At 42.4% G+C, this 70,870-nt stretch overlaps 7 protein-coding genes across 8 annotated transcripts in view; 3 read left to right on the forward strand and 4 right to left on the reverse strand.

Moving 5' to 3' along the window:
• Positions 1 to 4,447: 4,447 nt before the first annotated feature.
• On the forward strand, positions 4,448 to 12,032 carry LOC308301872 (transmembrane protein 179). The gene is made up of 4 exons (XM_080746023.1): positions 4,448 to 5,013; positions 7,090 to 7,227; positions 8,497 to 8,575; positions 9,648 to 12,032. The coding sequence occupies exons 1-4, from the start codon at positions 4,643 to 4,645 to the stop codon at positions 9,852 to 9,854; spliced, it is 795 nt and encodes a 264-aa protein (XP_080602149.1). The 5' UTR covers positions 4,448 to 4,642; the 3' UTR covers positions 9,855 to 12,032.
• Positions 12,033 to 13,400: 1,368 nt separating this feature from the next.
• Positions 13,401 to 22,188, forward strand: LOC308302280 (heterogeneous nuclear ribonucleoprotein U-like protein 2; the record flags this gene model as incomplete). Its single annotated transcript, XM_080746539.1, has 13 exons — positions 13,401 to 13,743; positions 14,611 to 14,687; positions 15,218 to 15,360; positions 15,918 to 15,988; positions 16,795 to 17,046; positions 17,170 to 17,282; positions 17,909 to 18,175; positions 18,764 to 18,886; positions 19,437 to 19,538; positions 20,397 to 20,565; positions 21,243 to 21,470; positions 21,911 to 21,945; positions 22,081 to 22,188. The coding sequence occupies 13 exons, from the start codon at positions 13,401 to 13,403 to the stop codon at positions 22,186 to 22,188; spliced, it is 2,031 nt and encodes a 676-aa protein (XP_080602665.1).
• Positions 22,189 to 22,517: 329 nt separating this feature from the next.
• nudt22 (nudix (nucleoside diphosphate linked moiety X)-type motif 22) lies at positions 22,518 to 30,615 on the reverse strand (the record flags this gene model as incomplete). The annotated part of the gene is made up of 7 exons (XM_080746540.1): positions 30,524 to 30,615; positions 29,787 to 29,938; positions 28,135 to 28,915; positions 27,432 to 27,557; positions 25,985 to 26,082; positions 23,710 to 23,803; positions 22,518 to 22,661 (listed from the first exon to the last, which is right to left on the reverse strand). The coding sequence occupies exons 2-7, from the start codon at positions 29,870 to 29,872 to the stop codon at positions 22,518 to 22,520; spliced, it is 1,329 nt and encodes a 442-aa protein (XP_080602666.1). The 5' UTR covers positions 29,873 to 29,938; positions 30,524 to 30,615.
• Positions 30,616 to 31,501: 886 nt separating this feature from the next.
• Positions 31,502 to 34,148, reverse strand: LOC308301470 (F-box/LRR-repeat protein 12; the record flags this gene model as incomplete). Its single annotated transcript, XM_080745468.1, has 3 exons — positions 31,502 to 33,486; positions 33,796 to 33,871; positions 34,045 to 34,148. 3 exons carry the CDS (start codon positions 34,146 to 34,148, stop codon positions 32,437 to 32,439), a joined length of 1,230 nt encoding a protein of 409 aa, XP_080601594.1. The 3' UTR covers positions 31,502 to 32,436.
• Positions 34,149 to 35,271: 1,123 nt separating this feature from the next.
• Positions 35,272 to 41,740, forward strand: cops6 (COP9 signalosome subunit 6). Its single transcript, XM_080745790.1, has 10 exons — positions 35,272 to 35,319; positions 36,934 to 37,059; positions 38,195 to 38,326; positions 38,464 to 38,552; positions 38,654 to 38,716; positions 38,821 to 38,868; positions 38,975 to 39,089; positions 40,000 to 40,092; positions 40,997 to 41,097; positions 41,304 to 41,740. Exons 1-10 carry the CDS (start codon positions 35,277 to 35,279, stop codon positions 41,442 to 41,444), a joined length of 951 nt encoding a protein of 316 aa, XP_080601916.1. The 5' UTR covers positions 35,272 to 35,276; the 3' UTR covers positions 41,445 to 41,740.
• A 2,867-nt stretch (positions 41,741 to 44,607) lies between these two features.
• On the reverse strand, positions 44,608 to 49,531 carry LOC308302283 (uncharacterized protein; the record flags this gene model as incomplete). Its single annotated transcript, XM_080746541.1, has 2 exons — positions 44,608 to 45,423; positions 49,373 to 49,531. 2 exons carry the CDS (start codon positions 49,529 to 49,531, stop codon positions 44,608 to 44,610), a joined length of 975 nt encoding a protein of 324 aa, XP_080602667.1.
• Positions 49,532 to 56,148: 6,617 nt separating this feature from the next.
• Positions 56,149 to 70,870, reverse strand: part of mcm7 (minichromosome maintenance complex component 7) — a 19,560-nt gene continuing 4,838 nt past the window's right edge. For both annotated transcript variants that reach the window (XM_080746019.1, XM_080746020.1), the window contains exons 3-15: positions 70,173 to 70,337; positions 69,292 to 69,416; positions 68,805 to 68,985; positions 67,279 to 67,416; positions 66,626 to 66,775; positions 65,885 to 65,999; positions 65,389 to 65,520; positions 64,553 to 64,636; positions 63,001 to 63,212; positions 61,930 to 62,195; positions 61,163 to 61,331; positions 58,414 to 58,523; positions 56,149 to 56,694 (exon numbers count right to left, since the gene is read on the reverse strand). In XM_080746019.1, coding sequence (XP_080602145.1) covers positions 56,472 to 56,694; positions 58,414 to 58,523; positions 61,163 to 61,331; positions 61,930 to 62,195; positions 63,001 to 63,212; positions 64,553 to 64,636; positions 65,389 to 65,520; positions 65,885 to 65,999; positions 66,626 to 66,775; positions 67,279 to 67,416; positions 68,805 to 68,985; positions 69,292 to 69,416; positions 70,173 to 70,337 — 2,070 coding nt within the window. In that variant the 3' untranslated portion in view covers positions 56,149 to 56,471. The remainder of the gene's footprint in view (positions 56,695 to 58,413; positions 58,524 to 61,162; positions 61,332 to 61,929; positions 62,196 to 63,000; positions 63,213 to 64,552; positions 64,637 to 65,388; positions 65,521 to 65,884; positions 66,000 to 66,625; positions 66,776 to 67,278; positions 67,417 to 68,804; positions 68,986 to 69,291; positions 69,417 to 70,172; positions 70,338 to 70,870) is intronic.

The following is a 70,870-nucleotide window of genomic DNA, read 5'->3' on the forward strand; positions in this document are numbered from 1 at the left end:
TCCACAAAGAAGAGTAGGCTTTCAACTCCCAACAGCCACCTTTGTTGTGGTGATTAGCGAAACTGTATTTTCTTATTTTTTCCTAGAGATGAGAGGGTGCGCAGCCTTTCTTGCGGATGCAGCGGCTCATCACTGACATAGCGTTAAGGAGAACTCCTTCTAACGCTATGGACCAGAGCAGATTCTATAACAGATATAAAGTCTACACACCAGCTCTGACCGTGGGATGAAAAGCGGTTCTGGAAACGGTTCCACGTGTGATGGAAACCATTCCTGGTTCCTCAATAGTGGATCCCTGGTTCCTTCGATTCCTCCGGTTCCACATCCGAAGTCCCAACCCTAGTTGTAACTACCTCTAATAGATTGCAATTCATGCTGCTAAAACCAAGAGTCCATTAACCAATAAGTGCCATTGTTGCTAAGAAACTTTTTTTTCTTATTCTCCTTGCCTAAAAGTGTCTGGCTGAAAATGTGAAGCAGTTCCAAAACTCCCCAAAGCAGATGAGATTCAAAGTGTCAGTCGCACACATTGACATTCTTCCATCTTTCTCCAAAACGAATAGATGCCCACCAATCAGGTTTAGACCAGGGGTCCCTGCAGAAAACTAAAGAACAGTTTAGTTTCACTATATTTCACAGGCTTAAGAAGTTAAGCCTGTGAAAGAATGATAGCATGTATATAAGAATGTCTTTTCAGATCATTGGTTTCACTCGCTCCAATTACAATGAAGAAATCTTCTCTCATGGGCGTTCGTGGCACAAAATATATTCTCATGGCCCAATAATAAATATCAATCTAACCTGCAAAAGTTTGATAACCAGTGATGTACTGTAGTAGTACTGGGCTACTTTATTCTGTCATGAGAAGTAAGAACTCGCTATTGCATGATTTGACCAGCAGATGGCTGTATTTCACAGTGTTTTTTTGACCCAATTAATACAGTGGGTCTATTGTTTGAAGTCTTCAGCTCAATGTATGTTGTATTATATTTGAAATGTACAATTTACCTCATATTTTCCTCTTTTGTGCATTCAGGTTGCATAGTATTTGTTCTTTTGACATTCCTGAGGTTCATAGTTTGTATCATTTGTTCTTTTGTATTTTTATAAAGAGTTGGTTCTAGCTCACTGTTAATTGTGAATTAGTGGAGACATTTCTTTCATGAATAAGCGCTTTTTGCAAATGGCAGGAGTTTCTGTTCAGTCACCAGGAATTTACATCCCATTTTAAGTAAAAGTAGCACTACCACAATGTGGGGAAAAAAAACTCATGCAAGTCAAAGTACTACATTCAATATCAAAATAATATAGGCCTACATCACTAGTGGTGTCAAAATGAATCCACTCAGCAATGCATCGCGATTCGGCCGTGCACAGTTCTGCACCGATGCAGTATGTGACATTGATTATACAGTAGCCTTTACCATATACTGTATATGGTGTATATATATAGGCCTATTTTATTGTTATGACATTTAGGCTAATGTTGAGCAATACTATACAAATATAAAGTGTAACAACTGGCTGTTAAACAACACATAAACTCAGCACTGAGACTTGTTAAAACCTCCACCAGCTGTCAGTCTGTCAGTCACACATCACGCTTTGGCCCTTCTTATATCTCCGCCACCGTTGCACCGATCCATGCCAAAATTTGCACACACACTCCTTGGCTGCCAAACCATTACCTCTACCCCCCATTTCTCACATGGTCCTCTTCTAGCGCCACCATGAGGCCGATTTTTGCAAAACACATTTTTGGACACTGCTGACTGCTCCTACCGATTTTGCCCTAAAATCGTGCAAAGCGGGACACAGACAGTATATGTCTACATCATGTCATCACCATGGATCTGTCCAATTTAGCGCCAGCCACCATCACACAGATTTATTTCAACACTTTTTGGACACTGTTCCCTCTTGCCTGCCACATCACAACCGGGACTGTTTCTCGGCATAGACAAAGGAGCCCAGGAACCAGTGCCACGGGATCTGCCCAGTGTGCATGGGCCTTAAGGCCAATTTGTGTAGGTCTATACATGCGACCTGATGGTCGCTTATCTCCCGATTAGGGAGTGTTATTGTAGTAACTACAGTGTAGTTACACCATGACTGGCACCAGTTGAGTCACACCAAATTCTGGGCCCTGCAGGGTACTTTAACAATTGAAAAATAGCAGATATACAAGCTCACTGTGAGCACTGCGAGCTTGTAGATCTGCTATTTTTTTTTAAATCGTGAAAAAGTCTTTGAAAAGTTCAAATCCTTCTAAGGTATTTTAAAAACCTATGTTTCTATGTCAGTGGTGCTCAAACCTTTTCATGTGAAGAACCCCCAAAATTATATGTATTTGGCCATGGACCCCCATCTCAAAATATTTAGTTCCAGGGACAAATGTTAGCTTAAAAAGAAAAATGTATTCAAAGATTTGTACACATTTTCACAACTTTTCAAAAGTAGCTGATCTACAAGTTCGCAGTGCTGCGCTGTGAGCTTGCATATCTGCTATTTTTCAATAGTTAAAGTATAAAATAATTAAGGCCCCTCCACCTTGGGCCCTAGTAACTCAGTCCCACTCCCCCACTTGTGACACCCCTGACTGGCACCCTTTCTCAAAACCTGGCAAGGAATATTTACTGACATAGTATGCCATTGGGGAGCACCTTTGCTGATAGCCTACTTTTCATTCATATGGAAATACCAAAATAAGAATAGGCCTACAAAATAAAGCCCAAATATAATGATATACGATGCAGTCCTTGTCTACTCTGTTCTGAAGGCCTGGTAGGCCTATGCAGGAAAAAATGGACACACATGACAAGTGTAAACAGAGCTATGTCACATTGTAACTTGGAAAAACTGGCTTACAAAACCACTAGGCCTAGTTATTTTAATTTGCTGTTAGAAATTGTTATATACTAGAAGTTTGCGGCCCTTCGGGACGCAAAAGTCTAGAGTTCAGGCCGCTGCGCGGCCCTCACCGCCATGTTGCGGCAGTGTGGTGTGTGTAATGGCCAAATATGGGTAAAAAAAAAGTTTTGAAAAAAAAAGTTTTTTGAGAAAAAAAGGGTTTTTTGAGGAAAAGGGTTTTTTGAGGAAAAGGTTTTTTGAGAAAAAAAAGTTTTTTGAGAAAAAAAGTTTTTTGAGAAAAAATAAAAAAAGGATTGGTGATGCGATGACGTGGTGTATACGGATGTTACTGCGATTGAGGTGAAAGAGAAAAGTGGAAAGTTGTGAGCTAACTATTAGCTATTTGGCTAACTGTTTCCGGGTCGACTTGAGGCTATTTTATACAGAGGCAAAATATGAGGGTAATAACGAATACAACTGTATACAGAGGTTTGGAAACGACATCTTGCAAAGGTGACATGGGTGTTTGAATTTTTAAGCTATATTTAGTACATATGTAGTACATCTTGGCCAAGTGGTTTAGTATTTTAAGTTAGCAATACATGACCCGGAAGTAGATCACTTACTCTTTTGTAATATAAAGATGTGTTGGCATGGCTCTGTCTGTCTGTCTGTCTGTCTGTCTGTCTGTCTGTCTGTCTGTCTGTCTGTCTGTCTGTCTGTCTGTCCAGCTATCTGCTATCTATCTCATTTCAAACATTCTTTAAATGCTGGTGGTTGATGTGTAGGCTACTACTGACTTTTGTTTCTCTGACCGTGGGGGCGGGGCTGTAACATGGCCCTTGAAATCACACACCCAAGTCCAGGCCCGCCCTGCATTCCCCCGTCCAGCAGCAGTGATGTGCTTACATTATTTTGGAAAGGGGCAAGGCCCCTGGGGCAAGGAAGGGGCACTATAGTAGCCACTGACTGCCGACCTATTTTTATAATTTGTAGGCCTATTCATATTTTTTTTTGTCCAAAAAGAAAGTTTTAAGACCCTTTAATTACCTTTGTCAGTCCCAAATTAAAAAAGGGGGAAACAAATCCAGTTATTATATTATTTATTTTTCTGGACAAGAAAATTGTCAGTCCCAAATTAAAAAATGGGGAAACAAATCCAGTTATATTATTTATTTTTCTGGACAAGAAAATTGGAGCAATTTGCCATTTCCAGAAGTCCATATAGGCCAAATGTTACAATCAACCCACATGGACAAAAAGTAGCAAAGTACAATTTTCAACCTAGGCCTATAGCCTATATCGGCTGCTTCTACTCCACTACATCTCGGATCCAAATGCCTACTTTTATGCTCACTACATTTATTTGAATACCAGTTCCAGTCATAATTTCTACATTGCCGTATTGATCAAATACTTTTACTTCAGTAAAATATGTGAGTAGACTGGTACTTGTCTTTTTCCCACCACTGGCACTGTATATCTAGGTCAGTTGGGCAAAACAGACATGCGTGTGGCGTCACTCACTAGCCTGTGCGTCATCGCTGGCAAGTTTTAGTAGTAGGAGAGAGAGGGGCGTTGTACGACAGAACAGATCCATGCCTTGCTTGTGCTGTAAATAGTCCGCTATAACCTAAACCCTAACCCCGCCCGGGTGCCAACGGCTGGCCTGGAAATAACAACAAGGGAATTTAATAATGCGATTGTTTTTCTTGTCTTTCTTTTTAACAAACTAACAGCATTCAGAGTGTATATTTTTTCTTGTATTGGAACTTCTTCAGACATAATAATCATGGAGCTCGATCGCCGACTGTTGCTGGCCCACTGCGCGGCCCACAGCCTGTCCGTTGCGGCGGGGCTGCTGGTGGTGGTCCCGCTGGCTCTCAACGGCTCCGCGTTCAAGGGGCGCTGCGCGCTCTTCTCCACGGGCTACTGGAGCAGCGAGAACCGCACCGATGATGGGGTATTGGTGGGACATCATCTGGCCGGGGCGGGGACCAGCAGCAGCGGGACTGGGGACGTGCAGATCTCTCATCTGGTGGTCCAGCAGTGGGGTCCGCCGGCGGCGTGCCAGTTCGCCACGTTCGTGGGGATTTTCACGGCGCTGTACGGCGCAGCGCAGGGCTGGAGGAGTCTGTTCTATCTGCACGGACGACACGACGAGTAAATATAAAATATATATAAGACCTCTACAACAATTTCATCTTATCATACAAGCCAGTGTTTTAGTTCAGCGGTTCTCAACCTGTGGATCGGGACCCCCCAGGGGGGCCCCCAAATTATTTTGGGGGGTCCCCAGATGATTAACTTAATGTGCAACATTGTTTTCGGACTCAACAGTAATCAAACCAACATAACATTTAAGTGTATAGCACATTTATAAAATTACACTTTAAGGACTTCTAAAATGACAAATTAAACATCGGCCAAATTGTCAAAATATTAGAGGCAGAAATTGTGACACACCGCACTGAACGCAGCATGTAGATCTGGCTGCTATGTTCACAATAGAACCGTGTTGTACAAAATGTAATGCCTCAATTCTTTGTGCTCGTCAGGGTTAAAATGTGATTATTTTGGGGGTCGTGGCCTGAAAAGGTTGAGAACCACTGAAGAGAAATAGGCTAGGACTTGGTGCTTAACATGCAGGGACAACTGAAATCAGAAAATAATATGGGCACTTCAGCTCAGGAGAGATGTACCAAATAAAAATCGGCTGCTGGAGCACTCGACTCACAGTCGAATGCATGCCATGGACTGCACGTACTGCATGCAATGCTGGAAAAAGCACCCCTATGTTTTAAGTACAGTACTTAAATACATGTAGCCTACTTTCCAGCTTCCACCTACTGGAGCACTCGACTGCATGGTCTGCACGTACTGCATGCTGCCATGCAGTCGAGGCGTGTACTGTGCTCCATCTCCATGCACTGCATGGTCTGACTGCACGTACTGCATATTGTGCATGCAATGGTCTGCACTCTGCAGTGCTCTAGAAAGCCTGGTGAGGCGAGGTTAGCAGTGCTCTGCACGGATTTATTATTTTGCACTGAGGAAGACATTAAAGCAAGTGAAACGTCAGTCACCCCCCTGCAAAAATAATAACCAGTCGAGTGCTCCAGTATTATTTTATTTGGGCAGTGTGTAGCCTATAGTCTATCCTGAAGAGCCCATAGGTATTACTGGCTCTGATTTAGTGTGTACTGCCCTAGATATTTCGCAAATATTCAACACACTGGAGGTTTTAGTAATACATATATAAATTATACAGTAAAATATAGGCTACAATTCAAGACATGTTTTTTACAACAAGGATTCATATTTTAGATTTTTTGTAATTAGAGAAAAGACAAAATGAGTGTTAAAATGTTTTCATTTACTGCTTTCTATTGTTTTAGTGATTTTAGTATTTTGATTTTGATACAAGTGGCTAAATGTATTAATTTTTAGACACAATAAGCCGGCAATTTCTTTGTTACTATTTACACCAGCCCCCATAAGTCACATTTGCCCATGAAAGATTGCGGTGCATCTTGGGAATGGGCTTATTGTGTCTAAAAAGACATATTTAGGCCAGGGCATGGATGCATGCAAATCAAAATTGTTAAAATGGATAAAACGATAGAAAGAAGTAAATGACAACATTTTAACACTCATCTTTTCTTTTCTGACTAACTACCATGACCATCTAAATATGAACCCTCGTTGTAAAAAAAACAACGTTGTCCTTTAAATACGTATGTAGACTAACAAAACTGTACTATACAGTCATAATCTATCCACATGAGCACTGTTGTTTTGATTTTAGCCAGCCATAAAATCAGAGTCCTCTACTAAAAACCATTGACATCCTATAGGCTAATCTAGTTTTCTCCTGTAGAGTGAGTTTTGCCACCTTTACAGAAAAGACAGACCAAATAATCACTAGACAATGATGACCATGTTGAAATCATCGTTAGTTAGTTAGTCTCTGTGAGGGCTATGGTCATAATGAAGAATTCAATGTCTATAAGTAAACATGGGACATTTAGCATTTTATCAGATTGAGTGTGGGAAATAATCACAGCATGTGAAGTGCAAGGATTATTGGCTTTCTCCTGTAAGATGATATGAATGCAGTTTATACACGTTATTGTCAGATATATACTGTGAGGTCTGTGTGATGCTGCCAGTGTGTTCCTTCTTACCCCCACCATCTAACTTCCATGTGTGTGTGTCTTATGTGTGTTTGTTGGTTAGCACCCTGTTCTCCTCCTTCCTGACGGTGCTACTGAGTCTGTGCGTGCTCTTCTTGTCCGGAGGAGCCAGCATGACGTTGTCCCTGGGCCTGGCCTCCTGGTGTGACACGGTCACCGATGACAACACGCGTCCTTACAGGTACGTCTGCTTCTGTGGGTAACCGGTAGAGTCGCCGGGAAGAAACTTGCAGAGATTTTTATTCTTGTATTTGTTTTACTGAGAATAAGGTTAGAAATAACTTTAGGATTACGCATATCGTCGTTGTCGGGTGGAAACCTTGTATGTCCAAAACCGTTTGTTTTTTGTATTTATCACTTTTAAAATGATTTAAACTAGTGAAAACAGCCGATCTACAAGCACACAACGCCTCGCACCGCGAGGCGTTGTGTGCTTGTAGATCAGCTATTTTCACTACTTTTGTGCGACGGCCTTGTATGATGAAGCAGTGCTTTACTTTGCGAAAAAAATTACAAATTTGAAACTTGGAGAAACGAGGTTTCTGCCCAACAGTGACAATATCTTTCTGAGGTTAACATTAGGAATAGGGTTAGGTTTTTTTCCTTCACTGTTTTACTGAGGTTAAGGTTAGGAATAAGGTTAGGTTTAACCGTTTAGGCATAGTTTACAGAGGTATATAAGGATATTAAGGATCTCAATGGAAAATAACAAGTAAGCCTTGCCTTACCCGAGTTTCCTTTTAGTTGACATTGTTATGGCACCCATTGTATCAGTGTACTGTCATGAAACTGTACCTTTTCCTATCCAAAACTTCCAATAAATACCTCAATCAATCAATCAATCTAAAGGCATAAACCATCAGCCCAGGCAAGTTTCTTTCCGGCAACTCTTCTGGTATTCGTTCTGTGTAGCCGAGGGTTCTTGTCTCAAATTGATGTATAGTCTTATTGGCGCAGTATAAATGCTGCTCGGCGAATCAAGCTTGTACCACTGGCTACACCGGCATTTTATGGGCTGATCTGCTGAGGTCAGCATTACCGTGGCTCGCCTGGATGTCTCTTCGGGCAAAAAGTCAAACTTTTAATTGAATGCAACAAATTGAGAACATTTAATCGTGCAGTAATGACAGTGCTATTCTCCTTGCCATTTGTCACAATAACTATAATTGTGTGTGTTGTGTGTACAGTGCACCTCGTCGTGCATATAGTAGCTTATGATATAGCATATTATAGATTCTTGTAAAAAAAACTTTACAAGAATCTACCGGGTATTTTTTTATTTGATCTATTTTTAAGCTCAGAACGTGTTGCATTGTGCTGATTGTAGATCTGCTATTTTGCATGTGCGACACCAGCGCAGAACTGAGTTTAAACCAGGCCTTAGTTCATCTTTGTGCTCTATTATTTGCAGCCTATTTCATCCAGTTCTGTTTTGTGTGTTTGTGTGCAGTTGTGCAGAGTCCCAGTCTGTCCCGCTTTACCTGGACGTGGACACGTCCTCCTTCTACACAGAGCTAAACCTGGCACAGGTAAGGCTGACTTTTTTGAATTGAAAGTCTGTCTACACCAGGGTTTTTCAAAGTGGGTGCCTTGGCTAGGGCTGTCACAATTATTACATAATCGTCTCATCACAATTATTTGAGGCAATCGCAATTATTTTGCATAATCGTTTCCATGTTGAGAAATGTTAATATAGTTTCAAACACTTTCAAAAGGTAGTGGAAATAGCAGATCTACAAGCTCACTAGATCGCCTATTTCCACTATCAATGTTATTTTTTAAGCATAAAGTTGTCAAATATGTCAGTAATGTCTTTGTATATTTAAGTTATGTGTCATAATTGCCATGTGCAACTTCAAAGCCTAAAAGCCAAACAGAAATGTAATTGTCAACGACAAATACACGATTAAATCGTTAATCGCAATTATTTGAGTGACAATTAATCGTCATGTAAAATGTTATAATCGTGACAGCCCTAGCCGTGGCATTCTAGGGTGCCAGGGTGCCTCGGAACACTTTGATAATATTTGACTTTGTAAAACCTGAGTTGCACTGCACTTGGTTCGTCCTTTTTCATATTGCTGTATCTCCCCATAGAAAACACCAAGTATACATGTTCTGATTCTGATACAGTATATAACATTATACCCTCATCCAGTTTGCTGGAATCATGAAATATCAATATAGCTGCTCTCATATCTTTCATACGCATATGCTCATAGCCTTACACCAGCGGTTCCCAAATTTTTCAGGTCGGGACCCTGGGACCCAAACTAGTGAAAATAGCATATCTACAAGCACACAGCACATCGTTTAACATCGCATTGCAAGCTTGTAGATGGGCTATTTTCACTACTTAATTATATATATTTTTTATATTCATGGAATTATGGGGCGGGGGGGGGGGGGGGGCACGCAGCAAACCTGGGTCGGGCTCAGGAACCAAACCAGTGACCCGCTGCAGGCTATACAAGGCCTATGTATATGTCCCTTGACCAGTAGGCCATCGGGGGCACATGATTAGTGTTCTTGACTCTGACTGTGTCTACAGCATGTGCGTGGCGTTTGATCTGGTCTGTCTGTCTGTCCCTCTGTCCTCAGGCGGCTCTGTGGTTCGTCACAGCTCTGTGGCTGACCCAATCGATCCTAGCCTTCCTGCGCCTCTACCACTCCCACAGCCAGCACATGACGGGGCCGTGCATGCACCGAGAGAAGGAACTGCTCCTGGAACACACTCCTTCAAGTTCCGATGGCTCCCCCTCCCCTCAACTCATCACCCCTCCCTCGACACCCATCATTTTTGTCTGAATGTCCGCATTTCTTAAAAAGGGACGACTTCACCACTTTTCAACCCATCTTCATATAATTGGTCCTCACTAATGTTCATGATAAAATAGCACAGTTCTTTTCTCTACTCGGTCTGTGTCTCATAGAAGGGAGGGCTCTGGGGGAGGAGTTCAGAAAACCGTCTGCCAGTGACTTCATCGTTTGGAAGATTTTTATTAAAACAAGATTGAATACAAAATATTTAGGTTTTTATTATCGCGATGGTTTTCCAGGAATAGAAAGCCTACAGTTTCTATTAGCTTGGATTCCCCATCGATGATGTCACTGATAGACGGATTTCTGAACTGCCCACAGCCCTCCAATGAGACACGGAAAAATAGGAACTAGGAAAAATAATTGCTATTTCATCATGAACATTAGAGAGGAATCAAGGAACAATTATATGAAGATACAGTAGGTTGAAAAGTGGTGAAGTCGTCCTTTAAGGCAGTGGTTCTCAACCTTTTCAGGGAGCGACCCCCAAATAATCATATTTTAACTGGGGACCCCCCACCCTACACAAGCACTTGGAATTGTAGGAGTTGGCATTGCATTTAGTTGGACTCGATCCATACCATTGTGAAAATAGCCGATCTACATACATTTAGATCTGCTATTTTCACAATTTCTGTCTCTAATATTTGACAATTTGACTAATGTTTGACCAGAGGTACTAAAAAGGTCTAAAAAGTCCTTAAATTGTCTCTTTGGAAATGTGCAGATACCCTGTATACACTTATACTGTATGCTGGTCTGTTTACTGTCGAGTCAGAAAACAATGTTAACATTTAGCTAAACATCTGGGGACCCCGAAATTATTTGGAGACCCCCCTGGAGGTCCCGACCCACAGGTTGAGAACCACTGCTTTAAGGGAAGAACCACAGAACAATAAGCTAGACCCAACAGTACCTTCACTCTAAAATGTGGTTTACGTACGATTGCCCATAAACACTCATACTCTACCCATTGTTTACTACAGGTACATAAAAGTTAAAGATGTATATGAATGAAAAAGCATTTAACTGATAGGGAATCAAGTCAGCCTGCATTCTGTGCTTGAAAGTCCAATTATATTTTTGTGCCATTGTAATAATCACCACAGATTACCCTATGTATAGTAAGCATAGAGCTTATTAGAATATGGACGCATAAGCTATGGACCAGTCCATAATATCTTATAAAATAGTTACATTAATTATCAATGGGGCCATAAATCCCCATATTTGCATGGTACTGCTATCCTAGTTTTGCTTCAGTCTAAATACTCTGGTACCCATACCCGGAGTCTTCTACACGTAGAAAGTAATATGTAACAGAACATCTAGAAAAGTGATCTGTTCACTAGAGCTTTATCTCCACAAGCCAAAGCATATCCTAGTTACAGTGACATTGTGATTTCTGTGCATCATATAATTCGCAAAATTGATTGCACCATGTGACAACAGTAACCTCCAGTTGCTGCACACAGACGGTGACATCATTGCCAGTGTCAGCGTTATGTAATATGCATGAGTTAAGTTGTTATGCTAGGTAGTTGTGGCGTTTTGCAAGTGTGTACACTGCAAGCCTGTCAGGGAGAATACACATACAGTATTGTTTACTCTTCCACTATGCTGAGATACTGCACTGACTGAGGCGGTGTGGAGAGACTTTGTGTGGCCGAGAGCCACTGTATTGTTGAAACAGGCTCACTGTGTGAGCATGATGTGAATGATCTATTATTCTCTACTGTGTAACGGAAATCACGGTCCTCTCTTCACTCTTCTTATGAACATAAATTATGAATGATGCCATAATGTGTGGATGCAGCCGGAAGGCACTAATATGAAGCAGTCAGTCCTGCACAGTAATTAACAACAATGACTGCTCGATCCAGTTCTTTAGGAGTTATCCCACACTCTTTGTGGGTAATTTTGGTGACAGAATGAATGAAAAAAAGCTTTCATTGTTGTGAGAAGGATTGCCTGCTGAGCCAAAAAAAAGGGCTACTGGTGAAATCGAAAGAGGGGAGAGCCTGATTTAGATTTTATGCCCTGAGCACGCGGCTGTAATGACACACAGATGGCGGAGCAAAATGTTCAAAAAGAAGTGAATCAAGATGAGACTACCGTTTTGTACTGTGTTTGACATTGTTGTTGCTTTTTGTTACCACTTACTGTATGTTTTGTGAATATTTATATTACGCTATATCCCTGTTTTTTTTGTTTTGTTTTTGGATTTGCTTGTTTGTCCAATAAAAACATTTGTGAATTAAAAATGAATTAATTATGTGTTTTATATAACAATTACCAACAAGTGCTTACTGTATGTTGTTTAGATTAGTTTACATTATTATTATTATTGGATCGATTGTCCTGTCTAAAGTCAGGAATTTTATTGAATCAAACTATATTCATATTTAGGCTATAGTATTCTGAGTAAAGAACTGAGAATTTGCAGAATACCATTAAGGTATTTATCTAGAATTGATCCATAATCAGCCTTGATGGCTTTCAAGTGTTGGATATATAACAAAGTACAATGGTGTTGACTCCGGTTACTGTACGAGTGGAAAGAAATACGGTATATTAAATTGATTGGTGTTAAACCATTTTGTTAAAGTTGTACTATGTAACTTTTTTTATAAAACAAATCTTAAAATTGTCCTAACTGTTAAATCGCTAAAGTTTTAGAACACCCACTCCGTGAATTTCAGCCTGTAAAGCCTTCTCTATGTAAACTGCGATCCTTGCCGGGGACCGGATCTCGCGCCAAAATTGCGTCATCACACTACCGGCCAATCACAGCGAGGGTTATACAACTGCCGGCCAATCACAGCGCATCTTGAAGTGGGGTCGCTATGGCAGCCATATTTGTTGTCGCCCGTTTGTACCATCCCTTCTCTAGGTAATTTCGCCTACCAGGCAGGGTGAAGGAGTCCGTATCTCTGGAATTACTGAACGCACAGGAACAAGGGACCCCTCAAAAGATAGATCTCAGCGAGGTGGAGGCAGACGCGGGGGTCTGAAGGTACGAAAAACGGCCGAAAGACGCGGACGCGACCGCGGTTTGCTATAGGGCTAATGACCACTAGTTGGGCATCTTACACAGTATAGCTTTAACTTTTCCCTTTAATGTAAAAGTTTGAAACGAAAATAAGCAGTAGTGTAAAGTAACTAAGACTTAATAGACAGTATAGCCTACATTTGAGGTATCTGTACTTGACTATTTCCAATTTCAAATACTTTTACTTCTTCTATTGTCCTGATATGCTGATATGAACCAGTAGATGGCAGACACGTGCATGTAGGCTTCAAATCGTCTCAGAAAAACTGGCAAGATGAAAGAAGAAGAAAGAGAGCTGACCAATCACAAGACGAGGCACCATATTGAATTGGGTTTGTTTTGATGCTGTGTGGTTGTGCTTTTATTTTCTCCCGTGTCTTCTTTTATCTTTACCGTGTGTTTGACCGTCTTTTTTAAACCGTTGCATCTTTTTTTAACCGTTAGGAACAGAGTACAGACAATTGACAACAAAAACAGAAACAATGAAGTTAACGGAAATCAAGAAGCTGAAAGTGCCCGAACTGCGAGTCAAACTCAAAGAACTCGGTCTGGACACCAAGGGACTGAAAGCCGAACTGGTGGGCCGCCTGTGGTCCGCCGTTGAAGCTGGATTGAATCCTGCACAACAACAACAACCAAGAGAAAGCGGGGGGTCCGGGGACCCCCCCGCCGACGGCGAGACTGTTGTGGTTGACAGCAGCAGTACAGAAGATAAAAAGATAGAGGTGAAACTACTAAACAACAACTGCCCAACAACAACATCGATGCCCATGGACGTCGCCACATCATCGCCCGATGATCGCCAGGATCCAAGTGATGAAAAAAGTAGGCTACTCATTTTTCAACTATGTAATTAAAGCCCCTTTTCCACAGGCCCAACACCACACAACTCCACACCACACCGCCCATTTGTGCTAGGTTTTCCACTACAAGGACCTGGGTAGAGTCAGTGGTGTGAAAGTGGTTATAAACGTGGTACTAAACTCTAAAGTATCCCATCTAGAGTAGGTCTGAGTTAGGTCAAACAGGGCCAAACTGACTAATATCACTCATTGACTTTTCATTTAGATCACCAGGATATAGTTGTAATACATGACATTATACATGAGTTATAACCACTATTATAATCTATTATAGCGTATTATAATTATCATAGTAATACATTAATACTTTATAGTGTATTATAATCACAGTTATAATCCATTATAGTGTATTACATTTAGGATAGTTGTAATACAATTTTACTTAAAGTAAAAGTCTGGAATTCAATATTTACTTGAGTAAATTTACAAAAGTATTGGCACAATATTTGGATCCAAGATGTTGTGGAGTAGAAGTAAAAGTATTGGAAATTGGAAACACTCAAGTAAAGTACAAATGCCTCAAAATTGTACATAAAAGTACTTAATTACTTTACACCACTGCCACCAACAGCAACGCTGATGCCGATGGATGTCGTCGCCTCATCGCTTGATCGTCAGGAACCCCATGTCCATGATGTCATCGTCACATCAAACGTCACCTCTGATCCAGAACAACATGTTGTTCCTCCTTCACCACGCCAACGCCTAAACTTGACCCGAGCATTCACAGACTCTGCCACTCAGACCGAACCTGATACTGACCGCTCAGGGCAACAGCAACTGCTTGCTGGTGTTTCGACAATGATGACGTCTATGTCAAAACCACAAGAGTCCCAGGCAGTCGGCAAAGAGACAGAGCTGCCTGCCGCAAAGTGTCAGACGTCGGACAGTACCAGGGTCCATAATGTAAGCCCGTGATTCAAGTAGGAGTGAGCGATATGGTGATGCCATATCGTTGAGAGTGAGACGATACAATGTCTCCACGATATGCCTTTTCAGAGATATCGTATATATATCGTGATACAATGAGGCAGCCTTATAAAAAAAAATCCAATTTAATTATTAATACAGAGATTCATGGAATCCATGTATCATACCAGATGATTAGCTTAATGTGCAACATTGTTTTCTCACTCAACAGTAAACAAAGCAAATCAACACAAAGTTTAAGTGTATTGAGGGTATATGCACATTTCTAAAGTGACAAATGAAGGACTTTTTAATGCCTTTAGAATTACAAAATAACATTGGCCATAATTGTCAAATATTAGAGGCAGAAATATTGTATATATTGTATTTTTCCATATCGATTCGCCCACCCCTAGATTCAAGAACAACACGCAGATCACCACCGGACAACACCACCAGAAGAGCCCCTTGTGTTTAGCTCTGTGAGAGCTGATTCAAGCCATCATATTCGTGGCCCACTGTCCCAGCCGGAGGGGGGAGAGTCGGAGGAGGGAAGGGTGAACCATCATCGTGACGGAGAAGAAGAGGGAGGCAGACCTCTCTTAGTGGAGGAGGAGATCTGCAAAGGCAGGGCTTTCTATGAGTTCAAAGAGGAGATTCGGTATAAAAGGTATGACAAAAGAGGCCATTGACAGATAGTGTTTGCATGTGCTGGAAAGCTGTGAATAATATATGTGTGAATTTGAATCTCAAAGAGTGTGCTGGAATACTAAAAGTACTGGAAAATGTTTAAATGCATGTCACTTATTAAGTAGTAGGTATAATCTAGTCACTGACAAGTTTCCACAAGACTTTGACATTTTATGGCATGACAACAATATCTGAAGATGGTTTTGGAATTGCGTAAGACTGGTGAAAGTGGTGTTCAAAAAAAGAAAATATACAAGCTCACGGTGCATCACTTAGTGCTGCGCTGTGCATCTGCTATTTTTGAATGTTAAAAAAATACATTTTTGCATAATCTTCTATCCTGGGGGGTCCCTACATTTTCAAATGGGGGTCCACTGCCATATGTATATCAATTTGGGGGTCCTTGACATGAAAAAGGAACACTTGAATAGGACTTGGTTGAACCTACTGGACTAGACAAAGTATTACAGGACATCTTTTCTACTAGGTTGAGCTTCACCCTTATGCACCGTCTGTCTCTTTCTCCACTTCACTCAGGGCCAAATCACCACAGCCTCCGCCAGAGAGAGTGGATGTGGACGAGGAAGAGAAAGTCAAACTGGATCGACGTGAGTCTTTCAAAATGACTAAATATCCTAATGTAGAAGGGAAGCGGAACAATATATTCTCAAAGGTGTCATTTCAATTTGTTCCATTAGTTTAGGTATTCATAAATGCAATTCTAGAGTACATTTAGAGTGCGTTGGGAAATGCGCACTCAACGCACTGGTGTGCCATGTTGTCGTTAGTTTATTCGGTGCACTTGGTGCGTTGTCTTTCGGAAATCCAGTGTGCGGCGCACCGGTGTGCTGAGTGCATGCACTGAACGACCCTACTCAGAAGATGGGGTTTGACAGTGTGGTGCGTCGGTGCGGTGTTTTGATTGGTTGGTTTTCATGGCGGTGTCTCGCGCTTCTCAGTTGTGAACAATGGCGTAGGAAATGATAACAAAATGTACTATTTGCTGCTTTATTGGTGCTTTGGGCTTTATTGTTACACACGCATCCATGTGTAAACTAACAGCAGGTAGGCCAATGTTATGAATTAAATTAGGCTACCAATAGCAACGTTACGTTAGCAACTGCTGCTTCAGTGCTTTTAAGAAAGTACACAGTTGCCTCTTAAAAAAGGCAAAGAAAATTGTTCTTCACCTCAGTATCTGCATATTCAGAATTCTGCACAAACAATATGACCATAGAACTGTGGCGTCCACACAGTCCATGGTGGCCTAGGTGCATACTGGTTATCATTTTAGACCAACATTATGTCCGGTGATTTGAGTGAATTGAGTGAAAATATCATTGATTCCACATTATGGTTCTGCATGGCCATTGATGGCATAGTATCGTATGTGTTGCTGTTGCTCTTCCCACAGATACCTGTGACCTTCACTTTGAAGTGGGTCCCGACGGGGCCTGTGGTCAGCCACGGTTCTGGGACCGCTTCCCCCTGCTGTGGTCAGGCTGCAGGCTGAGCCACGGAGCCGGGCGAGGCCAGGTGGGCTTTGAGGTGCGGCTGGACAGGAAGCTCCTGGTCGCAGGTCCAGAAGAGCAGGAGACCTGCCGAGACCCACGGCCCTTCGGCCTGAGAGTGGGCTGGTCAGCGGCTGAAAGCCCTCTGCTGCTGGGTTAGTACCAGGAACTAGTAGGAAGACAAACATTCATTTCAGAAATATTCTTCTTTTGTTTATTGCCTTTGGTCAATCCAATCTTTTACTCAATTGTTCTCCCTCTGGCCTTTCAACTCTCAGGTGAAGAGGACTTATCTTATGCTTACGATAGCCAGGGCAAGAAAGTCTCTGATGGAAAGGAAGAGGTGTTTGGGGAACCCTTCTTGGAAGGTGATGTCATTGGATGTTATGCTGTGAGTAAAACCTGTCCATATTTCACCTATGTCTATTTGTACTGTGGACTACATATCGTTGTTGTCAGGAGGAAACCTTGTATGTCCAAAACCGTTTGTTTTGTATTTATTTATAAGTGATAATAGTGAAAATAGCAGTTGTAGATCTGCTATTTTCACTAGTCTTGTGCGTGCGACAGCCTTTTTTTTTTTTTTTTTTGTATATAGTAAACAGGTCAACTTGGGCAGCAGAGATACAGAAAATGAAAAATTACAATGCAAGATTCTTTAAACACTCATTATGTTACGGTTCCTACAGTCCCCGGGTGAGAGGTCTTAATCCTTCACCACTTCAGTCCGTTATAAAGTCCTCATTCTGATCCTCCAGAGACAACAGATCTGGTGTGCCTGTTAACAGACTTTCCAATGTTGTGCGACAGCCTTGTATGAGGAAGCAGGGCTTTACTTTACGAAAAAATTTACAAATTCAAACTCAGAGATACAAGGTTTCTGCCCGACAGTGATGATATATACCGGTAGATTAAGTATAGTTTTGTCTGTGTTATTCCGAGAGATCATGAAATCTTGACTGTGTGTGTTTACATGACATGACGTGCGCATGTTGCTTTGTTTGTGCATGCCTGTAGTCTTTCTCCAAAGAGGACTGGGTTACACTGTCCTACCATAAGAACGGACGTGCCATGGGGGTCGCGTTCCAACTGGAATCCACCGTGCTCCTGGGGCGCGCTCTGTTCCCACACGTCCTCTGTAAGGGCTGCTCTGTCAGCTTTCACCTGGATTCTGCGACGCCTCCCTGGTTCCCTGGCCCTCCAGGCTACACCTCACTCGCATCCCTGCCTACAGAAGACAGGCTCCGTTCCCCGCGGCCTCCTTCCTCCTTAGGACAGTGTGAGGTGAGTGTAGAGCCTCCAACAGTTTCTACTGCGAGGGGCAACTGGGTAGTAGCTTAAGTCAGACGTGTGTCATACTGATTCAGTGTCCAGAGCTGTTATGTATAGTTGGATATGTCTATCCATTTATTAACATAGCTGTTCATATAACATAAAACTCACTTTTGATGTTACATACATTGAACTCCGCCGGCCAACACACAGCATATGAATCACGGACGAAAACTGTGTGGCTTTCCCCATTGCGCACCTGGCCACAATCACTCACTCACTCACTGCCAGGTGTAAAATGGGTAACCACCCCCTGTGGTGGTTGTCATGATGAATAATAATGCCAATCTCCTGTGATTGACATGACATCATCGCTACCACCAAGGCCACGCCATTAATTCAAATGGTATCAAAACAAAATAAACAAAAGGGGCAATTTGGCTCTGGTATTTTAATGGCAAAATGTGTTGCCTTCCATTGAGGAAGATCTATATCCCGTTGCTGGCTGTTGTAACGGCAAACATATCTTCCCAGAGAACATAAAATTAGATAAAGTCAAGTCTCCTGTTTTTTTGTTCTGTCTTTTCTGTCCCTCTCCAGGTGGTGATGTTGGTGGGTCTCCCTGGTTCTGGGAAGACTCACTGGGCCAAAGATTACATTAAGCAGCAGCCAGGGAAACACTTCAAACTATTGGGCACAGAGGCGATAGTCGCCTGTATGATTGTGAGTCTTACTTCTGACCTATGGTCCTAGGCCAGGGGTTCCCAAACTTTTTTGTCTCAGGGCACCCCATAAAAAAAAAAAATTAAATCCGAGGCACCCCTACATTATACTTTTCACTCCCAGCACCTTATCTTTATAGCATATTGCCGTTGTCGGGTGGAAACCTTGTATGTCCAAAACCGTTCGTTTTGTATTTATCATCTATAAAATACGAGGTTTCTGCCCGACAGTGACGATATTTTAGTGATTATGTTGCGAGGAAAACGTTGAGATAATAGCCATTTTGGTTAGAACTGACTGAAAATAACTTTGTACTTCATGTTTAAAATGATACTAAATATTTTTTCAAGTGTCCAAATATTATCAAATCGTCCCGCGGCACCCCTGGACTGCCGTCGCGGCACCCCAGGGTGCCCCGTCACCCACTTTGAAAACCCCTGTCCTAGGCAATGGGCATGCTGCAGTTTATGCTCCTTAATACGTGTTGCATTTTTTGACCATTTTGTCAAATAAATCAAACGTGATTGATCATCTGTATGTTTGTGTACAGAGTGGAGGCAACAGGGAGAGCCAGCTACAGCAGGCCTCTCAGTGTGTGACTGAGATGATCAAGATGGCTGCTCACACTCCAGGAAACTATATCCTTGACCAGGTAAAGTATCACACACAGAGACTACAGTGAACTTGAAAAATGTTGTAATAATGAAAATCATAGTCATCATCACTGGCATTGCCATTATTATGTTATGTGCCTGCCATCAGATAAATACATTTCATATGCGTTTTTTGGTTTAGTTGTATGATCAAAACGTCCTATGTGCGCATGCCAGTTGCATTGCTGAAAACTCTAAACTATATTGGTTATGATTTGTTAATAAACGCTTGCGTGTTACCCCATTTAGGCCTACAATTATTGAACGCTTTAACTAATGAAAAATAGCAGATATACAAGCTCACAGCGCGGCACCGAGTGCCGCGCTGCGAGCTTGTAGATCTGCTATTTTTGAAAAAGTTGTGAAAATGTGTGCAAATCTTTGAATATATGTATTTTCAAAGCGAACGTTTGTAACTCAAATTTTGCTTCTGGGTGGTCCCTGGAACTAGATATTTTGAAATGGGTGTCCGTGGCCAAATACATATCATTTTGGGGGTCCTTCACATGAAAAAGTTTGAGAACCACTGACATAGTAGTCTCTCAAGAACAGACTAACTGAGCTCCAGTTAAGTGAAAAGGACCTTTTCTTTGATGATGGCTGGACAGATTGCTGACATAGAAACATAGGTTTTTCAAAAAATCTTAGAAGGATTCAAAAGACACTTATAGAATCGGGTCAAAATTCAAATTTTCACGATTTTTCAAAAATAGCAGATCTACGAGCTCGCAGCGCGGCACTCGGTGCCACGCTGTGAGCTTGTATATCTGCTATATTTAAAGCATAAAATATTGCGTCATAATGTGTTCAGGCCTAAATGGGTCGACTTACAAAACAACTGTAAACTGTGTCCTCAGACCAACGTGCTCTTCTCCGCGCGGCGCCACAAGCTGCAGCTGTTCAGTGGCTTCAGGCGCAGGGTGGTGGTGGTGTTCCCCGCAGCAGAGGAGTGGAGGAGACGCTTGGAACAACACCAGAGACGGGAAGGCCAGGAGATTCCAGAGACTGCCCTTCTCAAACTACAAGGTCTGACACGTTGTGAATGTGATAGTATTTGATATCGATACGATCCTGGCCTGAGAACTATTACGGATCATGTTGCCTCTGTGTAACGGTGTAATATAATGGTTGCCAAATCATGTCTATGGTTCATTAACAATTTCTGTACTCTTAGCTGACATCGCGGACGCAGAAGACTGTATAACCACACCAGAGGCAGCTTCACAAATCACGTTCAACCCAGATTTGACTCTAAAAAAGTTTCAAATTCGTTCTCCTACTGAAAGCCCTAAAGGAGTGTAAATCGCTAACTTCCTTCAAAATCTAAGTCACCTATAGACGGTTGCTACTCGAAACTTGTTATAGACTAAGCCCATACTTACCTCCCTTTTTCCACTGTAAATATCTTCTATTTATTTTTATTTTATTTCCATTTTATTTTACTTTATGACTGTTTTTTCTTTCCCTTTTGTTATTGATGATACCCTATGAAAAGTACTGGGTTCTATCCGTCTGTCTTTCAATGTCATGGGATACATAAAGTGGTTCCTGTGTAAATAAGCCGAAAAGCTTACTAGGATCTTTTAGTTGACCGTGTACCAGTGATTTGTACGTGTCATGAAACTGTACTTTTTCCTATGCAACCTTTTAATAAATTCTTCAATCAATCAATCAATAGTAATGCTGTGTCATTGTCTCTGCAGCAAGTTGCAGTCTTCCAGAGCAGGAGGGGGAGCTGTTGGAGGAGTTGCAGTACGTTGAGCTGCCCCGTGACCAGGCCCAGGCCCTCCTTCAGAAGTATAAAGAGGATGCGCGCAGCATGCTGCCCCCCGTCGCCAGACGAGAGAAGAAGAAACCCCGCCATCGACAGAACAGGCCATTCCCGTATTGCCCTCCGCCGACTCATAAGAGCCAATGGAATGGGATGCACGGTCAGTAGAAGTTGGCCAACATCGCTCACACCTCGCCACTAGTATGAAACGGCACACATTCTGGTTTCCTAATTGGTAAACATCCGATCTTGCGAATGTCCTACCTATGATCAATGTTGCTATATTTCACATGTGCTGCCGACAGACAGGTCTCGGACAGAGATAATTTCCTCTGTCTGAAAAATAGTTATGTCTGTCAGAATGTTTGGCTCAGGGGCGCCTGCTGGCCTACTTGTCCAGGCGCATACCACATAGGCTTAGTGTAGCCTGTAGCAGGTCGCTGGTTTGATTCCCGAGCCTCGTTTCTCCCATCGTCTTTGGCTGGCATGACAAATTTGTCTGTTTTTTGGGCTAATTCAATGAAGGCTGAGCACCTTTGTTTTTTTTGTCTTGCAAGCCCCCATTTGAAGTGATTTTGTTTTGTTCTCTGATTTTTGTAGGGTGGGATGCCACAAGGTTGAACCAGCAATCATGGGTACTGCAGCCAAGATATGTGAGTGTAACAAATTTTATGTGTGTGGATGTGCTTATTACATAGCTGCATGGCCACGACCACTCATTAACATGATTCATGTTAAGGATTAAACAGTATCTCATCCTCACATTTCAGAGTAACTTGGCTTATCCAGACCGGGGCTGCTACTACAACATTACTACCAACTACAACAGCAGCGGTGGAAACTATCAGGGCTACAACACTTACCAGGGCTACTGGTGAACATCTGAAAGATGAAAACTGAAGAGATGAGCTCTCATTTGAAAAAAAAAAGGATTTCGATCATCTTTCAGGAATTAGGGAATTTTTAGCAGGTTAAGAAAACTACACCAACAAGGAACATTCGATGCTATTATAGGACTACTATCAGGACAAATCATGTACTGTATGTTTTGTTATGGTACTGCGTTTGAATGCTTACAGTATTGAGCAATAGGTGATCTATTTGCACTCCCTGCTTCGACCAATCAACTTTAACCAGCCTTGTAGTTTTTTTTTATATTAGACACAAAAAGAATATGTTTAATATAAATTTTATTATATTTTCAATTTCACAATGTGATAGGAGTCTGGGATGGACTGCAGCTGTCTTGTTCTTCATCAGGCATCACTAGTTGATAGAGCAACACTGCTCCCTTGGCCGAAGGACACAGCTCTGACCATAGAGGGCGCTCTCTATCCAACTGTAAAATGTCCTTTAAAAAACACAAAAGAAGATGGTTTTATAATGTAAAAACAAAACATTTGATAATTCACTGAACAAAGTTTTATAATGTTACACATTTGATAATTCATTGAACAATGTTTTTAATCTTATCTATTTTAGGAATCTATTTTAGGAGTTTTTATTTGTATTTTATTTTATCACAGACAATTTGGTTATTCTGTATGACTCTCCTGTCTTGCTATACCTATTGTATGAGAGTCCATAGAGAAATCTGGTGTTACTTTGCGCTGCTAGTACTACAGAACTTGCATAAAGCGTCACATGAAATGAAACCATAGGTCTGGTCTACTGGATACATAATGTTCCGTAGACTACACTGCTGTTTTGCTTGTTATCTGTTAGCAACAATGTGACAGGTATTAAAACGATAAGTTTCAAGGCTACGTTTCTTTAGTTTGAAGTACTAAATTATTTTCTTTGCATTCACATCACCATTATCCTGTGGTTTGTTGACTAGGGTTCATGCCAATGCACTCGCATCACTCTGGATGAGAGTCTGCTAAATTACAAATTGGGTGCCATTTTATACGTACATGCTGGCTGAATGCGTCACCAAGCCTTTAGTAGTACTTGTGAGTAGTGATGGAGCCCTAAACAAGGGTAGCTCGATAACAGATTTATTGAGTAGCCAGTATCAATACTCTTTGGGCTTATCAAGCTTGTCATTGAGCATAGCAGCCCATGATGTCAAACAATCAAGACAAGAGGTGATCAATAATTTATTACAGTACTATCCATAATATAAAGCCATTTAACACTTATTATTGCACACTAATGAATGATTGTTTTAATGATATTTGTTACTTTTGTCAATTGCCATCTTCATAGATGGTGGTCAGCCACAAACTCAGTTGCAACAACTGGCCAATGAAAAAAAGATACCAGTTATGTTATGAATTTGTCGTCTCATATCTTCCCACAAAATATTAGAAAGCCCGGCTCAATAAGCAGGATCGATAATTAAAAATTAACGAGCTCCATCCCTACTTGTGAGTAGTGATGATGACATGCCTCACCATTCTACTGAGGAACACGATGTCTGTGGACTCGTGGGCCTCCAGTCCTCCTCTCCAGTACAACTCCTTGACCTCATCAGATGTTAGTGAACAGCTGAGGGGACACGCACACACACACACACACACGCACGCACACACACACACACACAGCTTTTGTTACGTAAGCTGCAGTACATATATCATAATACATGGTCCATTCTATTTAAATGTCAAATTAACTTGCAGTAACTGGTTTTGAGTGAGGCTCAGAGTCTCAGACACCATTTCAGACAACTGTGGTTGTTCAATTTGAATGAGACATCAATTTATTTGACAGGGATAATGAACAGTAAAAGGGTAAATGAGTCGGCCCTAAAAGTCCAATTTTGCTCTAAAGCCTGACAGCCAGTCGTGGGTTTGATTCCCAAGCTACCGACGACCTTTACTGCGTGTTACTCCGCATCTGTCCTGGTTTCCTGTCAAACTCAACTGTACTGTCCCGTAAATTCAGAACATTGCACCTTAGTATTTACTACTATTGCACAACACATGTTTGAAACGGAGGAAGATCTGTTATGCAAGATTGTATAAATGTATTTCCAAATAAAATGTTAATTACACCGACATTTTACATTAGTCACCACTACTATGAATGTGCAAGTATTACTAGTTTTCAACTGTAGTCCTATTAGCAAGATGGAAAAGTCATTAAAAGCTGCATGGTTGGTGTGGAGCTCGTGACTAACTAGCATCTTCACCCTCCAGTCTAGAGGATGACTACTGACTTTGCTGATCTCTTGTCCCTTCCTCTAGCTTCCTCCTGCTGTCTGCCCTACGCCAAACATTACATTTGCTTACATTTTACTCAAAACTACTGGCTGGATTGGCACGGTATTTACTGTGCACCTACTGTGCTTAAGCTTATCTAACCTAAAAGCTTGTCCCATTGGACAGTTTCTCTGTACTTCAAAACAAACCGATAACTCCTGGGCATACTTATCTAAATCTTCAGAGAGGGTATTTATTCTAAAGTCTGCATGCAAAAGGCGTGGGCCAAGGCAGCAGCAAACAATCACCATGCTCTCCAGACACCCAAACCCTCTGGCTTCTGCCAACAGCAGTCAGGATTCTTTTTGTCCTTTGACACTACTTTCCCCTCAAAATCCAAAGTGTTCTTCAGGTGAGGTTTATAATATTGAAGATATTGTCCATAGCCTGAATACTTATGAATGAATAACATGAATTCCTTTGTACTCAACCCTCTAACGCTTTCCATATACTGTAGGTGTAGATGCTGCTTACGCAGCAGAATCACAAGCCTCGCCCTCACTTACATATTAATGCTATTCCATCAAGACGTTTATGAACTGCAGCACTAGCACTGCACACGTCCATGTTCACTCTACGCCTGCTACAGAACGAAGAATTTCTGAACTCAAGAGCTTGACTAGGCATCAGTTTGACAATTACCCTGGACTATACCATCCCTTTGCATTTAAAAGGTGACTCTCCCAAAAAGGAGGGTGACACTCCTACGGAGAAATGTCCTGTTAACTAGAAGCCTATTGGCTGTATATGATACAGTCTTAAACCCTAAATGACAATTTCTTTGAAAGTGAAATATAAACCAAGTCTCGCGTGTAGAGACAAGAATATTAAGTATAGACTACAATTTGAAGTCTTGCTTTTCAGTTTAATTAATGTTTTGTTCTGGTTTAATTATAATTATGCCTTATCAGTTACAGTAACACTTATCACCTAATACTTATCAGTTAATATTGTAACACCATGCATGAAAGTATGGGTGGAACAAGCTCTAATTACCTCTACTACATTGACCACTTAATCTAAATTCCATTTTGGCTATCTTTCCATTCTTCCATTCCATTCTAGTACCATTATGTCTAGTCTACTTACCTGAGCAGCGCTATTTTACATTTTACGTTTTTTGGGGGTGATGCCATCCCAATGGCTTCCCCACTGAACTCAGCATAGTAACTTATTATAAGATTGGATGTTATTAGACTTGTTAAACACTGTCAGAGCTGCCAGAGGCTATAGGTACATTTTGTATCATTGTTAGAAGACTACATATAATTTGACATAGGCTTCCGAATCCAGAGTACTACCACGGTATTGCCTTCCTATTCAACCTAATAGGTAATAAGCCAGTCAAGTCCAATGTCTAACATTTTCCTTGATTAGACAGAATGGAAAACAGCTAGAATGGAAACCCCATGATTGGAGTTGAGAACCACTGGTTTGGGGGAACTAGTCCAAGCACAAGCAAGTATACCTGATATAGAACTCTGCGCTTGGTCTGCCTGCACTGGTGTGGTTCAGAGCAATGCCCATCAAGACAGGCTCGCCCAGGGAACTCAGTGGAACGTTCACCTAGAGATGGAAAGAGAGAGAGAGAGAAAGGAAATGGCAGATCCGAAAAACCCTGGCAATGGATTCACAGTTTGATTGATTGGTTTGTGGTTCACACAATCACGTATTCTGATCAACTTAGCACTCCGTTTTTGAAACCACTGTTCAAAATCTCTGACTCAATATCTGATAGCCGGGGAGCCACTGTGCCAAAATGAGAGAAGACCTGTGATGTCATGACATACTCCAAATTTTAGTTTTTCCTATTAATTTGGTCAATAAGGTACACAGAATGAGAGGCCTGCTCTGCCGGGAACACTGCAAAAAAAAGTTTCCCATTGACTTCACTATACTGGAAAAAAACACACCAAAAAAAGTAGCATGTGAGGGGTCAAACTAGGGGTTCTTGATGATTCTGAATCCATTGCAAGCATTTGTTTTGCATGAAAAACATTCCTTGGGCTAGATTTCAGCCTCTCAAACCTGTGAAAAGTGATGAGTCATCACTTTTCACCGTTATTTTGGTCCGTTTTCTAGCCCAAGGAATGTTTTCATGCAAAACAAATGCTTGCAATGGATTCAGAATCATCAAGAACCCCTAGTTTGACCCCTCACATGCTACTTAAAGCATATTTTTTTGGTGTGTTTCTTTCCTGTATATTGAAGTCGATGGAGTGAATATACAAATGGCCATAACTTTTTTTCGCAGAGTTTCCGGCAGAGCAGGCCTCTCATTCTGTGTACCTTAATGACCAAATGAATAGAAAAAACAAAAATAAAAAGTATGTCATGACGTCACAGGTAAAACCCTATTCTTTGAGCTTTTGGGCCTGTGGCTCCCCGGCTATGACTCAAATCTCAGGTCTGTTTCTTGGCTCAGTCCTTTTAAAGTAAGTAAGCCTTGCCGAGCCCTGAGGCCCATAGGGCAGGAGCCTGTCTCCTTAGCGTGAAGCAGTCCTTTTACAAGTAGGTCGGGAGTAGGGATGGGACGATATGAAAATGTCATATCGCGATTATTGTGCCAAAAGAAATCGCGATTTACGATATTATCGCAACAATCAAAATCCATCCCGGGGCGGAACGTTTGCCAAAAAATAGCCGATCTAGAGGGTTTAAGTGGTACCGGATATGCAGCTCGGCAAATAAAAGGTGAATTGATCCCAGTGCATGACGGAGGACGATATCACGATAAATCAAATCTCCACAATACCATTATTGTGAGTGTTTTTTACCGCGATAAACGATAACATCACTTATCGTCCCATCCCTAGTCGGGAGCGGCTTATTGACAGTAATATCATGCGGGAGTCATTTTGATTTTCAAATGCATTTTACTCTGGGGCTTCTTAGGTCATGCATATAAAACACACCTCATCTCTGATCTCCGCGCACACAGAGGAGAAGAGCTCGGAGACCACGGCCCCCTGCCTCTGCTGTAGCATGGCAATGTTGATCTGGTCTTCAGACACGCCGTGGTCCAGGTCCTCACACACTGCCTGGGGACACCAGAGAGCACAGTGACGTATGAATACAAGCTCAGATGTGGTGACAATGGACAAGTCAGTTGGAACGGAACCCGATGGCGTGACTTAGTAAGAGGATTTTAAAATGCAACTGAGAGAGGACATTTAGGAGATGCGTTTTCAGTTTACAATGAAAACTGAAGGGAGAGATGCTACAAATAAGAGACAATGATAGAAATGCTTATAACATAAAAAGAAGCATCTTAAAGAAGTCCTTAGACAGGTTGTTGCACAGTAATGCACACCACTGCGTTTTTTTTCTGACGAATATACCTGTAGGTGCGAATTTCGGAGCATGAAATTGAAAAAATCAACTTCACATTATGACAATCATATTTGCAGATTTTGCACACTGCTGTCCGTTTTGTATTTATTTTTGGACCAGGGTTGATTTTTTCCAATTTTCGCAACCTTTGCCAATGAGTCCCTTGCTCTCTCTCCCTCTCCTCTCGCTCTCCTTGGCCTGAAAATAATTCATTTTGGATTTTGGTTTCCGAAAAAAAAACAAAAAACGCAGCAGTGTGCAACCAGCTTTAGGCTTTCTCTTCACCTTCGGTTCTGGGTGCCCCCCGGGGATGTCCAGCAGCCCCCCTGCCTCAGCCACCTTCTGGCTCCTCCTGATCAGCACCACCTGTCCATCACGTGTACACAGGACCCCTCCGACACCAAGAGGCTGGGCCAGCAGCGCCAGAGGATCCCCAAACTCTGCCTCCCCGCGACTCCGCAGTCCCCCGGCTTGGTGCGACCAATTGGTCCCCAGGAAGTCTTTGTAACACGTGAGGCCTAGTCTCAGAGTGAGTAGGACAGAACCCGCGGCATTTCTACGGTCCATGTTTCTGTGAGGACATGAAGAAGAAGTGCTGGTCTTCTTGACGCATTCAGACGCGTCGCAGTCAGAGGTGGGGTAAGGTTTGAGAGGTGCGTTCTCTTTCTTGTCGTTGGAAATAAGACCAGGTTGGACGGTACTGTCTGCATTGTACCTCCTTTGAAATACGCCTACTGGTCCATGTGCTTTTTTAAAGTTCTGTGTGGTTGAGTTGGACAATGACTCATCCCGTCTTTGACCACCGTCTGGGTGGAGTTGTCTCGGAGAGATGTCACATGCACACTGTGCACAGTCTAAAGAGGGTGACTGGACTGGGAGAGTGGACGTGGGGGGATCTTTGGGAGAAGAGAAGACGGGCAGCGGGGGAAGAGGTTCTGGCTGGGCCAAGCTGAAGGAGTGGAGTCTGAATTTGGCTCCGTTGAAAAGCCACGGCTCCCTGGACACCCGCTGTGTCCAAACCTCCTCTATATGACGTTCTAGAGCCTCATCTGTCTGTCTGTTAAACCTTGGTTTGGAATAAAGACAAAAACTACATTAATGAGAGTGGTAGAAGTAGTAGGTCTCTAAAACTGCAATCTAGGACAATATAACTAGCTCATCCCTAATCTTCCACTGATAAATGTACTGGTTGACAAGTAAAACTTGTTGCAAACTTCTCAAGTTGGAATGTTTTTACATATAATATAATTTGATGAATGTATACATCGACTGTTCATAGCTGAACTGTCCATTTGCAATGTGCCATCCAATGCACCTGTCCCTACTATGTACTGTACATAGTGTCCACCTGTGCCTATGAAAATCAGTTTTTAGAAACATACAATTAGAAGTTGACAATTATGTAAACATGTTTGAGAGTGCAAAATAGGGACATTTAAAATACCAAGACATTAATATGAGAAAATTGCAGTGCAGCAGAAATGATACATAAAATGTACGAAAAAAAGATAAATACTAGAATCTAGTAGGCCCATTTATCTTTTCCTGATTTTAAAGCCTGCAGGTATGCATGCATGAGCATGTAGATCGTCTATTTTCACAATTTCAGCCTCTAATAATTTGACCAATGTTTAATTTGACATTTTACATGTATTAAAAAGTCCTTAAATTGTCACTGTCAAATTGTCGCTATATACTTAAACGTTGCGCTGGTTTGTATACAGTTGATTGAGAAAACATCGTTGCACATTAAGTTAATCATCTGGGGAGTGGGGACCCCCCCCCCCAAAATAATTTGGGGACCCCCCTGGGTCCCACAGGTTGAGAACCACTACAGTAGACAGGCGTACACGAGAAGATGCCCACAAATAAAGTGACAGGACTGCATGTCACATGTAACAACAAATGTATCAATGTTATGTTTTGGGTCTTATTACCTGTCACAGAGCTCCACATGCACTTGAGATTCCCTCAGCCCACGCCAGGCTGCACAGTGCAGCAGTACTGACACCTCGGGGTCCATCCTCCTTGGACACTGTAGATTAGGTCCTTTCTCATCACAAACTCAGCCTGCTTGATTGATGGAAGACTTTATTAGAAGTGTGCATAGGAAAAGGTACAGATTAGTGTACAGTTCACTGCTACAAGGTCAACTAGAAAGATACAATCCTGGGAAATTGGTTATGTCATGTGAAGCTTGACCTATTTATAGTCAAGTAAATTACCTATTTATAGTCTGGATTGTTTATCAAGAAAGAAAGAAAGTAACACTAGTGTGATTTTAGTAACTAAGCTCTTCAGATTATTTACAAAGGAAACCTTTATGTATCTAATGTAACATTGAATGACAGACGGATGTAGGCTATAATGCTTGTGTGCGTCATTCATTAGTGAATTAGTTCCTTGTCGTTAATAGTCGTGGCATTTTCAAGTAAGATACCTTTACTTGAGTAAAACATTTGAGTACTTTTCCCACCACTGTTACAGTCCCCCAAAGGTACTTGGACAGTGAAACTAGATGTGTATTGTTGCTGCACCACACGTAGGCTCTATTTTTCGTTTAACAAACACTTCTTTGTAACGTAGGACATGATTATGATAGAATATTGTATAATTAACTAAAAGTTACAACGTTAGAATAACAAACGACTGAGGAAACAACAGAAACACTGACCTGTCCTGAATATGAAGACGTTTGTTAGACTGAGAGCTCGTACATATTGTACATATTCGCCTTCTCCACAGTATACGTGTCATTTATATAAATCTAATCCCATGCAGTCACATTCCCTGTAGTTTTGTAGGATTAACAGTAGTAGCAACTTCCTGGTCTTGTATTTTGATTTGTCCATTAGCGCCACCCAGTGGCCGTCCTGGATTGGTCCTTTGTTCCACACAGAAGAGCCCCATTGGACCGTTCAGCCTCGCGTCCACTGTTCCTATTTACTATTCTGCGCTCACGTCCGGTCTAGAGCCCGCCTACTGTATCCGGTCATTTCCTCTAATCTGCAAAATGCAAAGTGCAGATTCCAGTCTAGGTCAGTGGTTCCCTGACCCTAACCTTTCAGGTCGAGACCCAAACAAATCATTGATTTTTTTTCTTTTATTCAAGAAAATCTTAGCTTTTTAGGGAAATGGTTTAAAATATTTAAAGAAAATGTAGGAAACAAAAAATCAAGGGACCCATAGAAAAATCACATTTTCAAAAAAATACGATTTCCCCCACCACCCAAAAATATTTGTAGAATTAAAAGAAATTGAAGAATAAAATAAAATAAAAATCAAACAAACACATCTAAGAAATTCCATAAAGTATAATAATTAGTGAAAGTAGTGAAAATAGACGATCTACAAGCTCCCAACGCTGCGCGAAACATGAGTTTGTAGATCTGCTATTTTCACTAGTTTGAGTCCCGGACGAATGTCTAATTTCTCTTTTGGGCCTTGGTAGGCTAAAAAAGGTCTACGTAGGTACACTGGAGATGTTGCCAGTTGCCCTATGAAAACTTAAACTATGCCTGGTATTTTTCTTTCTCATGTTTTAATTTACAATCTTAACCTATGTTATGTAAGAACTAAACTGATACGGAAAGATGAGGCTTTTTGTTGGTTGGGATAACAGAAAGGTACTCAACAAGAACAAGATAAAAACGACAGGATACTTTAGCTTTATTTATTCAAAATAAAAAGTTAGGATATCCCATTCTATCCCCTTTTAAATGTATGTTTAAATGTAACACAGTTCAATTCATGAATACAGACCTCAAATATATCATTTCCTTTGAGCAAAATGACCAAATCATTTCAGTTAAAACAGACAAATACAGATCTCACATACATCATTTCCTTTGAGTAAAATAACCACAGATTGCCATATCATTTCAGTTAAAATAGACAACCAGCTCACATTGGTCTCTCTATCTAAAATTAAATTAGGCACTAGGCACAAAGAGTTAATAAGATGAGGCTACTTTAAAAGGGTTGTCCTACAATGCAGGTTAACCTACATGACATCATCACATATGCTTGCTGCACTTCTTTAAAACCAATAAGAAAAATCAAACGCCTGTTTATAACGGATGATTTTGTGAGCGGGGATGGGGAAACGGGGAAACAGCAGAATCATTGTCTATAATGATATTCAGTGGTGTGCAATTTTGATTCACACCTGCTTCTGTGATAAAAGTCATGGTAAAAGTTCCTATTTGTTTATGCAACAATAGAGTTCAAGTGAGTTCTGTAAAGGACTATTGTCGTGTGCATGTGTCAGGATGTGATAAATACTTTGCATATTGAAAACATGTTTAATACACAGAAAGTAAGGCTAAAGAAACATTTGGAACTTTAACAAACAGTGTGATTTGAAGCTGTGCCTTAGTCCAGTGTTTCTCAAAGTGGATTCCAGGGACTCTGTGGGTTACTTTAGGGGGGGTCTTAATTGACCCATACAAGTTTGTAACTCTGGTAGTGTACAAATAGAACCAATGAACCCGTAAGGCCATAACGGGTTCATTTGGTTCCATTTGTACACTGTCAGAGTTAAGGGGAGACCTTGAAATGTGAAAGTTTGAGAAACACTGCGTTAGTCTATTCCGAATTAAACTGAAGAACAGAGCAATTGGTGAACGCTAGTGTGCAGCGAGGCAGCACGGCAGCCAGCGAGCGACGGAGACTCGGAATGGGATTGGTCTCGTCCAGCTTCTTGCTGTCGTCGCCTTCGCCGGATCCGCCTGCACCTGCTTCTCCACTACTGTTCCTCTCCTCCTCGCCTCCGCCTTCGCCCTCTCCCACCGACGGACACTGGCGAGGCTGGAAGAAGACGCCGGAGAACTCCAGCGCACCCAGCCCGCGCAGCATCCTGCAACTCCGCACCACTTGCATTTCGCTCAGCGTGCAGTCCCAGAGGCACAGGCGACGCAGGTCTTTCAGACGGCTGGCGCACAGCAGGCCCGGCCCCACCTCCTTCCCACCCAGGCTCAGCTCCTCCAGCCCCAGCCACCCTGTGCCCAGGCCCAGGGAGGCCATCTGTAACTGGTAGCCCACCTGGGTGGTGATGCCCAACTCCAGGAACTTGAGCCTGATCAGCCCTTCCACGCCGCAGTTGGTCTCCTTGGCGGCGCAGTTCCTGAGGCCGTTGGCGGTCAGGCGAAAGGTGTCGCGCAGCTCCAAGCGGCAGAGTCTCTCCCACGAGGTCAGACTCTGCAGGTGTTGGTCCGTGAACGAGGGAACGCCGTGGAGCATTAGTCTCTCGATGCCGATCCCTGATGGGGAGACGGGCCTTTTCCCTGACTTGCTTCGCCCTTGTTGCTGAGTACCGGCACTCGGCGTAGTAGTTCCCTCAGTACTAGTTGCACCTGGGAGGCTCTGGGTGAAAAAGCCATGCGGAAGCTCACAGCCACATAACTCCAGCACCTTCAAAGTCGGAGGCAAGAGCTGACAATTGGGCAGGCCTCTCAGGTCGGCGTACAGCAGATACAGTTTGTTCAGACGTGGGCACTTTGTGGACAAGGCTTTGAGCCATGGCTCTGATAATAGGATGCCCTTTCGAGCAGAGAGCAGCAAGCCTCGCAACCGCAGACACCTCAGTCCACAGCCCAGATACTGGCGCAGGAGGACCCAAAGTATGCGGGATGTCACCTGACCCACAATGATCACCAGGGGAGGGGAAATCCAGTTGAAGAATCAACACACCAGTTGGAGGAAGCAGAGGACAAAAACACAATACAATCAGTATTTCATCTGAATTTTAAACAAATTTACATCAGCATAGATTTAAACTGCACATGATGGATGGCACGCTGTAGTTATTAAAGTACAGATCAAAGTCTAAGTTTAAAGGATTTTTTAGTGTACTAGCTAACCTAAGACTATGTCAGTCTGGGGGTATTTACTTGGTATAAAAAAGCTTTGGAATAGGAAGAAAGAATAAAATAAAAAATACTTTACCCCTTTCCATGCGGTGAGATCAACAAATCTCCAAAGTCTCTGGTCTTTGACAAGACGTCTCCATCTCTTACACACCCTAAAATAATATAATGAAAGACAACATTTACAACAGTCTAATGACAAGTGTCTCGACCATGGAGGAATGATCTCGAGTCTGCTCTCTCGACAAGTGACAAAGGGATTCTGGCTTTAATGTGTACACACAGGAAGGGGAAAATACAGAAATGGCAAGCTAGTAAACTAAATTACCTTCCAGCTCGGACGAGCTCTCGTACACTGAGGTGTGATAAGATATCGATCAGAATGTTCTCGGGGAAGTAGTCCAGGTTGCAGGCTTCTTTGAAATCTTCCATTTTGTAAACAAGGAGATTCTTGTACACGGACTAAATTGCCAGACGCACACAGCGCGTTGCATTGGAATCAGGAACCCCTAAGAAACCGTTGCTAATGGGGAAAACAGTACCTAGATATAAACAAATTCAGACCAAATGTTAGCCCTGTTGTCGCGTATATGCTCGGTAAAAATGGCGTGTTTGTCGATAATATCCAACGATACTGGTGTGTAAACGACTGTTGCTAAAATTGTACGGCCACAAAATGCATAACCGGTTATGGTTGTAAACACACAAACACACACAGTCAGAGAACATTGCACCAACACTGCCACCTGGCGGTCGTGGCTGTGCTGTCCCCCATAGCCGGGAGGGACCATGGGGAGGGACGCGCTGTGATTCGTTAGTTCACCGTTTCCCAAACATGTGGGTCGGGACCCACTTGTGGGTCAAGGACCAATTATTTTATGGGTCACACGACCATAGAGTTATAAAAGAAATGCCATGACTCGAGTAAAAATCCTGTTTTATTTTCCTACAAAATATAAAATATATATTTCAAAAATATTTTCTCCTCCCCCAAAAATACTTTATTTTTAGAAAACAATATACATAAACGCGAGGCCTTGTGAGCATGTAGGTCTGCTATTTTCACAATTTTTGCCTCCAGCTCCAATATTTAACATTTTGGCCAATGTTTAATTTGTTTAATCTTCAAAAAAGTCCTTAAATTGGGATACCCTCTAGTCTATACACTGACTTTATGAGTGAGAAATGTTTCACAGTATCTGGGGACCCCCCCAAAAAAAGAATAATTTGGGGGGTCCCGAACTACAGGTTGAGAACCAATTAAATTCAATTCAAATTAGCTTTATTGGCATGCGAAAACATACGTTTACATTTGCCAAAGCAAGTTTCAAAACATAATAAAAACTGTTAAAAATGGGGAACATTTATTTTCCTCCGGGGTGGAAAGACTGTCTATTAGTTGTATTAACCTAACTGGTGATGCGAGGTAACCGCTGAACTAAACAGCCAATCAGCGTGCGGCCGGTCGTCCCTCCCAGCCCTGGGATCTTGAACTCCTACCATTTTCAATGCAACTTACTTGTCTCGTCCTCCTGCGCCTGCGTGGTGACTGTGTTCAAGATGGCGACCAGCAACGGCGGAGGGATGGAGGTGGACGGGGCAGGTGAGTGTCTCTCTGCCCGGCGGTCCGGGGACCCCCACTTCTCCTGCACCCACAGCGGGCTGAACCTGAATGAAAACCCCAGCGTGTGCGTTGTCTCCGGGCGTCCGGCTCTGTGGGAGCCCGGTCTGGGGTCTTTGACGGGGAGTATAGCGGGTGTTGTTGCTAATAGCCCTGCTAAAGCAGGCTAACGCAAGCTAACTGACAAACTGTCAACAAATGTGTATGACTCTGGTACTAATCGGTGCCTACTAACTTTCACATTTCAAGGTCTTCCCCTTAACTCTGACAGTGTACAAATGGAACCAAATGGACCCGTGGGTCCATTTGGTTCCATTTGTACACTGTCAGAGTTACAGTCTTGTAACTGTCAATAAATCAAATGTATATGACTGGTACTAATCGGTGCCTACTGCCTACTACTGCCCTTTTGACTTTAATGCAGTGTTTCTTCAAATTTCAAGATCTCCTCTTAACTCAGGGTTCGTATTTGGTTCCATTTGTACACTGTCAGAGTTACAGACTTGGATGGGTCAATGTAGACCCCCATAAAGGAACCCACAGAGTCCCTGGAATCCACTTTTGACTTTGATGCAGTTTTTCTTCAAACTTTCAAATGTCAAGATCTCCCCCTTAACTCTGACAGTGTACAAATATAACCAAATGAACCCATTAGGGTTAATTTGGTTCCATTTGTATACTGTCAGAGTTACAGACTTGTAAGTTATGGGTCAATTTAGACCCCCATAAAGGAACCCAGACAGAGTCCCTGGAATCCACTGATTTAATGCATAATGACACTTATTAGCCCGCGGACCCCCATTTGAAAAGATATGCCAGGGACCCCCCTCTAGCTGTCTAGCAACAGTGATTCCCAACCATTTTCATTTGATTACCGACCCCCATTTAATGGCATTTCTATCTCTGAGAGCCCAATCTGTTATTGTAAAATCAATGTTAATTTAACTCTGAGTGTGCACATGGAACCTAATGGACATTTGTTTCCATTTGTGCACTCTCTGAGTTACAGATTCATGAGGGTCCATTTGGTTCCTAACTACCGTTTTGCTGGGGACCCGGCTGGAACTCCCTCAAGGACCCCCACTTTGAGAACCAATGCTTTACGTGCGAATAAAGGACACGCCCATGGAAAGCTGTGCTTGACATGATGGCATTTGGCAGATGTGTTTTTTTTAGATACACTGTCAAGTCTAACGTTATAGTCTTGTTGGTGTGACTTGCCAACACACTACGGTCTACTAATGCACTGGTTCTCAGTGGGGTGCGGGCTAGAGCCTTTTATAGAGAGTTATACCAATGCGGGGTCAGAAACAGCACCGGTCACGTGGTTCATGTAACTTGAAATGTCACTTTACCCTCATAGACTCCAATGCATTCTGTAAACTTCTGGTTTGCGCTTTGTCACTATTCGCCAATAGATGTGTAAAAAAAACAAACACACAAAACACAAATCTTGCAAGGGGGTCCCTGACTCCCTGGCACAAAATCCCTTTCAGATGAGGGTCTGTGTGGTCAATTACATAGCGATTTGGGGTGTCGCTGCCTTGACATGAAATTATGAGAACCACTGTACCGATGCGTTGTCTTGTCTTCCAGCCAGCCCCAGTGTTATGGCCTCGGGGGTGACCGGGAGTGTTTCTGTGGCCCTGCACCCTCTCGTCATCCTCAACATATCAGACCACTGGATCCGCATCCGCTCTCAGGAGGGACGGCCCATGCAGGGTATGATGATTACACACGCTTGCACCTGTGATTACACCAAAGAGTAGGGCTGTCACAATTATTACATAATCGTCTAATCGTGATTATTTGACATTATCGCAATTATTTTGTCATAATCGTCATAATCGTGAATGTTGAAAAATGTCTGAAATAGTGGAAATAGCAGATCTACAAGCTCACAACGCGTCGCGATTGAGCTTGTAGATCGGCTATTTCCACTATCAAAGTTATTTTTTTAAGTAAGTTGTCAAATATGTCAGTAATTTCTTTGTATATTTAGGTTATGTGTCATATCTACCATGTGCAACTTCAAAGCCTAAAAGCCAAACAGAAATGTAATTATCAACGACAAAAACACAGTTAAATCATTATTCGCCAATTATTTGAGTGACAATTAATCGTCATGTAAAATGTCATATCGTGACAGCCCTACACACGCTTGCACCTGTGATTACACCAAAGAGCATGGAGGAAAACAACATGATGCACTGTATACGTACTGTACAGTGAGTCTGAGGGGAAGAGCTTTGAGCTAGAAACGTGACAGCTTTTATTTGGTGCAATAAAGCATCTGTCGCATAGGAGTGTGCAAGCGTTTATTTGTTTTTCTCTGTACTACTGCATATTACATATACAATCTGAAGAACGTTTGACTTTTATTATGTTTGCATGTTCCTGAATTGCGTTGTTATGCTTTCCTTCAAGACCTCCGATACTGATCTCATGTAGGGATGGGACGATATTATATAGTTTATTGTGATAAAGAAACACTCACGATAATCGTATTGTGGAGATTTAATTTATCGTGATTTCGTCCTCCATCATGCACTGCGATCAATTCACCTTTTATTTGCCTAGCTGCATATTATCCGATACCATTTAAACCCTCTATTGGTAAAATGTACTTTATAATAAGTACTTGATACAGTCTTTTTTTTCACTCTCTACCAAATCTCTTTGCCAAAAAATAGCCGATCCATTATCCTGGGGCGGATCTACAAGCTCACAACGCGTTGCCGCGTTGTGAGCTTGTAGATGCGCCCCAGGATAATGGATGTTGGGGATATTAGATTATCACGATATCGTAATTCACCTATGCAGGAATCAGTAACGGTGTTTCTCTCTTTGTGCCCAGTGATTGGAGCCCTTATTGGTAAGCAGGAGGGGAGAAACATCGAGGTGATGAACTCCTTTGAGTTGCTCTCCCACACTGTGGATGACCGAGCACACATTGACAAGGAGTATTACTACACCAAGGAAGAACAATGTAAGTGTTCTGGATGTGGTGTGTTGTTGCCTTTTTATCATTTATTTCATATGTTGATTTATATTGCCTGTCAAATAAATGGAAAGGATACAATATTAGTGAGTTGCTTGTAATAATTCTCCTGGCTTGCATCTCAGTCAAACAGGTCTTTAAAGAAATGGAGTTCCTGGGCTGGTATACCACTGGAGGGCCCCCAGACCAGTCAGACATACACATTCACAAGCAGGTGTGGAATCTAATTCAAGTGAAGTTACATTCTTTCTGTTAAATTCACCCCTGTGGGGCTGGTCAATTTGAATCCGTTTGCATATGTTTCTTCTGCTGCAGGTGTGTGAGATCATTGAGAGCCCTCTATTTCTCAAGCTCAACCCAATGACGAAACACACAGATGTGAGTCCCTCAGCTTTTTCCATTGCAAAGATGCGCTCGTCGTAGCGATGCTGTATATTTGCACACACTTGATTGAAACTAAAACGCCCCATCTCTGCTTTCAGCTTCCCGTTAGTGTATTTGAGTCTGTGATCGACATAATCAATGGCGAGGTACTGTACTGTTTTATTGAACAGGCACACACATCAGCGAACTTAAATTTTCATTCTTCATGCCCGGCCCTTCCTCTGACATTTTCCCTTTGTCTTTTGATGGCAGGCCACCATGTTGTTTGCTGAGCTCACCTACACTCTGGCCACAGAGGAGGCAGAAAGAATCGGCGTTGACCACGTAGCTCGCATGACAGCCACTGGCACGGGGGAAAACTCAAACGGTAAGGAAGGGCCTGTTATCCTCTTGGAAGGATGAAACGCATACATGCCTGCCCTTCCAGTGTCCCAGAATCTGCCACATTCACTGCCATAGAGCTGTGTTTCTCAACCTTTTTTCTGCATGGGCACACTTTTCATGTCCCAAGAATCCATGGGCACACCAACATAATACGGGGGTGTAAATATCGTCACTGTCAGTAAGAAACCTTGTATCTCCAAGTTTCAAATGTGTACGTTTCTTCGCAAAGGAAAGCCCTGCTTCATCATACAAGGCTGTCGCACAACCGTAGTGAAAACAGCAGATCTACAAGCACACAACGCCTCGCGGGTGCGAGGCGTTGTGTGCTTGTAGATCGGTTGTTTTCACTAGTTTAAATCATTTTTAAAATGATAAATACAATACTGGCTTTCAAGCAGTTTCAAGGGGCACACTTGACCCTTCTCAGGGGCACACCAAAGGTCCCCAGGCACAGTGGTTGAGAAACACTGCCATAGAGAACCGTAGCCAAGACAAAGAATAGACAAGCAAGACATGCCATCTCTGTTTTACTGTGTGACATACTACATTAGGAGATCATGTGATTCACTCCATCAGAAACATTCCTGAGATTCCTTAGATTTCATGACATTTCCCTGTTACCAATATCTAGCTATAAATAGTAAGAATTGTGCAGTTAGTGAATGAAGCAACACAGATCACATGGCGGTGAATCTGCACTGTACAGGCTGGGTTGCCTGTGTGCTTGTCTTAGTGTGGTGACTGTGAAATGGAAATTGATCTTTCTTTAAATATTAAACCAATAACAAAAGAGCTTCACAAGATCAGTGACTAACTTGCCTTAATAGTTAGCTCCTATATGTCATTTGTACTTTGTATGTGATGCCTCCCTTTCTCCTTCCCATATCTGTTAGTGGCTGAACACCTCATAGCCCAACATAGTGCAATCAAGATGCTTCACAGCAGGGTGAAGATCATCCTGGAATACGTCAAAGCAGTGGAAGCGGGTGAGATGTCTGTCAGAGTGGTGTGATGACAATGATGGATGAATGGAAGTTTGTTGAAATACAGATCAATCTTGAAAATTTTGAATATTGTGGAAAAGTAAAATTTCTTGAAACTTTCATATACTCTTTTGAAACTTTCATTATGTTCTAGTCTAGATACATTGCACATGCTGTGAATTATTCCAAACCATTTTTTGTTAAGATTTTGAATTTGTATGGCATGAATATCAAAATATTACAATATTACACAAGACCACTCAAAACAAGGATTTATAATGGAGAAATGTCCAGTGGGAATTTTCGCAGTCAGTTATGATTTGGGGTGCTTCTGCTAGGGCATCTGCGATGTTTTTTGCCCACAATATTCTTTTTCTTTTTTTTTCTTCTTTTTTTTAGGTTGATCTGTAAGCCTGGAAAACAGGTGTTCTGGCAAAAGGAGTGGTCCTTAATTTATGATGCCATTAAAGGACATCTCCACACTAAATAACATCTAGGCAAACTTTCCTACTTATATTGATCTCAAATGACTGTCCATGGCATCTGTTAGGCAGAAATGCCACTCTATGCTATGAGGTCTGCTGGGGGAACTGGACCACTGGGGCCTAATAGACCCCAAGGACAGTCATGTGGGATCAATATAAGCAGGAATATTAGCCTGTCATTCTCACCTTCAAATAAAGTTATACCCCTTTGTCGTGGTGCTGAACAGTCGATGGCCTAACGAATGAAACCTTGCCCATGGACTGCATGATTGTAGCATGTGACCATGAGTGTTAATTACAATAGTGTTGACTCGGCCAGCAAAATGATGTTATTGCACCTTTTCCTGACTGGATTCCAGGACTGTTCATGACTTACTTACCGGTAGTCATTTTGCTTTCTCATCTTGCTCTGTACAAAACAGGAGAGGTGCCATTTAATCATGAGATCCTGCGAGAAGCCAATGCCCTGTGCCATAGATTGCCTGTTCTCAGCACGCTCAAATTCAAGACGGACTTCTATGATGTAAGCTGTGATTACACGCGCACGCACGCACGCACGCACACACACACACACACACACACACACACACACACAGACGGATAGAAGAGGATAGATCATAGCATTAAATCACATTGCATTTTACTGTCTGACCAAATTTCAGGCATGTTAAGACAGGTTTTCTCACAGATGTGTTTCTGTGTAACATTTTGCCTCCTCTCCCCTCACAGCAATGCAACGACGTGGGCCTCATGGCCTACCTGGGCACCATCACCAAGACCTGCAACAGTATGAACCAGTTCATCAACAAGTTCAACGTGCTGTACGACAGACAGGGCATCGGGCGGAGGATGAGAGGACTTTTCTTTTGAGTTAAAAAAAAAGGGGGGAATTAAAGAAGAGGGGATGATGAGGTTAGGAGAAGAAGACAACAAGAGGTCACAAACACTGCAAATGTTTTATTTGCTTTAGGATGTTCTTTTCTCTCTGTTTTTTTTGGGGGGTGGGGGGTATTTTTTTATTGACTTAAAGAAATATTTGGAGTTTCTCGGAGAGCACTTGATTTATATACCCCTCGGTCAGGAAGGATACGATGTACATGAACCAGAATGTTATTTTATCCCCTTTTTGCTTTGTTATTTCATGTTTACGTATGTAATAAATGATCTGCTGATTTTTTTCCCTTTGTGCTTGTGGGACTTAAGTTGAGCTCTCCGATTGTTTTCTCACTTTCATAAACGGATGTGGAGATGATAAAAGTAGACTGTATGCAACATTCAACTGGACACGAGATGAAGACTATCCTTATATCCTTTTAAGCATATCTTTGTTTGAGTGTAATTTAGCAAAAAGAATATTAGTAGTTTACCCCCAAAATGATTTATTTATTTTTCTATTGATTGCTCACGCTATGGAGACTGCACTCAACTGTTAAAAGCATGTTTGCCTCATTGAGAGACCCGTTAATTTGTCTAGTATCCTGTGGTTTGAGCAACTGTCTTTGAAAATGTTATCGTAGCATATAATACTCTTTTTTATTTGTCGCATTCCTAAGACAATATTTAGATTACAGTAAATTTACCCCCATTGATTTCCGGATGGGGACCCATCCGGAATCAATGGGGGTACATTTAACCAAAAATATTACTGAACTCAGGTCTCCATGGCGTGAGTAATCAATAGGGGGAAAAAAGTCATTTTGGGGGAGAACTACTCCCCCAACTGGTTATTAGATTTCTGAAGGGAAAGAATTCTTCCTCTACGAAGCAAAAAAAGATAATAAAAGTTGACTCCCACGCCTCTCGGTGCGCATAATAGGAACGCCTGCAGTGCAGACGGAACAGAGCTGCGGGTTTATTGGCCACGGCTGTTTACAGTTAGCCTACCTTTTTTGAAGTGGTGGCCCTGCTGTTCATTGCCTGTGGAGGTATAGGTGGGCATATTGTAGGTAGCCATGTGTGTGAGAGAAAGTTACAGCTTTAAGAGTCCCAAGTCTTACATGACTCAGCATTTATACGTCTTTTAAAGTATATACAGAGGAAGTAGACATAATGAACCCTAGCCTGTACATTGGCACCCCCCCCCCCCCCCCCTTTCCAATCTGCTAGTTGGCTTTTACTTGCCATGTGGCACTGGGCAGAGATGCCCCTTCCCTGGGGGTTGGCTTACACAGTAGCTGTTTTTGTAAAATATGTGAAGGTTGTAAATTTTCCTTTAGAACAGGTTCAACAGGGGGTCCCCAGAGTTACTACAGGGGGCCTCTAAATCTTTGTGTGATAGGATCATGTTTTTTACATTAATCACTTGAACCCGAGGTCTATTCTTAGTGGAACATTAGCCAAAAAATAGCAGATCTCCAAGCTCACAACGCCTCGCAGCGCAAGGCGTGAGCTTGTAGATAAGCTATCTTTTGGCACAGAGATTTGGTGTAGAGGGAAAATAAGAGCAGACTAGTAGGTCTTGACAATTAGAGTGGTTAGAAATGTATGACAATACACAATCCAACCTACACAGATGATACTGTAGCGTCAAACAAGTCTAAGCTGTATAAGAAATCCATGAACATTTTTAATCTGCAACACAATTGTATACAATATGTAGTGGGGGTCCCTGCTTCATCTCTCTCAGCTAAGGGGTCCCTGGCCTGAACACATTGAAGACCCCTGCCTTAGAAGAAGAGAAACATTCAGGTTTTTTATTTTATTTTTTATTGTCCCATCAGTCCCAACTTGCACTTGTGGTGCAGTGTACTGCTTTTTTTCCACTGTGTAGAATGAACATTTTGCACAGAGGAAGACAGATGATTGCATGAAAAGCTACATAAAACCTTTCAGTCAATGTCATGGGAAAAAACGACAATGGGCAGCAGATCAAATCTTTAGTGCAGCACATAACATGTCATGCCTGCTCACAGCAATATCAACTGCACGTTGTATGAAGCTACTTATTAAACTCCTAAAGACGCTGCTTAGACAGTTTTCAATCAATTACTGTAGTTCAGAAATGTCAGGCTTTCACTCCTACCAGTCCACTACACCAGGTGATTTCACTATTAACTAAAGTTATGCCCTATATATACTTTGGAACAAAGGGTTCTACAGCGCGCCTCAGGTGCATCACAGGAGCGGGGACAGAAGTTTGCAGAGGAGAGAGACTGGAGCAATATACCTTTAAATATATTTTATTTAGGTGCTAGTACAAAAAAGAATGACTTTTGGTTGTTCTTTTTTGTATTTGCACCTAAATAAAGGGCTTTAGTTGTCCAAGCTGCTCCAGTGTCTCTCTCCTCTGCGCCCTATATACTTTGTCGTACGATGAATAGTGAAAATATTTTCCACCACGTTTTCACCTATGACATGGCCAAAGTAGGGACACTAGGTTTAAAAAGGTTAACAAATCTTTAAAGGAGTAGTTCACCCCCAAAATGACTTTTTTCCTATTGATTACTCACGCCATGGGGACTTGAGTTCAATAATATCTTTCGTTTTTTGTCGCATTCCTAGGACAAAAAATTGATTTTAGTAAATGTACCCCCATTGATTACGGATGGGTCCGCATTTGGATCCCCATCCAGAATCAATGGGTGTAAATTTATTGTACATCTTTTGCCATAGTAATGTGAGAAAAAACTAAAAATATTATTGAACTCAAGTCCCCATAGCATGAGTAATCAATAGGAAAAAGTCATTTTGAGGGTGAACTACTCCTTTAACCGATGCAGGCATGTCTATGGAGTGAAATCAACTAGTGAAGTAGTGAGAACGAAAGCCGGCATGCACTCTCAGCCCTCCATGGCTCATTGTTGGAGACATTGTTTATTTGGGGATGCAAATAACCGTTCTGGTTCTGTTTGTCCAGGTCAGTGTTTCTCAGATTTCAAGGTGTCCCCTTAACTCTGACAGTGTACAAATGGAACCAAATGAACCCTGACGGAGACTTGTATGGGTCAATTTAGACCGCCCTAAAGGAACCCACAGAGTCCCTGGAATCCACTTTGAGAAACACCGGCCCGGGTGATGCTGGAAAAGGCCGCGTTTACTCGCTCTGATCGGGTTCATCAGCAGCGTCGGCCGGCTGGGGGTACTTGAAGCGGCCCTGGTCATAAAGCTCATCCCTGGGGTCGTAGGGGTAAGGGTGGTAGTAATACCCGTAGGGGTAGAGCCCCACTTTGTTCACAAAGGGCGCGGGCGGCGCCGGCTCGTCCACGGAGGCCTCTTTCTCCTCTTCTACCTCCACCACGGGCGGAGGGGGAGGTGGGGGCGGGGGCACGACCGTCTTGGGCACGACGATCTTGACCGGCCTGGGCGGGTTGTCGATGAGGCAGTCGGGGTCCCAGTAAGGGTCGCAGTCGTACTCCATGCCCTTGAAGGTGCGGATGGCGACCGGGGGCGGCGGGGGAGGGGACTTCTTCACGACGACGATCGGCGGCGGCGGTGGAAGTGGAACGTACTTCTTGACCACCATTGGCGGTGGAGGGGGTGGGGGCTGGGGCACGTGGATGGGCACGGGGACCTTCTGGGGCGTGCAGTGTGGGTGGTAGCGAGGGTCGCACAGCACGGGCACACCGCCCTGAGGGAGGTAGACGATGTGGGGCTTACAGAGGGGGTCCTTGGCGTTGCACAAGTAGAGGACGTCGGCCTGAGCCAGGCCCGGGACGGAGAGGAACGGGGGCTCCGTCGGCCTCGGGGCGCCTTTCATGGGTGCCGGCGGGGGAGGAGGGGGTTTCTTCTCCATGACGACCGGCACCCCCAATGCCAGTTTGTTCTGGAAGTGCGAGGCGTTGGGGCCGTGGACGTGGTCCAGGTGTCTCATCTGCTGGTACAGCATTCTCAGCTTGTCGATCTCATAGAGCTGTGGGATGGAATGAAGAAGATCACAATCACCACAATTTACAATTTAGGCATTTAGCAGACGCTCTTGATCCAGAGCGACATACAATAAGCAGGAAATACATCAATATAAACAAGATAAGTCAATACATGAACAACACATGCATAATAGGAATATCAATCTAGAAAACAATAACGTAGGTAGTCCAAGCACCTAATAAGTAAAAACATTTTATAAAAAAAAGAAGGGAAAAAAATGCTAAATAGTTCTCATGTGTGGTCATCGAGGGAAGGTGAGTGCTACAGTAAGTGCTATGGGTTTAGGTGGAGTCTGAAGAGGTGAGTCTTCAGTCCACGGCGGAAACTAGGGAGTGAGTCTGTTGTTCTAAGTGCGACAGCGAGAGTTTATTCCACTGTTTGGGGGCCAGGAGGGCGAACTGTCTAGGCAGAATCGATTTGCCCTGGGGTTTTTAGCGAGGTTTCTGTCAGCATCCCTGTGTTGGCTGATCTGAGTGACGGGTGGGGTTGTAGGGGTTGATCAGGCTTTGGCTTGACATTAACTTTTTGAGGCACTTGTCCGTTGGTCAAGTACATTTCCCGTTCACTTGTCCGAGGCACAAAAGGCACTTGTCCACATAAAAATGAACCATTGTGAAATGGTTCATTTTTAGACTGAATTCACAAACAGTCCACGTCTTCAGGCGAATGGATCTTTCACACCTGTGATTAATGGCTATGAGTCAGTCCCACTTTGGAAGATGATAAAGGACGGCTAATGACTGGGGCTGCGTTTATATAGCACAAAGATAGGAGTGTCACATCAATGTAATGATAGTAATGAAGTAATATTTTAATCCACTTGTCCTTCACTGAGAATCACTTGTACCACCACAGGACAAGCCTTAATGTCAAGCCCTGACCACAATATATGCACACACAAAGGGGCCTTTTCCAACGGCAAAGAACCGGTTCCAGAACCAGTGCCGGTTCTACTTTCTTGGAATATTGGTTCGTTCTTGCCAACCGACTTGCGTTTCCACTAGATTGAACCATGATTGAACCAGAGGAACCAAGGATTTTGTGGTTCCCGTTCGGAACCAACTCTTACGTTCGGAACCAACTCCGGTTCTCGGTGGAAAAGCTCACCTCTGGTTCATCACATAGGCGGGAGAAAGAACCAGAACCGGTTCTTTGCCAGTGGAAAAGGCCCCAAGGAGTAGAAAAGATAACACTTAGTTAATCTACTCACATTCTCATGTGAATGTGGTGTCTTGTCACAACATGAACAAGAATTGACACATTGTCAATACATAAGCTGGTCACATTTGGGTTAAAAAGGCGGGGACGTTTAACAATGTTACCATAATGCTTTGAATGAGCGTGACAAAGTGAACATATAACTGACTGACTATATTGTGGGATGAAATCTGCAGTAGACGGCTGTGAATTGCTGTAAGTGGCAAAGTACCGGATTTGAAAAGTACTTTTGAAGTAAAAGTAAAAGTATTTTACCGTATGTTTCTGTGCAAAGCCAATAGAATTTGGAGGATATTAAATTGAAGTAGGACTGTCATCTAAGGGGTAGCCTACTGTCATTTTAAAAAGTAATCTTACAATACTAGTTAATATGTTTATGATGTCATTGTGAGAATGTGCTATAGTGTTGTAGTCGAGTCCACCTAAAGTGTCCAAGTCAAGTCCAAGTCCTAGGGGGTTCGAGTCCGTTTTGTCTTATTAACTCATTGACTGCCAAGGCACGAGTTTCACGAGTTATTACAGTACTCCCAGGCTGCCACAGCCCGAGTTTCCCGAGTTGGAAGCCATTTTGAAAAAAAGGAAAAAAGATTTTTTTTTTTTTTTTTTCAAAAAATTTTTTTATAAAAAAATTTCTAAAAATGCCTCAAATGTATTAGGCATGATCGCAATTGCGAAATTGCATGTTTAGCCCCATAACAAACACATCTTTCAAAATGTCAAAAATGGCTGTTTTGTCTGACTTTGAAGGCTTGTATCTCATGAATGCCTGAACGGATTTCCAAGCGGATTCTTTTGTTTGAAAGCTGTTAAAAAGTACTACACATATGGTGCATGATCTAGGCATGGGCGTGCACGATCCGTGCACTAAAAATTGATCCGTGCACTAGAAATTTAGGAAGGTGGCAGTGTTTGTTTTGTCTGACTTTGAAGGCTTCTATCTCATGAATGCCTGAACGGATTTCCAAGCGGATTTTTTTGTTTGAAAGCTGCTAAAAAGTACTACACATATGGTGCATATATGGTGCATGGGCGTGCACGATCCGTGCACTAAAAATTGATCCGTGCACTAGAAATTTAGGAACGTGGCATCCTGGTACTTGGCGGCCATCTTGAAAAGGGCATTCAATGAGTTAAAAAAAAGGACAAATAAGACTTGGACTTGGACTATATGTAGTACAATATCCCAAATCACAGACGATAATTATCCAGTCTAATATCATGATATGGATACAAAAATAATATGAATTAAAAAAGAATTATAGATTATAGGTCTACTACTGTAATCTATAACATTTTTAAACATTGCTGTTATAGCTGTGTCATTGTAATAAAGCTGCATGATTATGGCAAAACTTATATTATCAAACAAAATCTTATTTTAATATTTTTTAATAAAAGCTAAAATAAATAAATAAGGTTTCCCTATTCAAACACATAGCAGTACGTGCATGTCTGCATTTCATTGTTTAAGGTGAGAAATGTACCTTATGTCATTAGTCTGATGCCTTCAAGTATATGCAAAGCAAAAAAATACCCCATGTTACTGCTTCAAGTTGTTTTGATTCGTTTTAACCTCTCTACAGAGACTTACAATGTTACACTTCTCTCTATTGATCAGTGCACTTTAAAACGTTCGGGCGAGGCTTAACGAGTTGTAATAGGCTACACCTGGAAAGACAAAAAGAGAAAAGACGTCAATTCTTAATCCAGCGGTATGGGTGGATTAATGATCACAAAGGCTGTGTTTGGAATTGGAAGCTGTGTAGGCCTACTGTTTAAATAAGGAAGCTTATTTATTTGGGAACACTGCAGGCTGCAGGTAAGAGGAAAGCAGACAGAGAGAGTTGTCTGTTGGCGAAAAAAGAACTTTTGGGAACTTGCTTGCTGCTGCTGCTGCTGAGCGGAGGCAGTGGCGTCAGTTCAGAAAAAGGTAAGGTATGGCAACATGACTGGTGTCGCGCGCGTGCAAGACACCACTCATGTTGCCATACCTTAGCAACAAGCACGATGAAAAGTACATTTTTATTATTTCCCCCTGCAGCCAAGGTATGGCAGCTGCATACCCCTGCCATACCCAATTGACGCCCCTGAGCGGAGGGGCTCTGCGTGTGTGCCTGTGTGTGTGTGCGTGTGTGCGTGCGTGCGTGCGACTGTGTGTGCCTATCAGATGCGCATCAGATAATTCAGATATGCTCCAGCGCAACATTAATAGGCTATATACCATTAAAACCAAAGTAATGAGCCTGTTTTGAAAATGTAGCAGAGTAAAAGTACAGATACTTGTGTTAAAATGTAACGGATAAAAGTAAAAAGTACTCAGACAAATAACTACTCAGTAAAGTACAAAGTACTGAAAAAAGTACTTTGTTACAGTAACAAAGTATTTGTACTTTGTTACTTCCCATCTACATCTACAGTGCAGTATTGATACTTTTACGATACTTTTACTTAAGTAAAACATTTGAGTACTTTTTCCAACAGCTAATTTTCCCCATAGCCTGGAGGAGCGGTAACTGCTATTGGCCCAGTTCTTTCCCCCCATTCTCTAGAAGGGCACTCCTGGGGTACTGTCCTGCGATTGGCCCTTAGCTCTACCATGTGACATGAATAGCCTATCCAGAAGAGGTAATCAATGGTCGTCAAAGAAAATGAGCTGATTACCGAAGCTGGTGGCCCAGCTTAAAAACAGGCTATGTCTACTTGACTTCACTCACCCCTTCGGTGTGTCCTATGCTGCTGTAGTAGCGGTAGTAGGACTGGAAGTCTGGGTTTCCGCTGTACCACTTGGGGTCCACGTTGCGCTTGGGTCTGGAGTGGCTCAGAAAGTCATTCGCTTTCATGGAGTCAATGTTCACACCGGCAGCAGGAACCATCTCTGTTGAAATAAGGCCAATGTATTTGTGTTTAAGTTCATAAAGTTAACATAAGGACATAAATGCATTTGAAATTAAATAGAAATTAACTTTTCAGGATTCCAATTCAGAAATCTCATAAAAATAATTCAGGATCTTCCAATTCAAGAATAGCAGATCTGCAAGACATCTCAAAACATGTCACAGTGTGAGACGTTTTGAGCTTGTAGTTCGGCTATTTTTGACAGTATATGCATTGTGGCCCTCTGGAGTGAGTGTGAAAATATAGTGGCCCTCTTTATCAAAATTGCCCACCCCTGCTTAAGATGGTAAGAAAAACGACTGAAAAAGGGGAAAAAGAGTTTCAAATATAATTAATCTATTTATAAAATAGAATGAACACCCCAACATCTATCCACCTTACAAATTGCCACAGAGAAAACGAGGCAAAACCTACAGTAGGCCTAAGATGCTTGGTCAGAGTGTCACTTAACACCTAACGACAAATACATGTATGTATTCTAGTATATGTATGAGTAAAACGTCTCTGGCGTTACCTTCCATCTTGATAGCATTCAGCAAAGATTTCGCTTCAGGCAGACCTGCAGAAGGATTCAAATCACTTGATCGATCATTCTTTTCACCATCAACGTTTTTCTCCTTTACATAGGCTATTACATCACAAAGAATAGACTTGTAATTGGCAGAATATTGTCAACTTTTAAGCATATGAAGCACATTTTAACGTTTCTGAAAAGTGCTATAACACATTGTAAATCACTTAGAACTGACCTGGGAGCCACACCAGGCAGCATAGCGCCCCTGCCAGCCACAATGGAGACATGTTGATCACCTGAAATCCACATACAATTTGTATTGCTTAAATAAATCTGTGTGAAACGTGTCTATAGTGCATGTTTTAAACAAGGGAAAGATCTATTATTATGGATATAAATAAGTAAACACTGTGATTCTCTAGCAAATACATGGACATTATATTTCAACACATTATGGACAAACCCACACCTTGAACACAGAGATTACACACATGTATCGATAGACCAAGAGTAGCTATATTTTCCTTCTCTAAATGCAAGGCACAAATACTTAGTTTCCATACAATTATTTGCACTGCAAAACGATTCGATACTGATTATCTGCATTGCAAAACGATACCGATATGATACAAAGCCAAAACGGTACGATATATGCTTTTGCATATTGATATAGATCATTGCAAATTAAAATCAATTTTTCGATTCACTAGTTATCCATCAGCTGAAAAAAGTTAAATAAACCTGTTTTGTAGTATTTTACATGCATGTATGATCATCTGCAGTTGTTAATTAAATCGCATCTACTCTAAAGAAGCAATATAAATATATTTTAAGAAAACATCGACTCAGAAAACATGCAGTGCAGGTCTCTCAAAGTCTATAACCCAACAAAAAGCTATGGAAAACGGCCTGGTTTATTTAATCTAGTAACATCATGGTTTGCCTGAAGTAACACATCTCTCACCTGGTCATAGGATGCTGTCCTCAGCAACAGCAGCAGCAGGAGGTGCTTTAAATACAGGCCCCGGTTCGAGGTCCACGTGACTCACACCCTCCTGTCCAATAGCACCGCTCCATCTCCTAAAAAACTGCGACATCTGCCCCGCCTCCCCCTTTTTTTTAATACCGTTTAATATGAGGCTTCTGGCGCCAATTAGGAATAAAAAACCTCCTGGACAAGGCCGTAAAGAGCGCAGACTTCAAATGGAAACTCCCTATTAAGTCTGAGAAGGAAAGCATCACCTGCTGGGGGGAGGAAAAGAGCTGCATCCCAGGGGAAAATGCTGCAGACTCAGGCAGGAGCTATGCCAGCAAAAAAAAAAAAAAAAGAGAGGGGGGAGGACTCAAATAACAGCCTCCAACGGTCCAAACTTCCATGCATTGTGTGTTATATGTACTGTATATGAATTCAAAGTTTTTAACCCATTTAGGGACTAGAATTATTTAATGCTTTAACTATTGAAAAATTGCAGATATACAAGCTCACAGCGTGGCACCGAGTGCCGCGCTGCAAGCTTTTAGATCTGCTATTTTTTTTAAATAGTGATTTGTCTTTTTTCCTTTTTTTTTAATATATCTTTTCAAAAGCGAACATCTGTGACTCAAATATTAGCTTTTGGGTGGTCCCTGGAACAACTTATTTTGAGATGGGGGTCTGCGACTGCGGTCAAATACATGTCATTTTGGGGGTCCTTGAAATGGAAAAAAGTTTGAGAACCACTGATTTAAAAAATATTCAAAGACTTGCACAAATGTTGTGCAAGTTTAAAAGATCTACAAGCTTGCTGCGCGGCACTCGGTGCTGCGCTGTGAGCTTGTATATCTGCTATTTTGAAATATCTGCTAAAACATGAAATAATGGTTAAAGTGGTTAAAATCTAGTGACACAGAACTGTGTTCAGGTCTAAATGGATTTTAAGTGAGATTATTTTACTCAATGAGTGAACACCTGCTTTTCTGGCAGGGCAGTCGTATAAATATTATACAGCAACCCACAGGAATAGCATCTCTGCCCTGGCATGTTCACTATAAAATTCTGGAACGCAAAAAATGAGTTTAAAACACCATCCATTCACCTGGACACGGTTATCATTGCATTTTATATCCATATTAAATGGGTTTTCATGACCCATCTTTTTAAAGGTGTGTAATTTTGTTGAAGTGCCACAAAGGATAACTACAAGGCTTGACTGTGTCGTGTTCAATACAGTCACAAGGTACTGACAATACATACACATCTACCAAAAAAGGGGTTTATTCTTCATCAGGGGGTCCTCAGAGTTACTACAGGGGGGCCAAATCTTTCTGTGATAGGATAATCGTTTTAACAACTTGAACCCTAGCATCCCTAGGGTTACCACTTTTGGTCACATGTTGAGATACACGGCTTTGCCTCGTGCCCACAACCCTGAAACAGTGGTAAATCAGCCAACAACCCACTCCCTCTCATGGTAAATGGCTTACATCTACAAGCTCTAAACGCCTCAAGCTGCGAGACGTTGAGAGCTTGTAGATCAGCTATTTTCGGCAAATAGGTTTGGTGTAAAGGTTAAAAAAAAGAGCAGACCAAGTACAATGTGAAAGGTCAAGTTTACTAAGTGTTTTGTCAAACAAGTCTATGAATATATGAAAATCGTAGAGCCTGAGGGGGTCCTTGCTTCATCTCTCTGAGCCAAGGGTCCTTGGCCTGAAAATGTTGAAGACCCCTGCTTTAAAACATCCATTTATTCACTTGTTTTGCCAAAACGTCAGCGTGATTTACGAGAAAGACATAAAGATGCTACTTAAAGCAGCAATTACTGTCTGCACACAGCAAGGCTGTTAACAAACCAGGTGTTAACTGACACCAACCCACTTCCTATACAAACCACCAACACCAGCCTGAACTACATTTCCACACGGGATCATGACTAAATGGAACTTTTTACACAGTGACTACTGACTAGGGATGGGACGATATGAAAATTTCATATCACGATTGTGACTAAAGAAATCGCGATTTATGATATTATCGCCATAATCAAAATCCATTATCCTGGATGGAACATTTGCCCAAAAAATAGCAGATCTACAAGCTCACAACGAGCTGCAAGGCGATGCATTGTGAGCTTGTAGATCGGCTATTTTTTGGCAAAGCCATTTTTAAAGAGTGAAAAAAAGACTTTCAAGTATGTATATTATATACCTTTTACCAATTATAGAGGGTTTGAAGTGTTACCGGAATATGAAGCTCGGCAAATAAAAGGTGAATTGATCCCAGTTCATGACAGAGGTCGATATCGCGATAAATTAAATCTCCACCATACGATTATCGGGAGTGTTTTTTATCACGATAAATGATATTGCGTATCGTCCCATCCCTAAGAGTGACAGGGCTTGACTTTTTGAGGTACTTGTCCAAAGGACATTTCCCATTCACACCAATTCTTAAGTGCATGCATAGGAGTCACTCCATGGTATCGCAAGTCCATAGTCTGCATATAGCACAAAGCTGCTAGGAAGTCACAGAACCAAGAGCCACCAAGTACATTTTTAATGAGTTTCTGCGGAAGGATTTATTAGTTGTCCCGGACAACAGGACAAGCCTTAATGTCAAGCCCTGGAGTGAGGTTAGCATAAAGTGTAAATTGAGAGCAAATTCAGCTAGTTGCAATTCATTGACAGGTTTATCTTTGAGTGAATATTGTTAAGCCTCACATCTAGGCCTGGAATCTCGTCATTTTAGGGGCAAGGCCATTTGGCCTTTGGTGTTGTCCATTTTTTGAGGGCACAGAGGCCAAAAGCCAGGGCAGGAAGGCCATCAAATGAAACATGATTTTAGTCCATTGAAAGAATTTGTTGAATTTAAGGGTTAGGGATGATAACCTAATCTGCAGTGAACACTGGTGGAAAAAGTACTCACATATTTCACTCAAGTAAAAGTATCAGTACTGCAGTATAGAAATACTTTGTTACAAGTAAAAGTCCGGAATTTAAAATGTACTTGAGTAAAAGTATGAAAGTGTTGGCACCAAAGAGTAAAAGTACTAAAGGTTTGAAAATAGCAGATCTTCAAGCTCGCGTTGGTGGCGCTAAATGGGACAGATCCATGTTGATGACATGTGTAGACATACTGTGTAGCGATTTGTGTTATTTTAGGGCAAAATCTGTAGTAGTGTCCAAAAATGTGTTATTAAGAAATCGTCCTGAAGGTGGCGCTAAATGGGACAGGTCCATGTTGATGAGATGAGTGTAGACATACTGTGTACAGATTTGCGTGATTTTAGGGCAAAGATTGTAGGAGCAGTGTCCAAAAATGTGTTTTGCAAGAATCTGCCTCATGGTGGCGCTAGAAGAGGGCCATGTGAGAATTGATGCGTGGAGGTTGTGGTTTGGCAGGCAAGGAGTGTGTGTGGAAAATTTGGATAGGGGCAACGATGGCAGAGATATGAGCAGGGCAAAATAGGCTAGTCAATCTAAGGTTTGACCCAAAAGAAATTGCAATAGTAATGGTTCAAGGTTTTTTATGATCCTTAGGGTCATCCAAATAACATATTAAAAATTGTGAATTATATATTTAGTGGATCAAGGTAAATTCAGGGGGTTCATGTTTGAGTCCATTCACTTACTATACAGGAAAAAAAAGACCCCCCAAAAATCTTCTTTAAGTAGCATGTGAGGGGTCTAATTAGGGGTTTTTCATGATCCTGAATCCATTGCAAGCATTTGTTTTGCACAAAAAACATTCGTCAGGTTAAAAGCGGACACCACAAAACGGAGCTGGCCCCAGAAAAGTGATGACTCATCACTAATCCATAGTTTTGTAGTTTCCGTTTCTAGCCCAAGGAATGTTTTTCGTGCAAAACAAATGCTTGCAATGGATTCAGAATCATGAAAAACCCCTAGTTAGACCCCTCACATGCTACTTAAATAAGATTTTTTGGGGGTCTTTTTTTCCTGTATAGTAAGTGAATGGACCTAAACTTGAACCCCCTGAATTCACCTTGATCCACTAACTATATAATTCACAACTTTTAATATGTTATTTGGATGACCCTAAGGATCATAAAAAACCTTGAACCATTACTATTGCAATTTCTTTTGGGTCAGGCCCTTTTTTAGCTGATTGACTGGCCTAAAAGTGTGACATGACAGACAGACTGACTGACGGACTGACTGATGGACAGCCGGTGGAGGTTTTGATAGTAAATGAGACCTGACGGTCGCAATAATTTATATCTGCAAAGTAACTATAGTAACTAAAGTGTTCAAATAAATGTAGTGGAGTAAAAGTACAATACTTGGATCCCAGGTCTAGTGGAGTGGAAGTGAAAGTATTGGATATTGGAAATACTCAAGTAAAGTGCAAATACCTCAACATTGTACTTAAGTACAGTACTTAAGTAAAACTACTTAGTTACTTTACACCACAGTGAAATAGATACAGTAAATGATGGTATTTACAATCTGGTCCATGCTCAGCCCTGCACCAATCCAAAGTCACTGGATTGGTTTAAAGATGGGGACTCTGGGGAGTTAAGATTTCAGAATCTCAACAAAAAGACACTCGTGTCTACATGATAAGAAAGAGACACTGGGGTCTACCGTCTAAATATTGACAAGAGAGAGACAGAGCATAAGTGTTACAGTCAGCTGGGGCATTAAGGCCACTGTGGCCTCAGGTCATGCCATTGGTTTGAGGGGCACAAACAAACTGAGGGGCAACGGCGGCCATGGCCTTCATGGCCTCCATGAAATTCCTGCTAAACAGGGTATTTGTTTAGGGAAATAAGGTTTAATAACAGATTTAAAAATGTATTGAGTTCTGTAATAGCATGTTTCAATGGCAGTGTGGGGATCAACCAATTTCTGATTTTGAGCAAATTGCATCAACATGTTAATTCCCATTTAATGTAAAGAACAAATTAAGTCATCCCAATAACAAGGGCACACATCTCCATAGAGTACACCAAACAAGATATTTAGTGATAAGCCATACATTTATTACACTAAAAGACATAATGCGAGGCATCATCATCAAAACCTTTTTGGAATGTAGACAATGTAATCAACGCAAAAATAGTTGCAGATTTCTACTCGGTAATGCAGATAGATGGATCTCCATAACATTATATGCCGAATCGCCAAATACTGCTTTATAAAAATACATATTTACAATAGTCATTTGTGTGAACTTGGCCTAAAATGCAGAAGGAATACCCCAAATTGGGCATGGGCAGCATAGCAAATTGGCAAAAAAAAAACTAAACAGCACCCATATAATGCTGACAAGTTCTACTTGTAATTGTGTCCCAGCTGAACTGGATGATGAAAAAACAGTTCCATTCACTCTGGTAGCCGCTACATAGCATTCTTAATGGAAGAGTCCGCTGCATGTGCGCGGTCGGTGTGTCGCCAGACGGTCTTCAGACGAAGGTGATGCGGGACCGGCCCTGGTTGATCTGCCACACGTTGAGCTCTTCATACTCCTCCAGCGCCTCCTGGAACTGGGCGGGGGTGAAGCCACGGGTCACACACCTCTGCTCTGCGTCCGCCATGCGCACGGTGCCCCCGGCCTTGGCGCCGCCGCGGCCCTCTGAGGCCAGCTCTCGCAGCAGGGAGAAGATCACGTCAGCTGGGCGTTGGGCTCTGGGGTACGGGGAAGGGGGTGTAGAGAGCGAGGTTGTTATGGTTTTGCATTTCATTCATTTTATTTTGAATTCGTTTTCAGTTTGGTTTCGATTAGCTTTTAATAAAGGTTTGCCAGTCGAGTTTGTGGAAAGCTTTAGATTATTAGTTTGTGTTCGTATTATTAGTTTGTGTTCGCTTTGATAGTAATATGGATTAACACCGTCAGAAAATGTGCTGATCTAGAAGCTATGCAACGCTTTTTAAATTGCTTCTAGCAATTTGGGTGAATTTGACTTTTGAATTTGAAGTTGTGAAAAGGCTTAGTTTCAGTTTATTCGTTGGTTGGTTTTATGGATTAGTTAAGAATCGAGATTCACAAAATATGCGACGCTTTTGACATTTCCATTTAACCATGTCTTACATTTTAAGTGTCATTGTCTTTGTAAAAGCTTGAAGCGTTTAATGTGGTTGACGTGCCATCATCACACGGTCCCTGGCGCCTGCTTCAGTGAGCACGCCACTGCCGTGTGAAAACAACGCCATTAAAACACAGAGGACCTTTAACAGCTTCCTCCAAGGGAGCGTACACACTTCCATTACGGGGCCCTGGGACGCTCATAAAGAGAGCGGGGTCAGAACCTCTCACGCCTTATCATAACATAAACCCCGTTATACACATGGATCCGGTCAGCAATGTTATTTTCATCTTGAAGTCCACCATTATAAAGAAAGTATATGGTGGTACTCCTGTCGGCTGTGATGGAATCCCGTGCCCCTACTGGGATGGACATTTAAGCCCTTTGCACTCAGGCGCGTTTATCCGCACGGATAAAACTGACAATTTTTTGCACGGATAAAACGGACAATTTTCTTTTTTTTAAAGTGATCCCTGACTAATACAACAAATATGTCTTAATACATTATAATTGTCCTCTATAACTACAATGTAAAATTAAAAACACCTTAAATATTTTATTTCTTCTAGAAATAGCTAATCTTTCACTCAGTAGGGGAAATGCCTGTCGCAAGTTGATGATGTCATAAATGTCATGTGTCATTTTTATGGCATGCATGTGCAAAAAAACAAAACACAAAAACATTTGAAATATTGATTTGATGCTCATATTAACCATAGGAAGTATTAAGTTTGTTTTTATTTTCACATGCATGCCATAAATTCCATAGGGATAGATCACACTTGACATTTATGACATCATCAATTTGCGACGGGCATTTCCCCTATTGAGTGAAAGATTAGCTATTTCTAGAATAAATAAAATAATTGAGGTGTTTTTAATTTTACATTGTAGTTATAGAGGACAATTATAATGTATTAAGGCATATTTGTCGTATTAGTCAGGGATCACTTTAAAGAAAACAATGATTCTCTACGACCTCATGCACACCTGATCCGAATTAGCCGTGCGACGAGTGGCTGCTGCGTTTTTTTCTCGATCAAACCCAGTTCGATATGTGCGTCTTGTCGCATGCAGTAAAAAACTCATCACTCCTTTTACGACTCCTTTTGGGATCTGCAGCGCCGATTCCGCACAGCATTGCACACCAAATCCAAAGAGTTTTATTCATGCAGCAAACGAAAGAAAACGCAACTGTCCTGTGTGCAAAGGACTTTAGTCAACGTAACATTGCCGATTTGAATGTTTGGAATGGAAGGATGCCTTGTTATCATTTTAGCTGCAAATAAGTGTCAATGTTGACACTCGTGCCTGCACTGACCTGGTGGCGTTGGCCTTGTCCGCTTGTAGCGAGTCCTTGGACATCTCCATCAGCCTCATGGCCTCGTTCACGTCTTCCTTCTCCACGGTCTCCATCATGCGAAGACGAGCCTGCGGAGGTGGAGGACAAAGAGGTTGGATGTAGAGGTGGAGGAAATGGAAGTAAAAAGAAAGTTCCACCTCAGAACAGACGAACATCAAAAGCGAGACTTTTCTCGAACATGTCTACCGTGATGTACTGCAGGCTGCGTTGTGAACCGTGAGTGTTGGCCAACACTGTAGGCTGCGTTGTGCCGGCACTGTCAGACCGAGACAAGTGCAATGCCTTCTGGGAAGGTCGGCAATTGCCCAGGTCTCCGCCTCCCAACACCAGCTAGTCTCTCCCATTACTCTAAAATGTCATATTAGTCGATAACGGTACATTGACTATTAATTCATCAGTTTACAATACATCAGTAAGTCAGAATTCTTTAAACTTAAACTTTTTTTAATAGCACCTGGACACACAAACTGAAACATCGACTACTTGGGGCAAGGTTAGGGATGGGACGATATGAAAGTTTCATAGCGCGATTTATCATCGCAATAATCAAAATCCATCATCGTGGGCGGAACATTTGCCCCCAAAAAATAGCAGATCTACAAGCTCACAACACGTCGTGACGCATCGCGAGCTTGTAGATCAACAATTTTTTGGCAAAGACATTTGAAAAGAGTTGGAGAAAAAAAAGTACATATATTTATAAGTAGGCTACCTTTTACCAATTATAGAGGTTTTAAATGGTACCAAGATATGCAGCTCAGTGAATTGATCCCAGTGCATGACGGAGGACGATGTCACAATAAATTAAATCTCCACGATACGATTGTGAGTAAATAATATCGATCATAGTCCCATTCCTAGCAGAGGTGTAATACTAACCCACATTTCAGCAGCAATAGGCACAGAGGTTGGTTTTGCGTTCTGACACAGAACACGTTGAGTGACGTTTGATCCAGACATGGTCAGTTTTGCATGGGTTTGCACAGCTGCTCCTACGCACACAGGCTGACTGCTAACCCTGCAAAGCTGGCCAGGACCAGAAGAGGCCTCCACAGATACAACATTAGGATACATATTTTGTCCCTAGTCTCCAAGTTATTGTGGGGGGGAAAAAAGTAGACCAGCGACTCTTTAACGGTTTCGAATTAAAACCTTAAAACAACTGGGCTTTGACCATCAAGTCAGAAACTAATATAACAGACCTATTTAAATACAAATATAATTGACAGTTTAAATGGCACAGATTCGTTACCGACATGTTGCAACCCACATGTGGGTCCACTCCCGAAACACTGGTCGAGAAGTACTATCAAACGCAGTGTCAGTTTTTCAAAACAAGTCTCAAAAATAATGAGAAGTAGTAATGCATCTCCAAGTTGTGAGCTTTAGATCCTTTATGTGACATAAGTGATCAATTCATTTAATTAACACATGTGTACACAATGTAATTTGTTAACTTCCATCATTGGTCCTCTTGACAATTTTCTGTTGTTGCACAGGAGCACTTTCATAGCCTTTGGGCAACATAGTTTAAAGATTCAAACAACCTTGAGCTAGCTTCATGTGGCACTAAAAACAATACAGACGTCAGTGTACTGTGAAGTCTTCTGTCCCCTAGTGGTCGTTACCTGTAGCACACCGCCTGCCTGTGTGGCTCAAGTGCTGGCTTTGCAGTAGGTCTTATGACTGCTACCTGCACAAACAGCACTTTTTGCACCCAGGGGCTGGGAAGAGGGGTCCTGACCACATCACGTGAACAATGAACATTTCATATGCTTTAGAAAAGTAAGTATCCCACATTCAGCAGTCAATGAGCCACTCCGTCCTACTTACAATAAGAGATCCAGAGTGGAAAATAGCTGCTGTAATACCGCTCACCAACGTTTAACCACTTAAAACTGTACTTCAATGATTGGAGATAGTAGCCCCCTTACTCGCTTCCTCGTCGCTGAAAATGTCCATCTACGTGAGCTTGTAGATGCCATTTCCTCCGACTATTCACCCTCCAGAATAGTGACGCTAGGGTTCAAATTAAATCGTGTGCTGCTCAGAATAGTTTTACCAGTGTGATTGCCAGTTTCCATGAAATGCTCACATACCCATGATCTAAACTACGCTGTACAGAGAGAGGGGCTCGCGTCAGGGCGTGTGAGAGAAGTGCCCACACTGCGGGTAGGCTTGGTATTGTCACTACCTGCACTGTAAGCACTTTAACACACACTCGACAACTGTAGGAAAAGGAGGTGCTCGTGCGTAAACCAAGACGTTGTCCAAGAAACTGGATTTTGATTGTTGGATAGAATACCAACATAAAACCTCCCCCCCCCCCCCCCATGTAGTCTTGATCACAGATATAAAAAGCTAGACACCTCATCCGCTGCTGCAGTTCATTGGTGTGACTGGCGGAAGTGTGGCTGGCTCTCTGCCACTCAAAGTGACAACTGACCAATCACAACGTGTCTTTTCCGGAGCTTTATTGGCACGAGGAGACAAACGTTTACATTGCCAAAGCAAGTGCCTCTGGGAAAGAGGGAGTCCCGCATCTGATTGGCCAACCAAACGCCCCCTTCTGTGACGCACAAGGAAGCGTCCTTCAGAATTCAGGAAGCTTGCCGTAAAAAAAAAATGCCAGTCCTCTTTTACCAACGCCCCAGAGCCGGAGGAGGCGTCTACCTTTCTATTTATATGGTCTTGATGCAACTCTCACCAGGGCTGTGGAGAGGCGCAGGATGGACAGCAGGGTTCGGGCGGAGGTGAAGGTGGTGTCCTTGCTGCAGCGCGCCTCCTTCCTCATCTCCACGTAGGCGGCGGTGATGTAGTCGGCCAGCGCCTCGGGGACCCCCGGGTTCTTCTTCTTGCACAGGGCGATGTAGCGCCTGCAGGGCCAAAGGGGTTACAGTTAGATAACTCTGTAGGACTGCAAATGACCAAAAAAGCAAAAAAATAAACATGACGATTAATTGCCACTCAAATAATTGCGATTAACAATTTCATTGTGTTTTTGTCGTTGACAATTACATTTCAGTTTGGCTTTTGGACTTTGAAGTTGAAGGTGGCAGATATGACACGTAACCTAAATATACAAAGAAATTACTTTTGGAGCTGTGAATTTGAGCAGCTATACCGTGTGTGCATGCGTGTGTCTAGGCTGCGCAACAGTGGCCTTCTCAATCTGTTCCTGTTCCTGTTTTTATAGTTTAAAAATCCGTTGTACTAATGAAACATAACCTTGTCAAAGTTACTAATCGGGACAGACCGACATGGGGACAGACAGATAAAGCCATTTGTTCACAAGCTCACAACGTTGTGAGCTTGTAGATCTGCCATTTACAATATTTTTGAAAATGTTACGTTATACATGAACATTTTTCAACATTTGACTAACGATTATGACAAAATAATTGCAATGAATAATAAAAGACAGCTAATAAGGATAATAAACACAATACAGCCCTCATATACTGCCGTACTGACCTCATGACCTTCATGTCTATGGGGGTGAAGTGCATGGGCGGCTGCTTGCAGTGCTGGTGGACGTAGGTGATGTGCTGCGCCAGCCGCAGGTCGGCCTCGGCGTCCGGCTTGTCCTGGATGAGCCACAGCAGGTCGAAACGGGACAGCAGGGCCGCCGGCAGCTGGATGTTCTGCTCCAGGCTCTTCTTGGGGTTGTAGCGGCCGTAGGCGGGGTTGGCCGCCGCCAGGATGGAGCAGCGGGCGTTGAGGGACGTCATGATGCCAGCCTGGGGAGGGGAGAAATGGGGGGGGGGGGGGGGGTGGAGGTTAACTAAATCAGTGCCACAGCCCGAGTTGCCCGAGTTAAAAAAAAAAAAAAAAAAAAAAAATCTACCTCCTTCAAGCACTAGACATGATCACGATGTTTAACCCCCATACAAACCCTATCTTTCAAACATGGCAGCCATGTTTGTTTACATTTGAAAAAAAAAAACATAATGGCTGCTCTCTCATGAATGCCTTCCAAGATTTTTTTTGAAAGCTGTGAACAGCGCGCGCACACACGTGATGCATGATCTAGGCATGGGCATGCATGATCCGTGCACGATGAATTACACAATGTCTATGGACACTGTGGCAGGCTGGAACTTCAAAGCGATTTTTTTTAATGGCAGAGATTGTGTTAAGAGGTGCGACAACATACGAGGCAGGTTAGGGGCCAGGACATGTTGAGAACCTATAAAAAAGGCAGGCATTGGCACATGTGGTACCAACATAGTCTACATATTGGATTAGACCAGTGGTTCTCAAAGTAGGGTACAGGACCATCAAGGCTCCAAATGAACCCTTTACAGGTATTGCAAATCACTGGCTTAGACAGAACTCAAACAACATATTCTGAACTTTGTGTTAACCCATTTAGTCCGATCTGAAAAAAGCCTTAAAAACCTATGGGCGAAAATTCCTGTAAAATGTATTACTCAGTCTCTGTAGCAGCTAGAAACAAAATTCCCAAACTATTTGATAGCTTACACCTTTGGCTTTCATAGAAAAACTTTCAGAAAACGCCTGCCATTTTTTGCACCCCCGTACCTTGGCAATGGAGATGGTCTGCTGCTCCATGACTTCGTGGATGGCTGTGCGGTCGGCATCCGCCATCTTGTCGAACTCGTCGATGCAGCACACGCCCAGGTCGGCCAGCACCAGGGCACCGCCCTCCAGGGTCATCTCTCCCGTCACGGGGTCGCGCATCACCGCCGCCGTCAGACCCACGCCGGAAGAACCACGGCCTGTGGTGTACTGGCCTGAGGAAACAAGACGGGACATGGAGCAAGTCATGAGTAAAGGAAGAGATTAAGGCCAAGGCTACACAGAGCTGGATATTTGTGAATCTAGACATTTTTTGGTGCTGTTGGGGCATGTAGCCACACGAAGCTGGATATTTTGGCAGTGAATCTGGATATTTTTCAATCCGGATAAATAAGTGGAGACACTTCACTGGATCCGTGTAGTCATGATACCCGGATATCTCTGAAGACTTTACTGTGTGTGCTTGTTAGACCTAGATATCTTTGTCGTGTGGACCTAGATATTTTTCTATGTGGATATCTGAAAAACCAGGATATATGAAATATCCAGCTCCGTGTGGACCTAGATATTTTTCTATGTGGATATCTGAAAAACCTGGATATATGAAATATCCAGCTCCGTGTAGCCATGGTCTAAGTTCTGAAATTGCCTCAGTGGCAGCAATGAGTCCGTTTCTCAAAGGTGTTAGCAATTTATCGCAGATAGCTATGTGGGCCTCAAAAGCTAAAATTGTCCCTTCTTAAACCAGTGCAAAATTTGCCAGTTTGCTTCTTTTTCCATGAAATGTCTTTCTCAGGAATGAATTAAGGCAGCAGTTGTGGTACATCTTCTAATTTGCTTTAGAGTTTACAGTTACAGTCTGATAACAGTTGAATTAAGTATTTGGTTGGTGCAAAGCACCAGAGTATTGTACTAGGGTGATCTCTGGAACATTTAAAGGTATATTCAGTGATTGCATTTCATTCAAATAAAAATATAATTGGTACATTTTCCATTCATTCTCCTCACTAGAATGTGTGCTGACCATATAAGGACTTCCACCATGGCCCGTGTTGCGAGCATAGCTAGATTCCGTTTTCAGGGGTGGCCAGCCAGTCCTCAACCAATCAGGGTAGAGTATGGCCGTGGTTATGTTACGATGTTTAGTTATGATGGTCAAAATAAAAGTTTTGAGAACCACAGTCGCTCTGAATTAAGAACGTCTGCTAAATGCCTAGATTGTAAACTACTGAACTCATAAAATGCCACAGTCTCGTAGTAAATCAGTATCATACATATCCTGAAGCTGGAGACGTAGGCCTACCGATATTCAGTAATGGTGTAGAAAATCTATGAAAAAACTAAACATCTCCACACCGTGACAAGATGACCCCCGGCCACTTTCATTATCACTGAATACACCTTTAACCCATTTTACAATACATTAACCACTTCTGTCTGATCTATGCTTTGGCTGCATCAACATCATATATGGCAATCTACAAGCTCACAACAAAGAGCTTGTAGGTCTGCCATTTGAAAGAAAACAGCCCATTCTCCACAGCGGGCCACTTACTTCGGGGAGCTAGGCGGTCGATGTAGGACAGCAGCTGAGACTTGGCTACTCCTGGATCACCCATCAGACAGATGTTGATGGTTCCTAAAGAGGGATAAAATAATGTCATCAACCACTAACACCATCGTTACATACCATGACCTCTTATGGATTACATACTATACTCCGTATAGTATGTAATCCATAAGAGGTCATGGAATGAGGAAAATCACTGGCGGCATAGCTCAGGGGTAGAGCAACCGTCATTAGAGCACAAAGGGTTCCCAGTTCGAATCCTGGCTCCGCCTGAGTTAATGTTGAAGAGTCCTTGAGCAAGACTCTGAACCCCTAGTTGCTCCCGGTGAGCAGGTTGGTACCTTGCATGGTTTCCTCCGCCATCAGTGTACAAGTGTGTGTGAATGGGTGAATGTAATGCACAATCCAAGTAAAGCACCATGCACCATTTACCATTTTTATTTAGCATTTCACTGAAACCTCTTCAGTTCAGTTTATTTACAGCTTTTCCTGAACAGAAAACATTGTGCATTGGTGGAACTTAAGCAATCACAGAAAATTATTTAAGGCACAAGTTGTCAAGTCCATTTGACAGTTAAGTGTCCAAGGTACTGGAAAAGAGGACAGCTTATCAAGCCCTACCCTCTCTTGCTATGCTTCCAATAAAAAGGCTAGTGTAGATTGAGGTATTCTTTGCACCAAAGTCCACTCTTCTGCATTTTGAGAGGGCCAATGTATGGGGAAGCACGGAATGAGGATGGTGGAGGGATATTACAAACCAAGGGTGGCAGGAGTGCAGAACCACTACAACCTGGATAGTTGAGGTATTATTTAGCACTTACCTCTAATCTTCATGCCTTTAGGGGTCTGCTTTACTCCCCCCACCAACAGCAGTAGAAGTGCCTTCTTTACGTCCTCGTGGCCATAGATCTCTGGAGCGATGGACCCCGCAAGCTTATCATAAAAGTTCTCCTCTGCGTTAAGACAAGATAAAGACACACATGGTAAGAAGACCTAAAAATGTCTTCTAAATCCTAATGGTTGTCTGAAAAACATGTTTCTATATCAGTAATATAATATTTAATCAAACTCAAATCTTCATGATTTTTCTAAGAAATAGCAGATATACAAGCTCACAAGCTTGTATAAAAACTTAAAAAGCATAAAATAATAATGGTTAAGGAGTTAAAATCTAGAGTGACACGGCTGCGTTCCAGGTCTAAATTGGTTAAGCTGTATGTAAATGATTACTACCAAATTATCTGAGTGTTCCTGAAAATCGTCCTAGAAAAAAAGTAGGCATTCTAAATGTGACGCGTGCCCTCAGCAGACACTTGCCTTGGATCAGCGCCAGCTCTTCCTCGGTGAGGTCTTCGGTTCCCAACTCGTCGTCCTCGGTCTTGTTCATGAGGATTATGCTGTGAGCCTCCAGGTACGTCTCTGACAGAAGACCCTGGGGAGGGGAACAAACATTAGGCACCATTAGAACGACCTCCTGCAGTGTGCTTGCGCGTCAGAAAAGGTAAGTATCGAAAATTCTCCTCCACTCCTACACTGAATCAGTGTCTCATTAAGCTATGGATCCGTCGTTAAAATGATCATACCTTACATTTTGCTAGTCATCACACTTGCAGATGCGTTAGGTTTTATTAGCTCACCCACTGCCATATGACAAGTGTGAGTTTGAGGCTGTCCAATACGCCAGGGACGAGTCTGATGACCATTTAATTAATTAGGTTAACTCTAAAACAATCCACCTTTGATTGCCGTGATGCGGTTCCAATTTCACCTTTTAAGAAATACTTCCGGTCTGGGACCGGAAACTGATCCATTTCTGGATCCAGGAGGGCTCAAAGATGGCTCAATGGATTTCGCTCAGTTTTCTAAATTATTTTGTAAAGGCGAATGCCGTGCACACACGTAATACACGATCCGTGGGCTTAAGTTAAGAAAACTTCGGCAGTGAAGCAGAAAAGACCGCAGTCAGCGAGTTAAAATGCTCTACATACAGACTGCTCAAAATTACCGTTCAGCCAAGAGCCGCCATGGGAAATAAGACTGTGTTGAAACACTGCGTACCTGTGTGGCCTGCTTGAAGCCTGTGCGTAGCAGTGGGAGGAAGACTCCTGCGATGCTGACGTGGTCACCTGGCTGCGTCTGTCTGGTGTTCTCACCCCGCACGTATATGGTCATGCTCCTTGGAATGTTCCCCACGGGCACCTGGTCACTCTGCGCACCACACATGGGGGAAGAAGTAAGGAAACTGTTCCGACTATTACACACAACTCAAAAGAACACATTTTCTTTGGTGGCAATAGCAATATTCTTCCAGGTGGTCCCCAGCTAAATGGTGCAGTAGGTAACCAAATGGACCTTTATAGATCTTTAACTCTCGAGTGTAACATTAAACGAAATTGAGTTTAATTTTAAGCTCAAGAGTAAAATTGTTTAAACACCTGCATTACTTAATTTACAAGAAGTATTGTCTATACAGTTTACAGAATTTAGAAAGACGGTCATTTTGATCAACATTGGCCCGTTACGTCTCCTAAGGTACCAACATAAATCCAGCATGGAATTGTGGGAAGCTTTGGGTCTGAGAGGCCAAATCTCAAATTCAGAATAAATAATTGACCTTGATATGAAACGCCAACAAACGTTTTCACACCACTAGCATTGGGGTTTTTAAGCAGATATGTAACCGACATAAAGCCCCCGCTTCATTTCCTTACATGCTCTTGTATGCGAACTTCCTGGAACTTGACGAACTTTGAGCCACGTGTCTGGATGTAGAGGCGACCTCCTGACTTGTTGGTGACGCACTCCTGGCTGGGACACATGATCAGCGGCATGAAGGTGGGCGACTGGATCTGATGGACAGGAGGAGGGGTATTATGAACCAGTGGTCAAGCAGAAAGCTTTACAGACTGTAGGAATTAATGAATATGCATTTGGCCGCAGACCTCCATTAGAAAATATTTGTGCGCCGATTTCTTTAGAATAGCAGAACTACAAGCCCGAGTGTATAGATCTACCAATTTCAAATATCTGATGTATTTAGGTTGTGGGAGACCTTTGTGTGAACAGAAAGTTGATCATCGTTGACCAATTCAGCGATTCGAGCAAAACCATTTCACACAAATTACACACTTGTGATTGACAGAAAAGTTTATGGACTCCAAATAGTCTGCATAGTATAAAATAAAAAGTATGATATCAGTGAAGAAAATCAGGTTGTATATAGGGCTGGGTTCGGTAACCGCCGTACCGCCGTATCGCGGTATACCGCGGCCTACCGCGGTGTCAGGGTCCTTACCGCGGTCAAAAAAGACAAAAAATAGGCTATTTTTATTGAGAACGAGCGAGTTTTAAAACGGGGGAGAAGCGAGGACCGCATGCGCTCCATGCCGCTCTGCTCTGGGCCGTGTACCACACGTTGGAAGCCGCCCACATACGTCACTCACACACACAGTGCAGTGCACACAGTGCACGCAGGGCAGTAGAGTACGGAGCACAACTCTATGACGGAGCAGCAATGCAGCATAAACTTTCTCTGTAATCCACTCGACACAAGGATGTTAATACATACCTTGTGTTGTGGCATATCTTTTTTTATTCATACGGATTACTGGCGGAGCGCGGGCCGCGTGGACTTAAACCGAAAATGAAACTATTTTACTTTCTCCACTGCGTCGCACGTTGTGCTCCGTCCAGCGGCGCGTCGGCGATTTTATAACCTTTTCTGTCAAGTCTTGTAACTAAAACCTGTATATAGCAGCACTCAATCACTGCGATTTGAGAGTTGAGACGTGACGTGAGTTTACAGAATCACTGTACACGATCTGACTACCCTTCCTCTTCTGGTTTGTTCACATAGCTGTTTGTGTCTGAAAAGCCCAAGTAGCTAGCCTACGTTACTATGGTAACCCGACAGTGCAGATCTAAAAACTCAGAACGCATCCGGATGCGATGTGTTGTGAGCTTGTAGATCTGCTCCTTTGAAAGCCAGACCCGCTGTGCTGTACAGAGAAGTATAACTCGGGCAGTCAGGCTGTGTCTCCTCTCCACTGTGGAGAGGCGACTTTTGGGAAGATGATTGCAATATTTTGGCTTATCGCCGAACCTTAATTAATAGATACGGGGGTGCGGTAATTACCGCAGTACCGGCGGTAAATGGGAAGACGGTAATCGCGGTAACAAAATGTCCATACCGCCCCAGGCCTAGTTGTATAGTAAGTAAGTAAATGAACCAACGTACTGGCTGATAGGTCTCCGCACCACACTGGTCACAGGTGTACGTTGCGACGGCCATCATGGGTTTGACCTCGGTGGCTCGGGTCACGATGCCCCTCACTGTCACCAGCTGTCCGATGCTGTTGGCGCGAACGTCGCGCACCACCTTGGGCTTGGACGTGCTGGGGGGTTTGAAGTACAGCTCGCTGTGGAGGTAGAGGACAGTCTCCATAAGAAAACCAGTCTGTAAGTCAGCCATTCCTTCAGTAAGGACCACAGTGGCCAAAAGAGACAATAAACAATGGCACCGTTTGTCTCTTGTGATCACTTTAGTCCTTGCTGGACACCCTAGAGTTCAAATACTGTACATTGTTCCTATGAATTGTAAAAGAAACAGGGTCCTTCACTTAGTTTTTTCTCTCATAACTACGTTACTTCACACGACACGCAGTTTAATTTCAGTCTTCAAGCAAATGTCTCAGAGCAACACTGAAATTATTGATGTAACTTACAATCTCCTCATGAGCTCAGGCGGGTACTGGTTGCGGGCGTCGCGCGTCTCTGCGGGGTCATGACCTCTGTTTTCCATCATCAGTCGATGTTCAATGTACACATCCAGTGAATCCTTCGCCACCACCTGGAACCGAGGAGAGAAGTGTTAGCCGGGGAGCCACAGGCCCAAAAGCTCAAAGAATGGGGTTTTACCTGTGACGTCATGACATACTTTTTATTTTTGTTTTTTCTATTCATTTGGTCATTAAGGTACACAGAATGAGAGGCCTGCTCTGCCGGAAACTCTGCGAAAAAAAGTTATGGCCATTTGTATGGCCATATTCAATATACAGGAAAGAAACACACCAAAAAAAATATGCTTTAAGTAGCATGTGAGGGGTCAAACTAGGGGTTCTTGGTGCTTCTGAATCCATTGCAAGCATTTGTTTTGCATGAACATTCCTTGGGCTAGAAAACGGACCAAAATAACGGTGAAAAGTGATGACTCATCACTTTTCACAGGTTTGAGAGGCTGAAATCTAGCCCAAGGAATGTTTTTCATGCATTTGGAGTATGTCATGACATCATAGGTCTTCTCTCATTTTGGCACAGTGGCTCCCCGGCTATGTTCATCTCAGACAATACAACCTGTCCCCAAAAGGAACCCAGAGTCCCTGGACCCCACTTTGAGGACCACTGGTCTGTTACTCCCTTTTCTTTTAGTTATTTTTACCATGTACTGTAGGTGGTTGTAACTTGAAAAATAACCATAAAAACCAACATGAAAAAGAATCGTGATAAGATCGTGTATCGTGATACAGCTTGGGAAAACATTGTGATATTGTATTTTCCCATATCGCCCTACATGCAAGATGCCAACAGCTAGTACATCATGGCTTACATCTCTCTCGCGGTAGTCCGGCAGCAGCTCATGGACGGCGTCTGCGAAGATGCCCACGTAACGGTTGGCATTCTCACAGATGCTCATCACCAGGTCTGGGTCCTCCACCGCAATATCATCAAGGTCCACCGTTAGGGACACTTTCTCCCTGTGGGCCAAAGCCACCTGCGCACAGATAAACACAAGGGATCATTAAGTACTTGCACGTTCCAAACCCTCAAGCATTGAGATGCATCGCACAAAAAGCAGAAGGTGCCTGGGATCCCATTTAAGCCTAGAATCATCTAAATGATTTAACTTTTGAAACTGTCATTTTGCGGCACCAAGTGCCGCACTGCCTGCCATTTTTGAGAAATCATCATTTTTGAATACTTCTTTATAAAAGCGAACATTTGTAACTCAAATATTTGTTCCATGGAACAACATATTTTGAGATGGGGGTCCGTGGCCAAATGCATGTGATTTTGGGAGTCCTTGACATGAAAAAGTTTGAGAACTACCGATTTAGAAGGATTTAGAAGACATTTATAGAATCGGGTCAAAAATATTCAAAGACTTGCAAAAAATGTTAACAATTTCCAAAAAATAGCATATCTTCAAGCTCGCAGCATGGCACTCTGTGCTTCAAATCTAAAGTGACACAGATTTGCGTTCAGGCCTAACTGGATTAAAGGTATTTGTTCAAATCCATGTTTAAT

This window comes from Nannobrachium achirus, assembly GCF_963921795.1.
Source record: "Nannobrachium achirus genome assembly, chromosome: 17".
NCBI lineage: Eukaryota > Metazoa > Chordata > Actinopteri > Myctophiformes > Myctophidae > Nannobrachium > Nannobrachium achirus.

Coding starts and splice junctions, on each gene's coding strand:
- LOC308301872 (XM_080746023.1), top strand. CDS start 4,643: ATGGAGCTCGATCGCCGACTGTTGCTGGCCCACTGCGCGGCCCACAGC. Junction 5,014..7,089: donor CTGCACGGACGACACGACGA/GTAAATATAAAA, acceptor TTTGTTGGTTAG/CACCCTGTTCTCCTCCTTCC. Junction 7,228..8,496: donor GACAACACGCGTCCTTACAG/GTACGTCTGCTT, acceptor GTTTGTGTGCAG/TTGTGCAGAGTCCCAGTCTG.
- cops6 (XM_080745790.1), top strand. CDS start 35,277: ATGGCGACCAGCAACGGCGGAGGGATGGAGGTGGACGGGGCAG. Junction 38,553..38,653: donor ACATACACATTCACAAGCAG/GTGTGGAATCTA, acceptor CTTCTGCTGCAG/GTGTGTGAGATCATTGAGAG. Junction 39,090..39,999: donor CACGGGGGAAAACTCAAACG/GTAAGGAAGGGC, acceptor CATATCTGTTAG/TGGCTGAACACCTCATAGCC.